The sequence below is a fragment of the Hyaena hyaena genome, unplaced genomic scaffold, assembly GCF_003009895.1.
Source record: "Hyaena hyaena isolate Hyena2069 unplaced genomic scaffold, ASM300989v1 scaffold_4, whole genome shotgun sequence".
In the NCBI taxonomy this organism is placed as follows: domain Eukaryota; kingdom Metazoa; phylum Chordata; class Mammalia; order Carnivora; family Hyaenidae; genus Hyaena; species Hyaena hyaena.
The window spans coordinates 2,993,623-3,055,961 of NW_024080636.1; the positions used below are offsets into that span (position 1 = coordinate 2,993,623).

Genomic DNA, 62,339 nt, shown 5'->3' on the forward strand with positions numbered 1-62,339 from the left:
TGGGGTAGGTGAAACTTTCAGCTCTTTGCTGACCCTCCTTCCCTTGATTCTATTCGTATCAGTGTTTAGGAAAGAGTCAAACTTTATGTAGCATCTGAGATGGCCTCGGCTTCTGGGATTATCTGTCCAATCGATTCAGTTGAGAATTACACTGGCCTCTCCAAATAACTAAAAAGTCAGTAAAATTTAAAAAAAATTGTTTTAATGTTTATTTATTTTTGAGAAAGAGACAGAGACAGAGTGCAAGCAGGGGAGGGGCAGAGAGAGAGGCAGACACAGAATCGGAAGCAGGTTCCAGACTCAGAGCTGTCAGCACTGAGCCTGACGTGGGGCTTGAACCCATGGACCGCGAGATCATGACCTGAGCCGAAGTCGGATGCTTAACCGACTGAGCCACCCAGGTGCCCCAAAGGTTGGTAAATTTTTGACATCGAATCAGGGAAGATGAATATAATCTATTTTAAGATAAACCTGCATTCTTGTAGCATTTAATGGTTTACACCCATGATCCGATCTGATGCTGAAAACACCCGTGAATTGAATAGGAAAGCATCCTCGCTCAATGCCTGCCCCGCTTTCCTGGGTAACGGAGGATTTGGGGACCTGCCCAGGCAGCCTCTGACAGCTCCAGCCAGGCTCCCTGGCTCTGGGCCCAGGTCTCTCATTTCTTGTGATTCTTCTTGAATAAAAAGGAGAAACAGATCAACTTGGAGAGAGCTAGAAAAGATGGAGAGAGTCTGGGGAAGGAACAAAAGCATCAAGAGAAAAAACACATTTACCAGGCCACTAAAAAGAGCAACAAAGAAAGAGCAAGAACAGTAGCCCTTAAGCTCCCTCCCCTCAAGGCCCCAGATCAGATCATCGGGGTTATCCGTGCTACAGTTTGGCGCATATTGAAAACATTTTCCCTTTGAAAGGGTATTACCTCTGGAAGCTTCCATGGCCTATTTGAGAGCAAGTAGCCTCCATCTTTGAACCGTTCTTCAGCTTCCCTTGAAGCTTGGATGGCACTTTGGACTGAGCCTCGGTTAGAAGGGAAGCAAAGCCAAGGTTCCCATGTATTTACTGCTCAGACCCAGGAAACACTTCTTTGCAAGAGCCAGGGGTGTGGAGCGTTGCCCCACAGGTCAGAAGACCTGGACCCGCCCTGCATGTGAGGGTGACGCTGGAGAAGTCCTTCACCCTCATCAGATGGTGATGCAAATTTTCCCATCTGCCTCAAAGGGATGCTGTGACCCAGTGAGGACATCCCTTCACTCAGCAAATCTCTGTGAAGTTATGCAGGTAGCAACTTCATGAAGCTACTTATGAAGGTAGCTGCGTACATTGTGAAACAGGGGAGGAATGGAAGATATTGTTACCTTGCAGCAGAAGGTGATGAACATGCACCCTACGGCTCCCCAAGTTCTCCAAGGCCCACAGCACGCTGAGTCGTCGGTGGAGAGGGGAACAGCCAAGTACAAAGTCCTGCCAAGGCTTTAGGTACATACTAGCTAGATTTTTCTTTCTTTCTTTTATTTTTTTAAGTAAGCTCTATGCCCAATATGGGGCTTGAACTACTACCCCGAGATCAAAAGTCACGCATGCTATATTGATTGGGCCAGCCAGGTGCTCCCATACTTGCCAGTTTTTTATTTTTTATTTATTTTTAATTTTTTAAGTGTTTATTTTTGAAGGGGAGAGAGACAGAGTGTGAGCGGGGGAGGGGCAGAGAGAGAGGGAGACAGAATCCCAAGCAGGCTCCAGGCTCTGAGCTATCTCTGCTCTCTCTGAGCAGAGAGCCCAACGCGGGGGTGGAACTCATGAATCCAGAGATCATGACCTGAGCTGAAGCTGGATGCTTAACCGACTGAGCCACCCAGGGGCCCCCAAGTTTATTTATTTTGAGAAAGAGCAAGCAAGCAGGTGAGGAGCAGAGAGAGAGGGGGAGAGAGAGAGAGAGTGCAGAGCCCAATTCGGGGCTCGTACTCAAGAACTGTGAGATCATGACCTGAGCCAAAGTCAAGAGTGGGACACTTAACCGACCGAGCCACCCAGGCGTCCCCCTAAAGTGACTGAACGGTTCTCTACGCTACTCAGCGCACGTCACAAAAAGTGTGTTCTCCAACCCGTTCACCTGTTTCACCCAGGCCCCCGCCCTCCCCGCTCCGCTTCTTGTCTGTTCCCTTCGCTGCTGGATTCTAGCACTTTGGACAGAACCTGACACACGTGTTCCATCACATCTAAGATGCCTTTGATTGTAAAATGCGCCATTAATTTATGTACCACTCAGAAAGATAAAAGGCTGATGACTGAACTATGATAACCATTGATAGTGACATTCATCCCAATTTGAGAGATGCTAAACCGTGAAAAAAAAATGTGCAATGTGCATTTTGCAATCAATGAAAAAAAGACACTCAATAAGTATTTTCTTTTTTTTTAATGTTTTATTTTTATTTATTTTGAGAGAGAGAGTGCCCACATGTGCTCGCATCAGCGGGGGAGGGGCAGTCAACAAGTATTTTCTGAACGAACACACACTTTCACATAAGTTCCATTTTATCATATGTTCCTGTCTAGCTAAAACTAAGTGACCTGAGGGCAGAGTGTGTCCTCTGTGTCATGTGTCCCTGCACCAGGCCACACACAGATGGCATTCAAAATGTCTCCTTTTGGTGATGCCAACGGTAGATACTAACTAAGGGGAAGGGAAAACTGTTCCGGGAAGTGGAGAGCTGGTTCTATTATTTGGACCAGAGTACAAGCAAAGGAGGGGCGGGAGCATGGGGAGCTCGTGTGTAACTGGGGGCAGAGATTCAATCTGAAATGTTCTGGAGATGGATGGTGGTGGCAGTTGCACAAAAGTGGGAACGCACATAGTGCCACGGACATGCCCACTTACAAATACTTAAAACAGGGATGCCTGGGTGGCTCAGTCAGTTACGTGTCTGACTTCGGCTCCCGTCATGATCTCACGGTTCGTGGGTTGGACCCGCAGTGGGCTCTGCTGTCAGCGTGAAGCCCGCTTTGGATCCTCTGTCCCCCTCTCTCTCTGACCCTCCCTACTCTCTGACCCCCAAATAAATACACGTCTAAAAAAATGGTTAAAACAATAAGGCACTGACAGGTAAGGAATATGTCTTAACAACTTTGTGTCTTTAGAACCAGACAGAGATTTTTGTTTTGGAGAATACTTGTTCTTCATAAGAATATGCTATTTATGTTAACATTTAATGGGCCTATTGTAATTTTCAAATGCATTAATAACATATTTTTTTAATTTCTCAGCTTTAGGGGCGCCTGGGTGGCTCAGTCAATACAGCATGCAACTCTTGATCTTGGGGTTGTAATTTCGAGCCCCACGTTGGGTGTAGAGATTTCTTAAAATAAAATCTTAAAATAAAAAGCCACCTGGGTGGCTTTGTCGATAAAGCGTCTGACTTTGGCTCAGGTCATGATCTCGTGGTTTGTGGGTTCAAGCTCGCATCATGTCGGGGGAGGTAGGGATTCTCTCTCCCTCTCTGCCCCTCCTCCACTCTCACTTTCTCCCTCTCTTTCAAAAATAAATAAATGAATCTTAAAAAAAATTAAATCAAATTAAATTTAAAAAAAAACTACGGGGCACCTGGGTAGCTCAGTAAGTTAAGGGTACAACTTTGGCTCAGGTCATGATCTCATGGTTTGTGAGTTCGAGCCCCACGTCGGGCTCTGTGCTGACAGCTCAGAGCCTGGAGCTGCTTTGGATTCTGTGTCTCCCTCTCTCTCTGCTCCTCCCCTGCTCATGCTCTGTCTCACTCCGTTTCTCAAAAATAAATAAATGTTAAAAAAAAATTTTTTTAAAGAAAAAATATTTCTTAGCTTTCATATCAATAGAGGTAATCTCCATAAACCAAAGCTCTTTGAGGTCCTCAATATTCACTAGTGTAAAGATGTCCTAATACCAAAATGCTTAGAAACACCGGCTTAGTGGAAGAGACAAGCAAATAGATAAATGAGTAATCAGGGAACATCCAGGGCCACACATATGTTGACAGAAAGGGAGTCACCAGGAAGCTGAGCCCCAAGGACAGGAAGGCCAGCACAGCAGGGAGGCCACGCGGGGTTGCAGGACAGGGTGCTTGGTGATTTGTCAGGCCTGATGAACGAAAACAAAACACCCCAAAATACAAATCCCGTGCAATTGCATGGCCGTAAGCAGGAGAGGAACAGCCCACGAGGGAGGTCGTGCAGAGGGGGATGCGGAGCGGGGAGACAGGTCACGGGAGAACACAGAACACGCTAGAAGGGGGCGTGGCGCCCCGAGTTACAGGTGCAGGAGATCAGATTACAGACGGGGGGGGGCGGATTGGGAGGGACAGAGATGCCAGCTGGGTGCCCCTGACATCTGTACTCACCCAGAGCCATGTCTTCTGGGGAGTCACGCTGCCCAGGTTCCCTGTGCGCCCCCTGCCGCAAGGTGGATTACTCCAGGTTAGTAGTAGTATCTGCTACTCAGCTCCCCCTCCGGGTGGCAGACTCCTAAGCAGGAAGAACTACATTCTCACCCCAGTACTTAACTGTCTGGAAAAGTCACACGTGGCAGTCACAGTACTTACAGTAATTCTAGCAAACTCTGTGTGCCAGGCACGGCTCTCAGTGCTCCTCGGACAGTAACTTATTTAAGCCTCACAACAAATAGGTAGCGTAAATACGATTCATGTGCCCACTTTCCAGATGAGGCAACTGAGGGACAGAGTGGTGAAGAACTTGTCTGAGTTCACACTCCTGGTAGCAGCGGATGTAGGACTCAGCCTAGGATTTCCGGCCTGAGTCGCCCCCCTCCCCAGCAGGTACTCAATAACCATTTGCTATGGGAATGAACGTGTTTGATAAACACAACAGTGTGTTTTGAAATCAATAAGCCCACGGAATCGGCGAAATGATACACGGTCGGCACTCCGGATTATTGTGGAGCCGCGATACACTCTTTATCCACTGGATGTTTTCGACCAGCTCAGTCTGATCAGCACAACCCCACCTAGAATAACTGCAGAAAACAAATATTTCACTGAGCACGCATCTGGCACAGCGCAAGGCACTGAGGATGCGGGAATGAAACAGGCAACAAAGTCTGCAGACTCAAGAAGCTTCCATTCTCGCAGGGAGAGAGACAGAAAATCCAGGGGCCAGTAAAAGAGGCGCTTGCATCCGGGAAGTGCAGAGAAGAGAGATGGGGGTGCAGAGGGTGCTGCCTTCGATGGAATGGTCCAGAAGCTAGAGCGGCAAGCTGGAAACCTTGGTGAAGAGCTGGACTTAATTCCGAGCTGCTGGGAAGCCAGTGAAGGAATATGAGCGGGGGAGGGGGGGCAGCCTGGTCTCACATTTTATTAGGATCATTCCATTTTGCTCTGGGAAGAATAGACTAGAAGCACAGAGACTGGGGAGAGGCTACTTCCTTCATCCAGGGGCGAGGCCGTGGCAGTGGCCGGTGACTTAGAACAGCCTGACTCTCGATCGATTCTGAAGATAAGGCCAGTGGATTTGCTGATGGACTCGAACCTGCTTATACCCCGTTTTATTCCTGCCCTGCCTTATCTACCATACCAGGTGCTTGCTGACTCTGGGAGTCAAAGCCAAGCCCCACTTTTCCACCCCTAATGTGAGTGGTCAGGGCGGCCCCTCCCATGGGCGGCCCTGCTCTCCGGGCCTCCATCCGGCACCAGCTGGCAGACTTGCATAAGCCAAGTCCCGAGCCTGCCATCTGCTGCAGGGGTCCACTGTGCAGCGGCTGGGTACTTACCGCAGCGTTGTTTAAAATGCCAGGGCGCCTGGGTGGCTCCCTCGGTTGAGTGTCACACTTCAGCTCAGGTCGTGATCTCGCGGTTTGTGAGCTCGAGCCCCGCGTCGGGCTCTGTGCTGACAGCTCGGAGCCCAGAGCCTGCTTCCGATTCTGTGTCTCCCACTCTCTCTGCCCGTCCCCTGCTCTCACTCTGTCTCTTTCTCAAAAATAGAATAAAACATTAAAAAAAGAAAAAAGAAAAGAAAAAGTCCAACAGATGCTGGCAACCTACATGCGTGGCAGGAGGGAATGGGTCCATAAATTACGTGCCCCGTCCAGCCCCCACGTGCCCTGCAGGCTGTGTCTCTGGCTCCCACCTTCTGGCTTCACTCCCTGGACTCCATCCGAAGGCTCGTTCGTTTCGAGCAGTGCCCACGACGCCGCGTGGGAACAGCCCGCAGCCCAGTTCTCACGCCGCCAGCCCAACTGCCCACCAAGTGTTCCCGTGCCCCCTTCTCTCACCTGCCCTCCCTGCCCCTGCTTGCGCTCCGCTCTGTATAAAATACGGAGCGGAGCGGCTTTGAATCACTTCCCTGCTGGGCAACTTCTAAGGCTTCCATTGCCTCCGAATAAAATCCACTCTGGCTCGGCAATAAAGGCCTTTTGCAAAACTTGGCTCGAGGTCCCTGCCCGCTTGCCATTTCCCACACTGGAGCTGCACCCAAGTGGCAGGTCCAAAGACGCCACGCCCTTCAGGCCCGTGACCTTGTGCCTTGACTCAAGCAGCCTGCGGCTCGGCTGCCTGCTTGTCCTTCTCTCCCCACCCCCCTTCAACTGGCCTCATGCAATCAAGGACTTAACTCTCAAAACCTGTGTACAATTCGTCTCCTTCTGGAACCATCCTCTGCGCCTACCTCGGTCCTGCAGGAAACGTGAGCCTCGGCCGGCCCTGTGTTCTTTGCATGTCATACCTCCGTCCGTCACTGTTCTTTCGAGGCGCCGACAGACGCTGGCCCACGGCCCGAATCTGCTCTGCCAACCGGTTTTAATGTGGCCCATGAGTGAGGGATGGCTTTTATATTGCTAAATGGTTGAAGAAAAATCCAAAGGAGAGTATTTTGTGACCATGGAAATTGTATGAAATGGCTACGGAATTACGTGACAATTATACCGAAATCGCAGCATCCGTGATTATACCCACTCCTGCACGTGCTTGGGTATATTGCCTAGGGCGGCCTTGCACGCTACGGTGACAGAGCTGAACGTCCGCAAAGGAGACCGTGACCTCAAAGCCTAAAATGTTTACTATCTGGCCTTTTACTACTTTTACACACAAAGTTTGCCTTCCCCTGGCCTACCCTAGCGACCTATTTATAGGTCAGTTTTCAACTAGACGTAAGCCCGCAAAAACAAGAACATGTTGGAATTCCCTGTTTATCTGTTGCCCTTAATGCTGCATCCGGCACGGAGGAGGATTTCCACACTCGTGGCGCAAATGCCTAGTTGTTGAGTAACGGCAGCGTGTGACTGAAAGGTTAAACGCGCTGGGTTCCTGCTTCATGGAGGAGACTCCACCACAGAGGAAAGGCCAATGTCAGATGTCATTGGGGTCAGGAGATTAGCACTTTTTTCATGGAGAGGAGAGTAAAACATGTCACAATCTCAATTTTACTCACAATTCCTCCTGACCGAGGACCCAGATTGAGACCTCAGTCAACACTTAAAAGGAAATTTCCTTCTCATGAAAAATTCCCAGGCCTCCGATTCCATGAATCGTATTTATTATCCTAATACAGGTGCTGGTAGTAGGAGGCTGTAATTACCCAGGACTTTGCTTAAGATACACAGGGGCTCTTTCCTCTCTTGTTTTTGTTTTTGTTTTTTAATGTTTATTTCTTTTTGAGAGGGGAGGAGGGGCAGAGAGAGAGAGAGAGAGAGAGACAGAATCCGAAGCAGGCTCCAGGCTCTGAGCTGTCAGCACAGAGCCCGACGGGGGCTCGAACCCACGAACCACGAGATCATGACCTGAGCCGAAGTCGGACACTCGACCCACTGAGTTACCCAGGCTCCCCACCTCTTGTCATTTCCAAAGAGGTGTTTAGTGTCTAAACTTCCACCTAATTTGTTTTTTTTTTTAATTTTTTTTTTATTTATTTCTAGGAGAGAGAGAGACAGCGTGAGCAGGGGAGGGTCAGAGAGAGAGGGAGACACAGACTCTGAAACAGGCTCCACGCTCTGAGCCGGCAGTCAGCACAGAGCCCAACGCAGGGCTCGAAACCACGAACCGCGAGATCATGACCTAAGCGAAAGTCGGACGCTTAACCGACTAAGCCACCCAGGCGCCCCAACTTCCACCTAATTTGGTTCCACCCCACCCCTCCGACCCCAAAGAGGAATTCTCTCCCACAGGCAAATGTGGCTCCTCATTCTCCTGGGGCACCTGTCTTCTGTAAAGGCCACCTGTAAGCTCCAAGCATCCTTGCTGACCTACCTCAAACCCACTCCTCCTTTCTAGAAGATTCGGACTCCTCCAGCTGTGTAGGGCACGTATTAGAACCAAAGCCATTACCTGTGCTCTCCCTTTACCTTTCGACACTTGATGGAGATCTGGAAGCCCCATTGGAACTGTGTACTGGGCACGAGGAAACTCCATCTTACCCGGTCTGTGTATCCCACACAGGCCCAGACCCTCAGCAAGTGCTTAAAGGTTTACTGCTTGACGGGATCAAAGAGATGATGGGGGATCATGAAAAGGGGAAAGATACTCCAGACTGAAGGTATGAAAGTGTAACAGTCGCAGAGGCGCCCTGGAGGCTCAGGTGGTTAAGCGTCCAACTTCTGCTCAGGCCCCATATCAGGCTTGCTGCTCTCAGTGCAGAGCTCGCTTCGGATACTGTTTCCCTTTCTTTCTGTCCCTACCCCACTTGTGTGCGCGCTCTCTCAAAAATAAATAAACATTATAAAAAAAGAAAGTATAACACTTCTATCCTTGAACCTTCCTGACACTCCCCTAGGCCTGGGTGCGGGAGGTAAGAAAGATTTGTTTTAAACTGGTTAACAATTATTAAGGGCTTGACATGGATCAACTAACTTAATTTCCACAACAACCCTATGACATCATTACTCCTTTTATGGGTTTGGGCATCTAGACACAGAGAGGGTGTAAGTATACAGCCAACTAATCTTTGACAAAGAAAAGAATATCCAATGGAAAACAGACAGTCTCCTCAGCAAATAGTGTTGGGAAAAGTGGACAACAACGTGCAGAAGAATCAACTTGGACCATTTTCTTACACCATGCACACAAAGAAACTCAAAATGGATGAAAGACCTAAATGTAAGACAGGAAGCCATCAAAATCCTAGAGGAGAAAGCAGGCGATAACCTCTTTGACCTTGGCTGCAGCAACTTCTTACTCGACATGTCTCCAGAGGCAAGGGAAACAAAAGCAAAAATGCACTATTGGGACCTCATCAAGATAAAAAGCTTCTGAACAGCGAAGGAAACAATCAGCAAAACTAAAACACAACCGGGGCACCGCCTGGGTGGCTCAGTCAGTTAAGCACCCGATTTCAGCTCAGGTCATGATCTTGCGGTTCGTGGGTTCGAGCCCCGCGTCAGGTTCTGTGAAGGCAGCTCAGAGCCTGGAGCCGGTTTCTGATTCCATGCCTCCCTCTCTCTCTGCCCCTCCCCCTCTCATGCTCTGTCTCTCTCTGTCTCAAAAATAAACAAACTATAAAATATTTTTTTTAAAAAACCTAAAACATAACCAATGGAATGGGAGAAGATATTTGCAAATAAAATATCAGATAAAGGGTTAGTATCCAAAAATCTATCAAGAACTTATCAAACTCAACACCCAAAAAACAAATAATCTAGTGAAGACATGAATAGACACCTCTCCAAAGAAGATACCCAGAAGGCTAACAGACACATGAAAAAATGCTCAACATCACTCATCATCAGGGAAACACAAATCAAAACCACAACGAGATACCACCTCACACCCATGAGAATGACTAAAACTAACAACTCGGGCAACAGCAGATATTGGCGAGGATGCAGAGGAAGGATCTCTTTGGCACTGCTGATGGGAATGCAAACTGGTGCAGCCACTCTGGAAAACAGTACGGAGGTTCCTCAAAAAATTAAAAATAGAACTACCCTACGACCCTGCAACCGCACTACTATTTGTTCAAAGAATACAGGTGTGCTGTTTCGAAGGGGCGCATGCATCCCAGTGTTTATGGCAGCACTATCGACAATAGCCAAAGTATGGAAAGAGCCCAAATGTCCGTCAACGGACGAACGGATAAAGAAGATGTGGTGTGTATGTACAATGGAGTATTACTCAGCGATCAAAAAGCATGAAATCTTGCCATTTGCAACTATGTGGATGGAACTAGAGGGTATTATGCTGAGCAAAATTAGTCAGAGAAAGACAAATATATGACTTCACTCATATGTGGAATTCTAGACACAAAACAGATGAACATAAAGGAAGGGAAGCAAACATAATATAAAAAAACGAGGAGGGAGACAAATCATGAGACTCTTAAATATAGAGAACAAGCTGAGGGTTGCTCAAAGGGAGGTGGGTGGGGGGATGGGCATTAAGGAGGGCACTTTTTAGGATGGGCACTGGACGTCATATGTAAGCGATGTATCACTGGGTTCTACTCTTGAAGCCAAGACTACACTGTATGTTAACTAACTTGAATTTAAATAATAACATAAAATAATGATCCAAAAACAAAGAAAGATTGATACCATTTCAGTAAGTAAAGAGGGCTAATTTGATTTATGATTTTGTAGTCCTCTAATTTTGGGATCTGTTTGAATCTTTATGAGCGATGTTTAACTATAACTGGATTGAGATCATATTAAATGTTTATATCCAGTGAATTACTATATATACCAAAAGTTTGACTGATGTGTCTAATGTAGAGAATTCAGAAGAAAAAATTTACAAGAGGTAAATTTACAAACCTACCTTTTTTTTTCAATCTGAGACTTACTTCAATTTTGATTAATTGTTGGAGGTCAAAGTCAGATATCAGATATAAACAGAAAATATTTTACACTTCAATATTTTTATGTATCCAAGTATATTACCTGAACTTAGAAATAAATACTAAATCAAATGAAAAAGAAAAATAGAGAGAGGGTATAAGTAGAAAGAGTTAGGGGTCCCCCGGAAAAGGAAGACAAGACATAGCTTTCTTGACATAAGAAGAGTCATTGTAGGGGCCCCGGGGGGGCTCAGTCAGTTAAGTGTCCGGCTTCGGCTCAGGTCATGATCTCACGGCTCGCAAGTTCGAGCCCCCCCCCCCCCCCCCCCCCCCGCTCAGAGCCTGGAGCCTGCTTCGGATTCCGTGTCTCCCTCTCCCTGGCCCTCCCCTGCTCACACTCTGTGTCTCTGTCTCTCTCAAAAATAAATAAACATTAAAAAAAATTTTTTTAATAATAATAATAAAGTGAAGACTTGAGCTATCTTTGCAAGATCTAAACCCCCCTGAGCACTCACATGCTGGCCTGAAGGCACCTGGGGCCAGAGGATGAACGATGCTGACCCCTGCCAACCCAGGGGACTTTGACCTGGACTCCGTCACCGCCACCTTAGATGACTTTTATCCCCGTTCTTGGCTCTATTCTCTGTTGTTCAAGCCCCTTCGTGAATATGCTTGCATCCTCAGCTTAAAACGTCCCCGTTTTGTTAAAACGTCTGCTTGGGGAAATATTCCCAGGGGTCTCCGTAGCTGTTGTAAGTAAAACTCTCCCTTTTTTTAATCTTTGGCTCCGTGCATCTTTTGGCTGCCTCCCACCAAGAGGCGAACCCAGTTTCAGGTAACGAGGGTTAGAGTAACTTGTCACAAGCACACAGGTCATCAGTGTCAGCACGAGGATTTAAACCCAAGCAGAAGGGCCCAGAGCATGAGGTAATAACCAGTTCACTGCACACGTGCTTATGAGGTTAATCCTGGGATGAGGAGAACAGCTCAGGAGCCTTAGAAAGAACTCAGCATCCAATTGATTATGATCCCATTTCTTGACATTAATCATTTTTGAAAAATCAATTTCCATTTAATATTTGTTTTCTTGAAAATAGCTGGGGTCTATAAAAGCTTCCATACCCACGTGTCCATCAATAGGGGACCAGCAGCCATGAAAAGGACTGAGGTGGCTCTGCTGGTCGCTATAGAATGTGACTCTGGTGGGGGTCTGCTAATCCCTCTTCTCCACTAGGCTTTGACCTTGGCCCACAAGAACCGTAACTTTCAGCATAGTCCCTTTCAACCCACCCCACACTAAAAGACTTGAACAAACACAGGCTCAGTTCCCAGCTGCCCAGGCCGCCCCTGGCCATGAGGACGTCAGCCCCCTTCAAATGCTCACCCTCCCCGCCAGCACTGCAGACAGACCTCTGGACCCCCAGAGAGCAGTTACGGGGAAAGTTTACAATTGTAAGTCCTTCCTCTGTCCCTCTGAGACGAATATATACCTCCCACACCCCAGGAGTGTCATTCTCAAGGACTGAAGGCCATTCCTTTGAAATGTAATCATTCGGAGGGATAAGTCCCCTCTCCCAGGCTCTGTGGGAGGCTAATCACCAGTGAGCCAGCCTAATCGCATTGGCATTGACCAACCCTCTCACTCACTTTGTAATTTTTCATGTCTGACTCTCTCCCTCTCCCTCTCCCTGCTCCCTCATTCTCCCTTTAAAACGCCCTGCACCCCTGAACAAGTTGGAATGGAGCTCGGCTCTTCCACCCCATGCAGTGGATACTGAATGAAATCTGTTTTTGCCATATTAACAAATGCCCAGCTTCATCTTTGACAAGGGGTCACCGAGATACGCTGTGGCTGTGGACTGAAAGATGCAAGGTGTGGCACGGTGGCTGGGGACAGCGCGGGGGTGGCCACACGTCCCCAAGTGCCCCTTCATGCTTGTCAGTTTTAAAGCATCATGCTCAGCCATGCTTTCCAAAGTCAAGGCACAAACACTGCAATAATTTCAGGTAATATTTATTGAACACAAGGAGCTGCCAGATTAACTCATTCCATGCTCATGGCTCCTACAGACTGCTCCTTTAATCAAATCCATTTTACAGATGAGAATCTAAGAAAGGTGGGGTACCTTGCTCAAGATATACAGAGCTAGTGAGTGGCTGAGCCAGGCCCGAACGCCACATAGCCTCTAGCAGAGCAAGCTTGCTCTTAAGGACACGGGAGCTGCCTCTACAGCCACTTGGTAACAAATGTGTTAAGTCTGAAACAAATAAAGTATGGCGTGCCTAGTCATTTTAAACCAAATATAGAACATCCATTGTGGGGCGCCTGGGGGGCTCAGTCGGTTGAGCATCCGACTCTTGATTTCGGCTCACGTCATGATCCCAGGGTTGTGGGATTCGGCCCCGCATCGGGCTCCTCACTGCTGAGTGTGAAGCCTGCTTAAGATTCTCTCTCCCTCTCCCTGGCTCATGCTCTCTCTCTTTCTCTCTAAAGTAAAATTTTTTAAAAAGCCATCGCTTAAGCTTCTGTAGGTATATTTCTACACAAAGAATATGAACCCCAAAAAAATATAAAGGGGAAGAAGGGAGGGGGAAGACAGTAAGGAGGGAGGGAGAGGGAGAGGACTGGAGGAGATGGAGGGAGATAAAGGAAGGGGGAGGGGCAGACAAACCGCACAGGTTTCCCCCACAGGCTGCCTGTTGAAGATTTCAGAAATTTCTCTAACAAAAGAAAGCTAAATAAAAATGCAAAGTCATGGAAACTAGATACACTTGGCACTGAAGTAAACATGCTTCCTTTGTCGTGATTAGATCTTTCATTATGAAATCTGTTAATTAACAGAAGTAAAGCAGCCATAAAACCAGTTCATTCCACCCTGCAAAATATTAACTAACCTTTACTTCACAGATAGAGATTAGACTTCTTGCCTTCGCAAAGTTTACAATCCTGCCAGCCTCGCCCTATGTTCTTAAGAGTAACATACATTTTGAAGCGTTTCTGATTACTTAGTTCAAATAATGTTTAAACACACAAAAAGCCTGGGCCGTGCCAAGACAAAACATGCAAAGGGCCCTGGTCTTGCACGAAACATGCAAAGCCCAAGAAGTAGCAAACCTCTTCCCAGCTGTACCGGAGAACATTACCACCTTCGGAAAGCAGTTAGATGCACCTCTTTCAGTACTGTTTTGGGGTTGTTTTTTTTTAAACGTTTATTTTTGAGAAACAGAGAGAGACAGAGTGCGAGCGGGGAAGGGTCAGAGAGAGAGAGAGGGAGACACAGAATGCAGAGCAGGCTCCAGGCTAAGCTGTCAGCACAGAGCCTGATGCGGGGCTCGAACCCACAAACCGTGAGATCATGACTGGAGTCGAAGTCAAGCGCTTAACCGACTGAGCCACCCAGGCACCCCAGTACTGTTTTATATTGAATGCCATGTGAGCTAGTGTTTCCTATTTCATGTTTCACCATTTGCTCACTGGTACTAACTAATTCAAGAATATTTTTTTTTAATATTTTTATTTATTTCTAGGAGAGAGAGAGAGAGAGCGTGAGCAGGGGAGGGTCAGAGAGAGAGGGAGTCACAGACTCTGAAATAGGCTCCAGGCTCTGAGCTGGCAGTCAGCACAGAGCCTGACGCGGGGCTCGAACCCAGGAACCGCGAGATCATGACCTAAATGAAAGTCGGACACTTAACCGACTAAGCCACCTAGGCGCCCCAAGAATATTTTTAAATAAGTTGTATATCTCCTGGATATTTTTCTTTTGACTGTTTACTTCAGAGGTCAAACTAATAACAATAATAATAGTAGCTGCCACATATTAAGCACACACTATATCAAAACTGTGCTAAATACTGTATACACGTTAGAAAATTATTGCATATTAAATAAATTAATAAAAATTAAATAATTATTTCGTTTAATCCTACAGTCGGTTTTAGGTATTTAGCTTGATTTATTTTTCTTAATTTTTAAAAAATGTTTTATTTATTTCTGAGAGAGAGAGACAGCATGAGCAGGGGAGGGTCAGAGAGAGAGGGAGACACACAGAATCTGAAACAGGCTCCAGGCTCTGAGCTGTCAGCACAGAGACCTACGCGAGGTTCAAACCCACGAACTGCGAGATCATGACCTGAGCCGAAGTCGGATGCTTAACCGACTGAGCCACCCAGGCGCCCCAGTATTTAGCTTAATTTAGAAAATACCTAAGCATTATAGAATCAATTATGCCAAGACATAAATATTCACATGAGAGGTATACAGCTTACCATAAAAACAACATATTCTTAAAATATATCACACCAAGAAGCTTAAAAAGCAGTTAAAAATGCATTTTGAACATTGTACGTCAGTTTTCATCTACGTAGGAAATGTAAGTAAAACGGAAGTGTTTTGACTGGGTGAATAAGCATTGCTGCCAACAGGCTAATGTGATCACAAAGACATTTTTTATCCATAATCTTTCTCCTTGAATAATTTTTTTTTAAAGGAGCTCCCATCACAGTGGGAGTAATTGACCCAGATCAGGAAAAGGTAGGGTTACTTTTCTTTTTTTTTTTAATGTTTATGCCTTTTTTGAGAGACAGAGCACGAGCAGGGGAAGAGCAGAGAGAGAGGGAGACACAGAATCCAAAGCAGGCTCCAGGCTCTGAACTGTCAGCACAGAGCCCGATGCGGGGCTTGAACCCACAAACCACGAGATCATGACCTAAGCCAAAGTCAGATGCTTAACCGACTGAGCCACCCAGCCACCCCTGAATAATTTTTGAAAACCTATTTTTATCATTCATTATATGTCGGTCACTGAGCCAGGCACCTTAGTGGCATTATCATATTGATTTAATGATTCAACACCCACAAATTTCTACGAACCCTGCTGGACGTAGCAAGTGCTCAGTAAACGTTGGCTCTTATATTCTCAATCTTCACACACTTATAATTCCTAATGAGGGAAGGATTATTCCAACCTGCCACAAAGGAAGACGCGGTGCTCTGTCCAAAGTGACCCGGATGGTCAATGGCAGAGCCCAGCGGAGGTCAGGTCTGTCTCTTCTAATGCTTGGTGGCTTGTCAGAAAATACAGGCGCCGAATCTAAGTCCAGTTCAGACCGATGGTGTAATGTAGAGTCCATGTGGTCTGGAGAAGTCATTCCCTCTGGGAATTGGAGGTGATGGGAGAGAGGGGACACCGAGTGTAGAAAGTGCCAGAAAACCCAGGAAAACTGGTTGTACCTTGCACACAGCCTCTGAGAGGCTCTTGCCTCCACCACCCCCACCCCCCATTTGCTCAGAGGCAGCTCTGCGCCAGGCACGGCATTGAGGCTGGAGAATCAGGCAGTGGTTGCTGACTGACTCCAAGACATCTGACAGCCAAGTGACAAACTGGACATCTGCAAAATGGGACACGAAAACAGGGCGCTGAGCCAAGGACTAGGGTTATAACTTCAGATGTTCTGAATGCAGTTTCTTACGGTTTTCCTGTTTTCTTATTAAATCTTATATAATCGAATATATGGACAGGAGAAGAGATGCGCTCTCCTTTCCTATCTACCTGGTAATTTCCATAACGGTAAACTGGATGGATAAGACCAAGGACATAGAAATCGATTTCTATCTAGCCCTTTACCGACCAACCAGTAAGTACGTTCCTCTAAGTGATAAACGTAAGATGGGTCTTACCACTAAATGGGTTACAATCGGAAGTCCCTTTCTGTCTCACTTTACTTTGATGAAGCTTAGTGTATCAACTATGTGTCCAACTTGGACAAAGTTCCAGAAAAATCAGAGATCCCAGGACTGGCAGGGGCTGCAGTGAGGCAAGTGCCGCTGGTCCTCCTGGAAGGGGGTCATCGCCGGCGCCTTAGGTCCCCGCCGCCCGAGGTCTGCTCAGTACCGCGCGCCCGGGGTCCCCCGGTGCCCCTGACCGTCGCGGACTGTCCAGCGGCCCCTTGCCGTCGCATCTTTCCCCTTTTGGCTCGCATGCACCCTAAACCCCGCGGCTCCCGCCTACAGCCTCGAACCCGGGAACAGCCCGCCCGGTCCGAGCCGCTTAACAGAGCTACGAATCCCCGAGGGCAACGAGCCACCAGCAGACGCCGCCCCGCCATCCTCATTTCAGGAGGCTCTTTCGCCAAAAAAGAGTTGCACAAATCTCGACCAGCACGGAGATGGGCCCCGCGCGCGAAGTTCTAGAAGGAGGAAGACCGGGGAAGGGGCGGCGCGGCGAGGGCGCGTCTACACACACACGCCACTGACGCCCCGGGCCCGCGCCGCCCGCCAGCTCTCCTCCCGCCACGCCCTCACCCCCCGGGGCGCGTGCCCGGCAGCGCGCTCCGCTCTGGCCACGCCCCTCCGACCCCCTCCTTGGGGCGCGTGCCCGCCCGCGCGTTCTCGTCCGGCCACGCCCCCAGGGGCGCGTCCCCGCGCGCACGCTCTCGCCGCGCTTCCCCGCGCCCCTTGCTCACCGGGAGGCCGATCAGAGCCGCAGAACCGTCCAAAGGGCCAGAGGCGGATGGTGAAGAGTGGCGGGAAAATTGAAATGAATTGAGTCAGACCTCAGCCGGTGGGAAGCGTTTCCCCCTCCCGCCCGCCCCGAGGCTGCGGGATGCGTTAAAATACTCACCCCTGCTTCATCACTTGCAACCCGAGGGCCTTGGCTGAAGTTTTTTTTCTGGAGCCCGTCTGAGGGCCTCTGCGCGTCTACGCCGCCTTCAGCCCGGAGACTTTTGCAGACGACGTGGGGGCTGCGCGGCCGTTTCAGCCGAGAGACGAGGACCAGGCGCAAGGTGCAAGGGCCGAGGGTCAGCCGCAGCCGGCGGTGGTTACCGCACGTGTGCGGCGCTGACCCGAGGGGCCCGGACGGGGGCGCCCGAGGGATCCGAGCCCGCACCGCGTGGGCCCGCAGCGCTTGCTGAATGAATGGAGCGGGGGGCGGGGGGGAGGGCACCTGACATAGGGGCCTAGGGCAGCGGGGACAGACCTGACCTCTGTGGGAGGGAGAGTCCAAAAAAGGAGGAAGTGCCAGGGCCCAACTGTAAGGTGTTGCTCCGCCCCTGTGCCCGAGGCCAACACGACCACCACCAAGCCCTCCACCCAACTTTCGTTTAGTAAACGCTAATTCAGGGAGGCTGGCGGCTAGGGCCCGCAGGGAAGCCGAGATGCGCCCCGGGAATCATTGCCGGCATCGTCATAGCAACCGTCAGTCTTTAGGCCACCAGCCCCTTTCAGCTGTAGCCTCTCGTCTTTGGTTGGGTTTCCCCGGGAAACCGAATCGGAGTCTCTCGGAGATGCCGGCGGGCAGGGCTCTCGGGAAGCAGCGCGGGAGCGGGTGGGAGAAGCTAGACGGGCAGATGGGAGCCTTAGGCAATTCCATAGGGAGCTCAGCCGCTGAGATGGTCCTTGAGGGTTGGTGCTGAATCAAAGTAAGGGGGTCAGCCCTTGTTAACCCTGTAGGGACTGGTCAGGGCGGAGAACTGCCCCGAGGAGGGCATACTCCAGGGCGGGGCGGCTCCCTTTCGTGAAGGGCAAGCCTCAGGGAAGAACTCAGCTACACTTGACCTGTCACAACCAACACTGGACCGTGCAAGCAATCCTCTGCCCTTAGGAAGATTCTGGGTGGCACAGCAGGGCACCACTATGCTCCTTGAGGGCAGCCTGTTGCATTCTCTGCTGCTCTTTAAACACCTTTTTTCAGGGGCGCCTGGGTGGCTCAGGTCATGATCTCACAGTCCGTGGGTTCAAGTCCCGTGTCAGAGGCTCTGAGCTGACAGCTCAGAGCCTGGAGCCTGCTTCCGATTCTGTGTCTCCCTCTCTCTCTGACCCTCCCCCACTCGCACTCTGTCTCTCACTCTCAGAAATAAACAAACATTAAAAAAAAAAAATAGGAGCGTCTGGGTGGCTCAGTTGGTTAAGCATCCAACTTAGTCTCAGGTCATGATCTCATGGGTCCTGGGTTCAAGCCCCACGTTGGGCTCTGTACTGACAGCTCAGAACCTGGAGCCTGTTTCAGATTCTGTGTCTCCCTCTCTCTCTGCCCTCCCCTGCTCACACTCTATCTCTCTCTCAAAAAAATTTTTAAAAATTAAAAAATAAAAATAAAATAAAATATTTCTTTCATTTTACCCTGTTTACTACATTCCTGTTTCTACGAAATACATGAATTATAATACAAGTTATTGACTTAAAAAAATACCTATAGTAATTCTGCTCAAGGACATAAGAGAAGAAAATATACTAGTAATGAATGAAAAGATAGTAAATCTTAGCATAGAAATAGAGGCTATAAAGAACAGCCACATGGGGGCGCCAGGGTGGTACAGTCTGTTAAGGGTTTGACTTTTTTTTTTTTTTTAGCATTTATTTATTTTTGAGAAAAAGAGAAAGAGAGACAGAGTAGGAGAAGGGGAGACAGAGAGGAGGACAGGGGATCTGAAGTGGGCTTTGTGCTGACAGCAGCGTGCCCAATGCAGGGCTCTAACTCATGAACCATGAAATCAGGACCTGAGCCAAAGTCGGACGCTCAACTGACTGAGTCACTCAGGCACCCCTGATGACTTACTGTTTTAAGTACACTCTCTACCTAATGTGGGGCTCGAATTTATGACCGTGACCAAGAGTCACATGCTCTACTGACCTGACCTTCTTATAAAGTATTTCGCCCTGTCCTTCTATTTTGCTTCTTGCACTCACATTATCTTTGTAACATTCACCTATGCTAATGTGTAGAGCAGTCATTCATTTTATGGTCATTGCTGTATTAAAGTCCATCAAATCCATATACCACAATTTATTTATCCATGTCTTTGTTGATGGCATTTAGATCATTTCAGCGCTTGGCTTTCTTGAGCAATACTACTTGCAAATATTATCTTGATGCTCGTTTCTTCAGGTTCTATACCTCGGCACGGAACCTCTGGGTCACAGCGTTTCCACTTTCAACTTAAACAATTGACGCCAAACTGTTTCTCAGACGGTCTCCAGTCAGATCTCCCACCAGCACTTTCGATTGCTCCGTACCTTACCCATTACTTGGTGTTACCAGACTTTTTCTCTTTCGCCAATTGGGTAGGTATGTAAGGGTCTCAACCAGTTTCTGATTAAGCAAGCAGAAAAACTTGAGGTTTTTCTTTCTTTTTTTTTTTTTTTAATGTTTTATTTATTTCCAGGAGAGAGAGAGAGAGACAGCATGAGCAGGGGAGGGTCAGAGAGAGAGGGAGTCACAGACTGAAACAGGCTCCAGGCTCTGAGCTGGCAGTCAGCACAGAGCCCGACGCGGGGCTCGAACCCACGAACCGCGGGATCATGACCTGAGCGAAAGTCGGACGCTCAACCAACTAAGCCACCCAGGCGCCCCAAAACTTGAGGTTTTTCAACAGGAGGAATTTAATAATGGAAATGAACTAAGGGCTCAGGGCAATGTTGGCACGGAAGGGAGAGCACACTTAAGGAGGACTGCAGGATTCGTAATTGCAAGAAATCAACACGGTCCCTAGGGCTACAGCAACAAAAGAGAGGAAGACTTATCTTATTCTCTGACACAGGCTGCTGAGAGCTAAGAGAAGCGCACTTGATAGTCTCTGGGAACACAGAAGGGGGCTCCTCCCCTGGCACGGTTACTACAATTCTGGAAGTACAGTACTCTTTCTGGTACATTCACTCTGGCTTCTGAGAGTACCTCTTTGTAGCCTGTGGCTCAGTGATTTTTTTTACCTTTAGGCTCCTAGCTCTTTCTTCCATTGTCCTCATTCTGAGAGCGCACACCAGTACCCACCCAGTCACCCGGGGTCAGAATCCTGGAGTCACCATCCCCTTCCAGACTCCTCCCTCCACCTCTGAGCCTCTCCTCCCTCCTGTCACACAGCCCTGCCAGAAGACAGACACGCCTTTCTATTCTAGCTCCCAGCACGTGATATTATACAAACTACCGCCTCAGGAAGTGTTTCTTTAATGACTGAAAACATAAGGGTTTGGGGACAAGATGAACTAAAAGATCCCCTCGAGTGGCAGGGTGCCTGGCTGGCTCGTCAGTTCAGCATGCAACTGTTGACCTCAAGGGTTGTAAGTTCAAACCCCACACTGGGTGTAGAGATTACTTAAAAATAAAACCTTAAAAAAAAAGGGGGGGGGAGGGAGAGAGAGAAAGTGGCTTCCCTTTCTAACCCGAGGCAGCGGGAGGACAGAGTGGCTGTGCCGACAGCGTGGCTGTACCAGCCGCTGAACCCCTGAAATGTACCCAGACCTGAAGGTACAGAGCCTCCCCATGCTCCTCCCAGGGACTCCCTGGCAACACGGGGCTAGCCCACTCCCTGGCCTGGCAGGTGGCTGCACATTTTGTTTTAAATCCTTATTTATTTATTTTGAGAGAGATAGAGAAAGCCAGCACGGGAAGTACAGAGAGAGAGAGAGAGAGAGAACCCCAAGCAGGCTCCACGCTGTCAGCTCAGTGCCAGATACGGGGCTCAAGCCCACAGACCGTGAGCCGAAATCAACAGGTGGACGCTTAACAGACGGAGCCATCCAGGCACCCCACATTTCGAATATGACTCCAGAAGGGTGAGTTTGGGGTGGGGAGAGCCGGTTTCACTGAGTCAAGATCTGTTGGTTTAGGTGAACCCTATTTTGTGACTTTCAAGATCTCATTGAAACCCACTGCATACCGAATGTCTCTGGACCCAAAGGCGGCGAAGCTATGGGTATTCTCAGGACGAGCGATTCGCTTTTTTGTTTGATTAAAAGAAATATAGAGTCATCTCCCTCTGCCAGATCAGTCCCTGTAGGGCTAAGGAAACGGGTCAGGGAAGGGCGTGAAGGGAACGGGAAAAGGGAACAGCTGACCTGGCAAAGGGCACTTAGGCCACTGTGCCTTGTTAAGGACAGTAGGACAGGGCGGCTACAGGCCAGCAGTCAGTTCAGCCTGAGGACAGTGGAGCTCAGAGAGCTTCCAGATGCAGGATGGCGAGCCGGCAGAGTCATTTTAGGCTGGGCCACCACCCAGTCACTGTTTCAGGTAGCTCTGGCCGCACCTGTCCCCTCACTCACCAGCAGCGGTCCTGAATCTGTGCCCAAATAAAAGAGGGTCTGCTCTGCCCCGAAGCCTCAGGAATGCACTGAGCTCACTAGCGCCCACCGTGCAGGGCATTTGCCTGGAGCTCAGTCCAGGCTTGGGGGGTGGGGGTGGGGACAAGGGGACTGTCTGGAGGCTGAGCCAAGGTCTGGAGGCTGGGCCCTTTGTCAGGGCCCCTGTGACCAGGTGTACATTTGTGTAGAGTAGTGACCTCTCTGTGTGATTCCCCGAAGAAGTAAAACCAGAGCTGCCACTGTGCTGTTGGGGGCAGCGGAGGGGGGGGAGGTTGGTGGCAGTAGAAGGAATATGAGGGTCAGGACAAATGATTTCTCTTGTCTTCCTGGGGTGACAAACACCCAGCCCAGGGGGTCACTGATGTGGAAGGGGAGGGAGGCAGAGGCAGTCAGGGAAAGTCTTCTGTGGGAGGAGAAAGCAGGTGGGGGTGACTGAGGTGAGCATGCTGGGGGGGGGGGAGGGAGGAGGGAGCAGATGATGATCAACCGGGTTGAGGGAGGTTGAGGTCCGATGTGCTAGAGGGCCCCCCTAGAGGTCAGACTGGAGCGGTGCCAGGTATAAATGAAGCGTCATCCATGAAGTAGAGGTGGCAGTGTGGGGTCCCCAAGGCAGAGGAGGAAAGAGCCTCTTCAAAGGAGTCATTGTTTCTGTCACCCCACAATCTGGGACCCTCTGCATAATATATCAAGGAAGCCAAAGCATTTCCGGAACTACGACACCACGGTGCCTGTACCCATCATAGAAACCATCTCATCACCCCTAGCTTCCAAGCCCCTCCCCCGGACCCCCAGATAAGGTCCAAATTCCTTAGCGCTACACTGAGCCCCGCCCGATGCCCCCCTTCCCCACATTTTCCAGCCACCAACAACTTTCCCCGCATCGTGGCACATCCCTGCCTGCCCTGCTTCAGGGCCTGGGTCTCCTGTCATTCCCCAGGGAGGATTCACACTCTCCAGCCCCCATCTGCGGGATTATAGTTGACCATTTAGGGGCTCTGCTGGACTGTGACCCCTGAGCAGTCAGGCTTTCCAATTAGCAAACAGTGGTCAATGAACAGGAGGCATTTTCCCTTATTTGTCCAAGATTTGCCTGTTTCTCAGAGGATGCACTTTAGTGCCTTTATTATAGCATTTAGTACCCAAACATCCCCTTCATGACAGGCATCTTGATCCTTTCCAGGCTCAGTGTTATTGTCCATAATTCTTCCAAACCTGGGGAGTTCCTCCATGTCCCCAATTTACATATTCATCCACTTGTGCAACAAATATTAAGGCTAGTTCGTGCCAGGCACTACTGGTGACCCCCAGACACAGTGAGAACATGCTGGACGTAGCCTTTAACATTTAACCATTGGGGCGCCTGGGTGGCTCAATTGGCTGAGCGACCGACTTCCGCTCAGGTCATGATCTCACCGTTCGAGGGTTTGAGCCCCATCAGGCTCTGTGCTGACAGCTAGCTCAGAGCCTAGAGCATGGAGCCTGTCTTCGGATTCTGCGGCGCTCTCTCTCTCTCTCTCTCTCTCTGACCCTCCCCTGTTCATGCTGTCTCTTTCTCTCAAAAATAAATAAAACACGGGGCGCCTCGGTGGCTCATTCGGTTAAGCGTCCGACTTTGGCTCAGGTCATGATCTCAGTTTGTGGGTTCGAGCCCCGCGTCGGGCTCTGTGCTGACCGCCAGCTCAGAGCCTGGAGCCTGTTTCAGATTCTGTGACTCCCGGGGCGCCTGGGTGGCTTAGTCGGTTAAGCGTCCGACTTTCCGACTTTCGCTTAGGTCATGATCTCGCGGTTTGTGGGTTCGAGCCCCGCGTCGGGCTCTGTGCTGGCTGCCAGCTCGGAGCCTGGAGCCTGTTTCAGTCTGTGACTCCCTATCTCTCTGACCCTCCCCTGCTCACGCTGTCTCTCTCTCCTGGAAATAAATAAACTATAAAAAAAAAAAAAAAAAAACAGATTCTGTGACTCCCTCTCTCTCTGACCCTCCCCTGCTCACGCTGTCTCTCTGTCTCAAAAATAAATAAAACATTAAAAAAAATTTTTTAATAAAAATTAAAAAAACAAAAATAAATAGAACATAAAAAACCACATTTAACCATTAAAAACCACCCCACCTTTAGTCCTCTGGTGCGAGCCAGGGAGGACCCAGGTGTAGCCCCCGCTCGCTGTGACTGCTCCCTGGGCCTGCGCCAGCTCCGGGTGCCGCGCGGGAGTGAGGCCAGCCATAGAAATTGCCCAGGGTCGGGGTCAAGCAGAGACTTCTCCCCTCGACATCATCCCCGGTGTAGCCCAAACATTTGGAGGCGGTGTGGCCACCGCCCCAGGGCTCCCTAGCCTCTGCTCACAGCCTCTGCCCGGTGGGCTTGTCTCCAGGCGGACCCGCAGAGGCCAGCGCTGGGGGCCGGGTGGGGGACACGCCCTTGTCCGTAGGAAGTCTCCGGCTGGGCGGACGGGGGCGGGGCCTGGACAGGGGCGGGGCCAGGCGGGCGGCCAGGCGGAGTCTGCAGCTCCGGCTTGCCAACTACCTGTCGCGACCCAGCCGAGTAATGACGACCCCGTGCGCCCGCAGGATGACTCTAATGGGTGAAGACGCCGCGCCCAGGGCCCCTCAGGCCGGAGTGGGAGGGGGCGGCCACACTTGCCATTCCACCTGCCCCACCTACTTGCGACTGACAATGCCACGTTCGCGGGTGTCGTGACTCCTTCACTGGCACCCCTCGACCCCGGAGCGGAAGTGGGAGGAGGCCGGAGCCGACCCGCGGGAGGGTGGGGACCCGGGAGGGTGGGGGCCCCCAGGACAGGGCTGTACGTGGCCTCTCCGGGTTCTGGGAGCCCCAGGAAACAAGCGGGGGGTGGGGGGGCTGTAGGCTCCCGGGTCTCCAGCCGGGCCGGATGGAAAGGTCAGTGCTGGACGGTGGGGAAGGCAGCCAGCACCCGAGGGGACCAGAGACCGCGTGGTGCTGGGTGGTCGGCACTGGGGTTCTGGGGTTCTGGGGCTGTGCCGCCTGCGCCTGATCTTGGCCCTACTTCAGCCACCCTGGTGACCTTGGACGTGAACTGCACCTCCCCCGCCTCCATTTCAGGTCTGCGAAGGGAGGGCAATCATGATCGGATTTACTATGAGGAAGTGAGGAAAGGGGCCATCCTATCTACCCTTAGGTCCCTTCTGAAAGCTTAGAATATGTTGGCTCTTGTTTTTCCTCTGCCGGCTCCAGTTTTACAGAAAAAAAAAAACAAAACAAAACTGGGGCTCCGGAGGTTTTTTAGTAACTGGCCCAAGGTTACACAGCCAGCGAGTGGCAGAGCCCAGGCCTTGCCAATTTCCCCAGCCAACGGTATAAAGTTCTGTCAGTGTTCCTCACTCAGGGGGACCCAGTTTATTTTTCCTTCCTCCAGGTATGCCCAGACCCGCATCAGGCTCTCCTGGGGGTCTCCTGGGGGCAGTGCAGGACTCTGAGTCCCCTGGGTTCCGCTGGTGCCCCGGACACACTGGGGCACTGATGAGGGGCTCCGAAAGTTCCGGCCTCATGAAGGAGTGGGTGGCTCTCTTCCAGGTCCGATGTCAGAGCTGAAGCTGACTGTGCCCTGGGGACACATCGCTGCCAAACTCTGGGGCTCCCAGCAGAGCCCCCCCGTTCTTTGCCTGCACGGCTGGCTGGACAATGCCAACTCCTTTGATAGGCTCATCCCTCTTCTCCCAAAAGGTAGGGCTGAAGGGGTAACGAGGGGCAACATGGCATAGACTGCAAGAGAATGAGGGCTGGGGGGAGACGTCTGACCTGCTCCCTGTCTCTTGTCTCAGACTTCTTTTATGTCGCCATGGATTTCGGGGGCCACGGGCTCTCATCCCATTACAGCCGAGGTCTCCTGTATAACCAGCAAAACTTTGTGATTGAGATCCAGAGAGTTGTCGCAGGTAAATAAGAGGCCGAGTGTGTGTGTTGGGGGGGGGTGCACTGGGGCATCCCCTGTCCTCTTTGAAGTGAGGTGTGGTAGCCGGGTAGCGGCGCTGGTCTGGAAGGGACCTGGGGTCTAGCCTTAGTCCTGCCAGGAATTCATGGGTGACTTTGGGAAAGTTGGAGAAGGCTGTCAAGGAAGAACTCCCTCCCTCCTGGGGGTTCCACCCCCGCGGGGAAGCCGGGGCCCCTCCAAGCTAGTTTCCTGAGTGGGGCCCCCCAGATGCTGGCGAAGGATGCCCTGAGCACAGGGACTGCAGAAGGGAGGTGTGCGGGAGGCTGGGCCCATCCACACCAGGCTCCGTGTGTTTTCAGCTTTGAAATGGAATCGTTTTTCCATCATGGGCCATAGTTTTGGTGAGTACACTTTACCCTTTGGCCAGCAGGGGGGCTGACAGGACTGGGGGGCTGCGAGGGAGGGACAGGAGTTGGTACACGGATACCCTGCACTTCTGGCCACTGCAAGGAGAGGGGAAGGGGTGTGTGGAGCACGATGGGCGGGTGCCCTTTGGCCTGAGGCAATTCCCCCAAGGGATATACGGCCCCAGGGATGCTGTCTTCCAATGTGACAAGGGAAATGTGGCCTTTTGAGTGGTTAGGTCTGATGAAGGGGTGCTACGGCCCTACGGAGGGAACCCCAAGTTTGGCAGCGAATAAAGAGCCCTGGCCGCCTGTGGGAGAGAGGAGCCAGGCCCTAGCCTGGGGTGGGGCAGCCCCTGGGAGGAAGTTTCTGCAGGATTTCGAGAGCAGGGAGGGGGGAATACCAACCCACTCCTCTTTCGTCCCCTAGGTGGTCTTGTGGGCGGAATGGTGAGTAGATGGCTTTGCGGTGACCACCTCTGGCCACCTTGGGCGCTCTGCCAGGTGGGGTGGGAGAACAGGGGAAAGAAGGGGAAGGAGCCAGGAAAGGAAATACATCCTCATATCACAAAGTTGAAGCCAGCAGTTTTTGACCCAGCGTCACGTTGCTTTGTTGCTGGCGGTAACAATCATTATTGTGGGGCGGTTGGTGAAACTCAAGATTCCTGATGGAGTCCGGAGCTTCCACATTCTCCAGCCTCAGAGAGCCCTGGAGTCCAGCTATCAGCAGGGGGTGGACCTTGGTCTGAGTGTGGGGGGAGGGGAGAGGAGGCTACCGTGAAGGGAACAATGACACCAGAAATGCCAGTGTCCCCAGGGAAAAGCTGGAGTCCCGTTGCCTTCTTCCTCTCCAACTCATTCTTCCCTTTTTGGGTCAACATCATAGTTTTCCTGTATCTTCCCCGAGATGGTGGATAAACTTATCTTGCTGGACACCACGCCATTTGTCCTGGACTTGAAAGTAAGAATAAAGACTTTCGTGCATACCGTCATGGGGGAGACCTGGGCCCCCCAGTAGAGTCCCCAGCCCTGTCTCTTTGGTGGGTACCAGGGAGGCGGGAGAAGGTGGCAGAGGGCAGACAACGGGGGATCAGAGAGGACCCCCACAGAGGACAGGGTTATGCACCCTAAACGCCTAGGAGTGGGCAGAGAAAGGGGTTGCAGAAGTCTTTATGATCCTTGGAAACCCTGTATGCGGCCTGCGGTCTACAGCATGCCAGGTCAGTGACAAAGGGGCAGGGGGTGGAGAGGGTAGGAAGAGTGGACTGAGGAAGCTCTGGGGGCACACAGCTTGGTGAGGCCACCGGCACTCACGCTCAGTTGCATGCTTTTGTGCTGTGCACACACTGCACAGCCACACATGGCAGCGCTGAGTGCGGACCGACGGGAAAGTGCCGATCCCTCTCACTGCCACCACCAGTGACAGCAATCAGTGCCGTCCCTGCATCTGGGTCCTGGCTCTGCCATTGACCTGCTGGGCGACCTTGGGCAAGGGACTTGACCTATATGGACCTTGTTTCCTCATCTGTAAAATTCGCCACCAATTCCAATTTCTTATCTGTAAAATGGCCACAGAGGCCAAAGGGGCATGAACCATGCCATCTGTTTATCGCCACATGCACGGTCCCAGCACGCAGTAAGTGCTCAGTAAGTGTTGGTTTCGTGAATAGAAAGCCTGTGGGGTAACGTGAAGGTCCAGCGACACTCCGGGCTGCACGCCCTTCTTTGTTTCACCCACGGTGCAGTCCTCTTTGTCTTGCATTCTCGAGGGGTTGGATGGGAGTGTCACTTCCCACTGCTGCTGGGGGGGGGCGGGGAGACTGGACAGGGCTGCGCTGTTCCCGGAGGGAGCTAGGTTGGAAATGGGTCCACTCGAAGCAGGGCTGGGAGCCACAGCTGCGCCCCCTGCGGTCTCCCTCCACCGTATGGAGTGATAGCACCCATTAAACCAGATGAACTTGCCGGCCCTGGATGGTGCCTGGCTCACGGGCCTACGGCTGAGACTTTGCAAAGCACATGGCAGAGGTTTCCTTTCCCTCCGTCATCCAGCCTGATCCCTCCAGCTGTCCCGCCCCCAGGCAGGGCTGTGACCAGGCAGACAGCTTGCTCTGATCACAGGGCTGACTGGCAGGGGGTGATCTGTGCCTCCTCTCACGGGGTCAGAACAAATCCCGGCTAAGTGGGTGCGTGGGGGGCAGGGGAGGAGCTGGAGCCCATAGTCCTGCGCACCTAGCAGAACCCGCAACCCCCCCCCCCCCAGGAAAAGGAGAACTTGATAACCTACAAGCGGAGGGTGACAGAGCACATGCTGCAGGTGGAGGCCTCCCAGAAGCCCCAGCGGGTGGTCAGCCCAGAGGAGATGCTGCAGGGGTGAGTGCCGTCTGGTGAGACGGGGCAGTGCGGGAGGGCGTGGGGAAGCTGGAGGAACTCTGGGATACCAAGGGGGGAGATCTCTGGGGCGCAGAGGGGGCATCTGTCTCCCCCGCAAATGCACCGCAAGCCCATTTTTCGCTGTGCTCGCCCTGGGCACCAGGCTGCCTGGGACTCGTCAGACACCCCGGCCGGGACTTGATCTGCCTCTCCTCCTTCGCTCTGTAGCCATGCCCTTCACGTGCCAGAAGCCCCCTCCACGCCTTCTCTGCCCCGCTTCCTCTCCCCATAATTGTGCGCATGTGCACACACAGCCAGCCTCCTCCCTGGTCCTCTGGGGCGCCTGGGAGGCTCCATCGATTAAACATCCGACTCTGGCTCAGGTCACGATCTCTGGTTCGTGAGTCCGAATTGCCTTCCCCACACCTCCTCCCGGCCTCAGCAGGCTGCCCCTTCCTCTGGGGGTCTGACTCCCCTGGGTCAGCGGCTCCTCCCTGCCCTGGAGGTGGCTGAAGATCTGCAGGTGGTGGCCACAGGCGGGTAGCCTTTGAGCCTCCGAAGTGTCACTGGTAGTCAGCGATCTATAAGTATTTGTTGGCTAAAGGAGTGAAATACACACACCTGCGCTCACTCACACACACAGCCTGCTGATGGGAGCATCCCCACTGACCGATGCCCGTGTCCGCTGTGGGGTGGCCCTCCTCTTCCTTCTGTCTGCTCCCCCGCCCCCCAAGACATTCAGCGTCCCTCTATCTTCCCCAGGTTGCTAAAGAACAACAGTCACTTGGGCGAGGAGTGTGCGTGGCTCCTGCTGCAGCGAGGGACCACACAGGTGGCCACAGGTAGGGACTCTCACTGTCCAAGACCATTGGCTATCAGCCCCGTTCTCACCGAGGAGCCGTAACAGCTGCGCGTTAGGGCTGCCTGCTCTGAACCCAGCACCGTGCTGAGTGCCTAGCAAGCGGTATCTCGCGTAACACCCCCTGCTACCTTATATTCACCCCTGTGAGAGCAGGGGAAACTGAGACTTGGAAAGGCCAAATGACTCCTGCCAGCCCCTGCACATCCCAGAGAGGCCTGTGGGGGGCGTCGTCAGGTGTCTGGGGACTAAATGTTGGGGAATGTCCCAGCCCTGCTCTGCTGCCCTGAGTGGTGGGTGCCAGTGCCTGAGGCTACGGTTTGGGGATGTCCTATGGGGCAGGGTGACTCAAAAGAGGTTTTTCAAAATGGACAAGTGGACAAGGCGCCTGGCAGTCTCAGTCAGTAGAGCATGTGACTCTTGATCTCTGGGTAGTGAGTTCAACCCTGGTTTGGCCATGGAGCCTTGCTTAAAAAAGAAAAAAAGAAGGGGGCACATGGGTGGCTCAGTCGATTAAGCGTCCGACTTGTGTTTGAGCCCCATGTTGGGCTCTGTGCTGAGAGCTCAGAGCCTGGAGCCTGCTTAGGATTCTGTGTCTCCCTCTCTCTCTGACCCTCCCCCATTCGCGCTCTGTCTCTCTAAAATTAAAAAACTTAAAAAAAAAAAAAGACGAAAGAAAAGAAATAAAGGGCTCCTGGTTGGCTCAATCAGAGAGCACGCAACTTTTTTTTTTTTTAATATATTTTTTCAATTTATTTCTAGGAGAGAGAGAGAGACAGCGTGAACAGGGGAGGGTCAGAGAGAGAGGGAGACACAGACTCTGAAACAGGCTCCAGGCTCTGAGCTGGCAGTCAGCACAGAGCCCGACGCAGGGCCCAAACCCACGAACCGCGAGATCATGACCTAAGCGAAAGTCGGACGCTTAACCGACTAAGCCACCCAGGCGCCCCAAGAGCACGCAACTCTTGATCTTGGGGTTGTGAGTTCGGGCCCCACCTTGAGTGTAGAGATGACTAGAGAAACAATACACTTAAAAAAAAACCGCTGAATGTAGCACAGTGTTTACCCAAATGGAGGAGTTAGGGCACATTGGCTTCAGGGCAGCATCAGGCCCGTGTTCTCTGGACTTTGAGGAAAACTTTACCAAGATCCCACTCCACGCCCAGCCTCGGGAGAGGCCTTGGGAGCTGCGGTGAGCAGGAACAGACCCTGGCTCACACAACTTCACGCCATTCACAAGTGCCCTCACTGGAAATGTCTCCCCCAGGAGGTGGGCAAGGAGGAGGCCGGGTCGGGAAGATACATTCTAGGAGGAGAAACAGGCGATAAACACGTAGACAGACAAACCAATAGACATTTTATTGTAAGTGGGATAAAGGAAAGGTACAGGTGTTCCAGAAGAGACCCCCACGGGGGGGGGGGGTGTCCTGGAGGTGGTCCCCAGGAAGTGGGACAGAAGCCCAAGGGAAACAGCATGGTAGGGGCGCCTGGGTGGCTCAGTCGGTTAAACGTCCAACTTCGGCTCTGGTCAGATCTCACAGTTTGTGGGTTCGAGCCCCGCGTCAGGCTCTGTGCTGGAGCCTGTTTCAAATTCTGTGTCTCCCTCTCTTTCTGCCCCTCCCCCACTCATGCTCTGTCTCAAAAATAAATAAACTATTAAAAAAAAAAAAAAAAAGCATGATAAAATGGAACAGGCACTAAACTGGGCCAGAAGGACCTAGTTTGATTCCTGACCGTCCCAGCTCCAAGATCTGGGCAAGTCCCTCCTCCCCATGTAGGAACCCGCCCATTTTTCCGAGGTGATGAACAATGCCTTGTGATTTTTTTGTGCTCCCAGTATGATAGGATCAAGCAAGATGAATGCACCACCTTATAAAGTGGCTTATAAAGTACCAAATAAGGCTGCGGGGTCAGAACCCCCAGGGCCCACCGGAGCTGGAAGTCACTGGTCTGCTGGGAGTCAGGTGCCAGGAAGCAGTAAGGACAGCGGCCCTGGAGCCAGGCAGTGGCTAATTGCTGGGAACTCGGGTCTGGAAACAGGATTTCCAGTTGGTCATGAGAAGCCAGAGATCTACTGTGTTGTTTGTTTGTTTTTCCCCAGAAATTGCCGAAATGCCATGAGGTCAAATGGAATCGATTTCAAGGATGTTTTGGCCTCTGGCTGCCAGTCTGCCACTGTCTCAGTCACTGGTTCTGAACCTTGGCAAATCCGCCATGGAGAGGGGAGGTCCAGCGAGAGGGGCCGCGGACCCCAGCTTCCCCATGTGCCCACACAGATGGCCGGCCCAGAGGGGCCCCAGGCGCAGAAGTGGGCTAATCCGGGATAAGACATGCTCTTGGCCAGGCTGGGGAAGCCGATTAGGCCCGGTCGGGGTCACGTGAAGCAGGGAGCACAGACCCTGAACCAATGTCCAGGAGGGTGAGGAGAGGCGGAGGGCAGCCCTGGAAGGGTAGTGGTGGGCAGTGGACGGGGGACTAGATTACGATGTCGGGACCAGCCCGTCTGCAGCAGGCAGAGCCCTTTGGAGCTTAGCGTTAACCTCGAAGAGGACCGAGCAGGCTCCCAGACCCCACTGGGTGGTGCGACACTGGAGGTGTTTCAGGCTGCCCTGAGTCCTTGTCCTCAAGCCCCAGAGCCCCTGACAGGCCCCATTCCGCTCTGGACCAGCAGAGGGCAGAGACCACTCCATCAGTCCAACCTGGCCCTGTAACCAAAGCCAAGTTCCTAAGCCAAGTTCATGCGCAGCAGAATCAGTCACTGAGACATGGAGGGGAGGGAGGGGTTTATTCGGGAGGCCGACAAAGACGGAGGCAAGGAGACTGGAGAATAAGCCTCAAATCTGCCTCCCTGGGAGGGGGAAGGGCCAGGGACTTTTAAAGGCAGTTGGAAAAGGGTCTGGGTAAGAGGGAGGGGAGCTATGTGGCTCAACACCAGCTGAAGGCAGTGACGATGTCGGGAGAGGGGTCATTTCATTTTGTTGGGCTCTCAGTGGAGGTCAGTGTGCTGAGCAGTTCTGGCCAGCTTGATGAAACCCTGAGAACAAATGAATTATCACTTGGTTATCACAGAGTCGGGCAAGAATATTATGTTAGAGAAATGTGCAGACAAGCAGGTTGCCGTGAGGAGGTTGCAGCCGCCTCAGCTGCCCTGTTAAGTCTTCAGTTCCCGGTTTCAGTCCCTGTTGCCTTTGACTTTTCCTCCTTCTTGAGCAAATTGGGAGGATGCCAGCTCTGGCTACTTCCTGCTGAAATGGGCGGGGGCGGGGAGATCGGGGTGAGATCTGCACTCATTCGGAAACATTCTTTAGTTCTGAGTTGAAACCTTACGTTCTGCACTGCTGGGATCTTGGTACCTTGGTTAATAGTTTTCGTACAACATTTTATACCACATTTTATGACTAAGCAGTGAAGAAGGAGAATTATGAATAACGGAAGTTCCACGTTTGAGTAAATAATTCTAGTAAGATTGGCCTAATTCCTTGGGGAATCCAAGAAGATACCCCGGAAAAAAAAAAAAAAAAAAACAGTCCAAATCTGAATCTGAGACTTTAGAGGAGATCTGTTGCAACCAAGTCGCTTGTTGTGTTTATTTTGTCCCCGCTGGACTTCAACTTCCGGAGGAAGGATACATACATGAGCAGCTGGATAAATTAGCTACTATGCAGACACCTCCTTGTTTCTCTAAAATATAACCTGAAGCAATTCTGTTACCTAAAACTATTCTGGCCAGAGTCTCAGGGCTTCTCTTGAGCTGCTATAGCTGAAGCGGTTTCAGTATTCGCTAATATTCCCGAAGATACAGAGAACTTTCTGATCACATGTTCATGGACTGCCACTCCCCACCAGGGTAATAAAGCTCGGTCTTCGTGTCGCCCTGGGACGTAGCCCTACACTTTCCCCCAAATTGAGTCACCATCCGATATGGACCTTTTAGTTCTGGGAAAAGGTTGGAAAGAACTGGTCCAGTGCTGAACGTCCTGGGATTATGGGTAGAGAGAGGAAGGACTGGTGTCTAGGCGCTCCAGATGTTCACAGGCCCCAGGCTGACCATTTGCCCCCCAGACAAATATACATCCCTTTGGGGCACAGAGGATTCCGGATATGTTTTGAAAATTAAGGTTTTTGGGGCACCTGGGTGCCTCAGTCGGTTAAGCGTCCGACTTCGGCTCACGTCATGATCTCACGGTTTGTGGGTTCAAGCCCCGCATCAGGCTCTGTGCTGACAGCTCAGAGCCTGTAACCTACTTCAGATTCTGTGTTTCCCTCTCTCTCTCTCACCCCCCCACCCCACTTCCACTTTCTCCCTCTTTCTCTCAAAAATAATAAACATTAAAAAGAAAGAGAGAAAATTAAGCTTTTTATCTTGAGGGGGATTATGTTTAAAACCTAGTCAAGCCAGGGCGCCTGGGTGGCTTAGTCGGTTAAGTGTCCGACTTTGGCTCAGGTCATGATCTCATAATTGGTGAGTTAGAGTCCTGCATCTTCCTCCCCTCCTCTCGATCAAAAATAAATTTGTTTATTTAATTTTTTTTAATGTTTATTCAGTTTTTGAGAAACAGAGTGCAAGTGGGGGAGGGGCAGTGCAAGTGGGGGAGGGGCAGAGAGGGAGGGAGACACAGAATCTGGAGCAGGCTCCAGGCTCTGAGCTATCAGCACAGAGCCTGATGCAGGACTCAGACCCACGAATCACGAGATCATGACCTGAGCCAAAGTCAGATGCTCAACCGACTGAGCCATGGTGCCCCTCAAAAATAAATTTAAAAAAAACAAAAAAACCCCACCTAGTCAAGCCAGGCATCAGAATTCAGAATAAGGCAGTGTCCAACTGAAATTCATCACATGCCTGTAAAGGGGAAAAGATTCCTGTAAGATATGTGCTATTTTACGACCTCCAATTTGTACATTGGCAAGAGGTAGTATGACCTGAAGACTGGTTAGTCCATCTCTGCTGAACTAAAAAGAGAGATGCTGGACCCAGAAAATGGGTTGTGTTAAATACACATGTAGCCACTGTCCATTAGAGAGTGGTTTCTATGACCATAGGTTCTAGTGCCCTTATATGAGTTTCCAATGGTCATTACAGGGGACTCTGTAGGGGGTGTTAAAAAGAAACAGGGTAGGGGCGCCTGGTGGCTCAGTTGGTTTTGCATCCAACCTCAGCTCAGGTCATGATGTCACAAGTTTGTGGGTTCAGGCCCCGTGTCAGGCTCTGTGTTGACAGCTCGGAGCCTGGAGGCTGCTTCTGATTGTGTCTCCCTCTCTCTCTGCCCCTCCCTTGTGCACACTCTGTCTATTTCTCTCAACGGTAAATAAGCATTTAAGGAAGGAAGGAAGGAAGGAAGGAAGGAAGGAAGGAAGGAAGGAAGGACGGACGAAAGAAAGAAAGAAAGAAAGAAAGAAAGAAAGAAAGAAAGAAAAGAAAGAAAGAAAGAACATAGTATCTTCCGTTAAATATTTTGACCTGATAGGTTACGTCTGTAGGTTTCTTTTTTTTAAATTTTATTTTATGTTTTTATTTTATTTTTGAGAGAGAGACCGAGTGCTAGCGGGGGAGGGGCAGAGAGAGAGGGAGACACAGAATCCAAAGCAGGCTCCAGGCTCCAGGCTCAACCTCACAGACTGAGATCATGACCTGAGCCAAAGTCGGATGCTTAACTGACTGAGCCACCCAGGCGCCGCCCCCCTTAAAAAAAATTTTTTTTTTAATGTGTAGGTTTCCTTTCCATAGGTTACTGTGAAGTTGGGCACATTGGAGCAGTTGGTTACGGGCATAACTATGGGGTCAGCGCATCATGTATGGAGAAGGGCTTCAGGTCACATATCCAGCAATTAGATGAGTTACCTGAAGAAGTTAAAGTTTGTGAAATTCTGACCACGGAATTATCTTTTCAAGTAAAAGAGATAAGGATTACAGAGCAAACCGACACCCCCAAGCACCCCGACTCCTCTGCTAGTGTGATTATCTCCTGAGTAACATCTTACGGTCCGTCAGGGGCTCACAGCATAGTTAGCAAGTTCCTTTTCCAAAGGCAGTTGGGTGAAGTCTGTGCCCGGTGGGGCCATCATCCCAGCTTTGGGTGATCCTGGCTCATGCATGCTTTTTTACTTTTTATCTTCCTTTCTCCAAGGTCAGAGTCGCCCTTCCTCCCAAACAACCCCATGAGCAAGTACTGGGAAAGATTTGCTAATGGGTCACCACACACAGAGCAAGTCCAGTGGTGTGGTTACAGTTTTCCCTTTGACAGCTTTTTTTTTTTTTTCCCTTAGAAAAATATCACACATCAACATTGTTCCTTCCTAGCTGGAGTTTAACTGTTTTGTTCTGGATCTTAGGTAAGACATTTGCTCCGTGTTTCGTGAGCCAGTCTTAGTCTCAAGAATAGGTGAGTTCAGTTTAAACAGGTGTCTCATTTCAGGAGACAGCCCTGTACATGGGCTCTCATAGACTGATATTATGCAAGTGATCAGGTAATTCATAAGGGGTATTTCTCTGGAAACACAAGAAAAATGCAGGTTAATGGTTGGGAGCACATTGTAAACCCAGTGTCTGAGTCCTGAGTGATTTCTATATGTCGGCAAAATTTCTAGATGTCGGGCCGGAGGCACGTTCAGATGCAGTGAGGGCTGAATGGTTTACCCGGTCTGCAGTTTGGTTGTCTCTGGTGAGCTCTCTGAGCGGCCCCCATGCCCCAGACATGAAGATGGTGGCAGTTTCTCTGCAGTTTCCCTCAAGCTATCTAGCTTCAGTCTTCGAGTCTTCAGGGGGAGAAAAGGCGATTTTAGTTCTCACTGGTCTCAGGTCGAAGTGTGGGAGAAAATGGGAAAGTTTAGTTTGGAGACTCATAACCAGATATTTGAGGAAACCGGAGGAATTCAGGATCCAGCCCAGATTTATAGGTGAACAACACGCACCCAGAGATAATTAATCAGAACTAGAATCTAACATCCACAAAGGTGTGTTATTGAAACATAATGTTTCTCTTGAAAATCACCCATATTTTCATCAAAGATAGCCAAGTTGAAGCGAATTTGCTTGTCAAGAGAGTCCAGTTTTAACAAACTTGGCCTGATTATCTACGTAAGTGCAGAAAGTAGTTCATTGTCCGTAGGGGTAAAAATCTGCTTTGCTGGAATGTCTCATGAAGAATTTCACATTGAACTTCTAGCAGCCTCTTGAGGCTAAGAAGCCAAGCCAAACAGTTGCCATCAGATTCACCTGCGATTCCTATAGATTTGGGGGGAATTCCTCTCTTCTCGAGGTCCTCAAAATGTGCTCCAAAATCTACATTCATGTCGTGAGGCTGCCGTTACAAAGTCCTACAGACTGGGGTGGCTGAAACCACAGACATTTTTTTTTAAATTTTTTTTTAATGTTTTATTTATTTCTAGGAGAGAGAGAGAGACAGCGTGAGCAGGGGAGGGTCAGAGAGAGAGGGAGTCACAGACTGAAACAGGCTCTGGGCTCTGAGCTGGCAGTCAGCACAGAGCCCAACGCAGGGCTCGAACCTACGAACTGCGAGATCATGACCTAAGCGAAAGTCGGACGCTTAACCGACTAAGCCACCCAAGCGCCCCTGAAACCACAGACATTGATGGTCTCACAGTTTGGAGCCAGAAATGCTATCAAAGTGTTGGCATGACTGTGGCCACCACTGTGTGTGCCTCTCCTAGCTCTGGTAGCCTCGGGCGTCTCGGGCCTTTGCGTGCATCCTCCCTGCCCTTCACTCAGTGTGTTCTGGGAGAATGCTCCGGAAAAGGCCAAGCAGTGTGAGTGGATCCAGATGTGGGTCAGAGCCTGCGGATTGCTCTTATAAATAGAATGGTCTGGGTCGGCCTCATGGAGAAGGTGGCTTTTGAGCAAAAGTGATGGAGGTAAGGGAGCCAGTCCCACAGATATTCGAGAAGAAGGTGATCCAGGGAGGGGAGCCACCAGGAAAGGCTTTGAGGTGTTGGGGAGGAGAAAAATGTCTCTCGCCCTTCAAGTTTCTTCCAGCTGGTCTAAGAATTAAATTGACAGGTTAAGAGGAGAAAAGGAAATTTAATTACATATGTACAGGGAATCCATATGAACATGAGAGGTTCCAAAGACAGTCAGGCAAAATGAGGCACATATCTCATTCTGGACTAAGGAAAAGGGGGTAGGGGTCTTAGGGTTTCAAAGAGTAGGAAGGCAATTCACAGAAAGAATGGAAAGAGTAAATGGTAAGCAAGCGTTTGCTGACAGTTTAGAGACAAGGAGACAAAAAGAGAAATTTTAATCAACAGGCTTTGCTAAGTTTTCCCCTGTCTACTACTCCCAGTCCATAGTATAATGTAGTTATCTGTGGTGACAGTGCCTTCTTGGAACAGGCCGTCTCCTTGGATCCTTCTAGGCAGTTACAGGGAAGGTCAAAAAGAAAAACTTCTTGAGTCTTCCGTTTCTTAAAAATAATCAGCCTAGGGGCGCCTGGGTGGCTCGGTCAGTTAAGCATCTGATTTCAGCTCAGGTCATGATCTCACAGTTTGTGAGCTCGAGCCCCACTTTTCTCTTTCTCTGCCTCTTGCTCACTTGCACCCTCTCTCTCTCAAAAAAAAAAAAAAATCAGCCTAAAGTGCTGTGCCTGTCAAAGAGACACATTTTGGGGCAGCACATGTTGTTCCCTTACTGAGGCATGAGATTGCTCTGGCTGTGGGAGACCCCAGGAGGCAGTGAGCCAGGGGGGGAGAGAGAGGCCAGGTCCTTACCTGCCCTTTTACCAATGTTCCTATCACAGGCCTGGCCTGGGTCTTCTGGAAACAAGAATGAGGGAGAGAGAGCCCAGCTCTGGTTGGGGTTCCCTGATAGCAAAGCACAGTCCTGTGTCAGCATCTGGCCCCTGCATCCTGGCCGCTGTGGGGGACGCTCAACCCCACGTCGTAAGCTGGCCTGCCCTGGAGCTGGATGCAGGTACGATTTGTTTTGCCTTATACGGTTTAGACCCGAAAAATTTCACACAAGGGGGATTTTGAATAGGTTGCTCATATTTAAAATAGATTTTTACGTAAAAGTGGAGATTTCGTTTCTTTTGAAAACCGGGAGGAGCTGGCAGCACACTCTGCGTCCCCCGCACACGGCAGCTGGCTGGACAGAGACCCCTCAGCCATGTCCGTGGGCACTGGGCCCCCTCTGCCTGGCTCTGGTGACATCTGAGCCTGTGACCTTGGCGGGCCCCAGCAGAGGAAGGGGAGGAGAGAGGAGGGAGTGAGGGGGTTGAAAGGGTTTCTGAGTTTACTCTCTTACCCTTTGAACAGTGGGCACTGGGCACAGGGCTTCCTCTGTGGTCGTCAGAAAGCCCCTTAGCTCGGGCCACTCAGTTAGATGCGCTAACACTTGCCAGCCCCGCGGGGGGCAGCAGCCCCGATCCCGTCTTCTCCGAGGCAACCACACTGTCCTGTTGTGTCAAGGGTTGCAGTTAACCACGCTTGGCATTCAGGCCCCCTTTGCGGATTGAGGAAACTGAGTCCAGAGACGGAAGACCCAGGGCCTCTGTCCCATTTCATATGCCCATCCCAGGGCTGCTGTCACCCACCCATTCAGTCAATTCAGCACAACGGATCAGTCCTGGGCTCCTGTCCCCAGCCTAGCAGTGTGTTCTGCTGGGGATAAAAGCAGGAACAGGTCCAGCCCAGCTCTGTGCTCCTGGAGGAGAGAGCCTGGGGGGTCAGGGGGCATATGTTAACCACGTCGATGGTCACATCCACCTGGGGGAGGGGCTCTGGGCCCTGCCCGGGAGCCTCAGCAATAGTAAAGGCTGAGGATAGTGCCCAGCGAGGTGAGAAGGATGAGGTGGAAAGCAGTCCAGACCCAGGGACAGCGTGTGCAGAGAGGGGAGCGTGTCCAGTCCCAGGAACATTGAGAGAGGGGCAGAGGCTGCCTGGAGGGTGGGGGAGGTGGGTGCTGGAAGGGCGGGCTCCACCCAGTCTACCGCCATTGGTCGATGGCTGATGGGGGGGGGGGGGGATTTGTTCCAGGAGCAAGGTGTTCAATAACAAAAACCCAGCTGAGGAAATTTGAAGATCTAATTGGGTTTATTAAATGATTCGTGAACAGGGCAGGATCGCATCTGGCAAATGGAAAGGAACTCCATCATGCTATAGAAAAGACAAGGTTTTCTTTTCTTTTCTTTTTTTTAATGTTTTATTTATTTCTGAGAGAGAGAGAGAGAGAGAGCGTGAGCAGGGGAGGGTCAGAGACTTAAAAAAAAAAAAAAAAAAGATATATTAAGTATTGGTTGGCTGACATGGGCCCTTAGCGTAATTGACTCCATTTTGGGCCTGTGGTTGGTAGTTTCGTCTTCATCCCTGGCTCCTGGCCTGAGCTCCTAAAGCCTGTGCAATCTCCAAAGTAATAAAGGTGCTTGCTCAAAGCATCTTTTGTTCTAGTATTTGGTCTTTGAGGCCAGGTCCCAACACAGAGCTCCAGAATCCCTCACGACTTCCTAGGTGATCTGAGCATCGCTGGTCCTAATGAGGGGACGCTTGGGGGCGCTAGACGCCCCAGGACCCAGCTGTGATTAGAAGCCCGGAACTTTAGGTCCACCTCCCGTCCTCTGGGAAGGGGAGACGGGCTGGAGATGGAGTTATATCTTTGATTATCTTTGTAATCAAAGATCAAAGGCCAGGTAACAAATATAGGAACTTTGTTTTTCTGGCAGATGATGGGGGGGGAACCCCTTGTTTATAATTTTTTATCAAGAGCAGACCTACAACCCAAGAAAGGCTTGTCTTTTTAACAAAAGAGAAAAGCCAAATTTTAATTTTATGTCCACATACTTCTAAAACTCAGTCTTGGTCCTGACAGCACATAAATTCTTTTCCAGAGATTCCCCTTCACAAACCTTCTATAACTTTCTTTTTCATTTAGATTTATTTTGTCCTAAATTTTCCTTCCGTAAATAACCAGTCTGATTTCAGGACAAAATTATTTTGCCTTCTCTATCATGTTCCACTCTCAAGCAGGTTTGTCAGAATTTTAAATCTGGGGCGCCTGGGTGGCTTAGTTGGTTAAGTGTCCGACTTTCGCTTAGGTCATGATCTCGCAGTTCGTGGGTTCGGGCCCCATGTCGGGCTCTGTGCTGACTGCCGGCTCAGAGCCTGGAGCCTATTTCGGAGTCTGTGTCTCCCTCTCTCTCTGACCCTCCCCAGCTCACGCTGTCTCTCTCTCTCTCTCCTAGAAATAAATAAAAATATTAAAAAAAAAAAAGAATTTTAAATCTTAGAAACTTTAGTCTCCAGTGGAAACTACTAGAAACAAACTGTGGATTATTACACCAGAATTGCTTAGATTGGCAAATTGATGAATAGACTTCACAATTTCTGGAAACATGCTTGTTTTTGTTTTTGTTTTTTAATCATACATCTTTTTAAAATATTTTATTTATTTTTGACAGGGGGGTGGGGCAGGGGCAGGGAGGAACAGATGATCCAAAGCGAGCTCGCTGACAGCAGGGAGCCTGATGTGGGGCTCAAACTCATGAACCCTCAAGATCATGACCTGAGCCAAAGTTGGACAGACTTTGGAACAGACTGAGCCACCCAGGTGCCCTTAGCGTACACCTTTCAATGAAGCATAAATGTGTTTACTAACAGACGCAATTGTCTTTAGTTTTTCTGTGATAAGAAGTCAAAAGCAGATAAACCTTATGTTTGGTAATTAATGTTTTTGTATTTTGTCTTATTCAGAAAAGACTTAGATATGCAATGAATTCAGTCCACTTTTATCATTTAACTTAGCCCAACTTCAAAGTTTCAGGTTACCAAAGACTTTGGAGGCTATTTAAAAGCTTATTGATGGGGTGCCTGGGTGGTTCAGTCAGTTGAGCATCCGACTTCGGCTCAGGTCATGATCTCATAGGTCGTGAGTTCGAGCCCCGTGTCAGACTCTGTGCTGACAGCTCAGAGCCTGGAGCCTGCTTTGGATTCTGTGTCTCCCTCTCTCTCTGCCCCTCCCCTGCTTGCATTCTGTCTCTCTCTCTCTCTCAAAAATAAATGAACATAGAAAACTAAAATAAAATAAGATCCAATTTCCAAAGATCCCTCTTTTATTAAAACAAATCTAATTGTAAGAGAGCCTTATAGTTTATGGATCCATGAATTAGTTATTTCCGATTAGAATACGGCCAGCTTTGTGCCAAGATCCCACAAGCTGCAACAACAAACCCGATGAAGCCCAGGGAGCTACCGTTAGTGTCGGTTCCCCCAGCCCAAAAAAAGTCGGGGGGCTTCACTGATCGAGCCAAACAGCTTTCCTGGTTTCTGGCTGCTCAGTCTTAGGACCCGTCTCCTCTACTTGTCCGCACAAGACACTAATCCAGACACATCAAGAGAACCCCATTCAGCCGTCTGCGACTCGAGGTTTCCTGAAATTTCCCCAGTTAAGCGCTTGCAAGTGCAAGGCCCGTGTGTACTGTACAGTGACCTCCCTGAGTGGCCGTGTACCATACAGTGACCTCCCTGAGTGGCCCGTGGGGGGTCGTCGGTTTCTCTCCGGGGGTTCCATCCTTTGAAGCACGGTTCCCCCTTCCTTTTAGTTTCGGTTTCATTTTTAGAATAGGGCTGAAATGAGATCTAAGGGTATTCAGCGTGGCGGATCAAGAGGATGTGGCTTCTGAGTGTCACTTCCCAAAGCCCCCGAGACACTGACTCTCTTACGGGTCCGGGTTTCCCCCAGCGAGATCTCAGACCCCCGAGGGGGCTCAGAGCACTGGGTGGTCAGGGCTGGATGAATAGCCTCAGACACTTCCCCTAGGCCGGAAGGAGCATGTGTTCTTCCCTTTGGAGCTGAGTGATTCGGCCTCTCCTAATTCTACCCAGAAAACGGACTCAAGCATTATATTAATGACACCTGTTAGTATGATGCCAACTTCCGCCAACCAGCCCCTCCACTCCACCCTCTAGGTTACGGGTCACCTTCAACAGCTCGAATACAAGTCAGGACCCTCAGCTCAAACTGAGGAGGTCCGGGTGTCAGGAGAGCTCACCAGACGCACCCGTGGGGCGCTGAGAAGTCGGGCCGGGGACAAGTGCCGTGCGGGCACCCAGCACCGAGGCCCAGACGACCCCCAGGGGCACTTAGGCGAGTTGCTCCAATATCCTGCCAACCGCACCAAGAACTGTCAATGCCAAATGAATACACAGACATTTTCTTTTAGGGCACTTGGTAGTGACGCAGATGTACAGTGTGCGCTCGGGGCGGAAAGAGAACTCATGCTTGGGAGTTCGGTGGCGTCACTCCGACCTCAGCCAAAGTTAAAAGTGTGGCTTCCCTGGGAGCCCAGCGGCAGGGCCCACACACATTCAAAGTTGAACCTTTCCTTTATCATGGTTTTCTTCTTAACAAGAGGGAGGCGCTCTCAGGGTTTTAACTGAAGGGTGGGGAGGTGGGGACGGACCGCCTGAACTTGACACTGGCTGTAGGGTGGGTCCCTGGTCCAGGCCAGGGTCAGGGTGGCAAGGGCAGGTGCTACTTGGCCGGCTCTTTGCTTTCTTGCTGCTGTTGGTTGAAGGAGTCACGGGGACTTGGCTCTGCTGGGAATGCCTGAAAACTAGACTTTTCTTTGGGAAAATGCCAGGATGGCTTCAAGGTGGGGTTCCCCCACTGGGTGCAGAGGGGGGACTGTCTGGTGGCTGGCCTGGATGTCCTTGAGTCTGAAGGGCATCTTCGTCTCCTTCCTGGGGGTTCTTAGCCTCAAGGGCAAATAGCCCCATATTGTAGAAAGAGGGTGGGCTAGTTTCTAGAAAACAAATGCAGAAGATAACTGTCTACCCGCAATGGTTTTCTTTCCTTCCCAAGCACACCGTTAAGGGGCGCCACCTGGGGGAGCACAGGAGGGCAGGGGCGGGCTGGCGCCGCCACCGGGTGGAGAAGGTCATTCTGGACAGCATGTGGGCTCAGAAGCAGGAGAAAGGAGGGTGACAGGGAGGCAGGAGGTGGGAGGAGACAGAGGGGAAGGCCTTGTGGGCATGCTGAGCAACAGGTGGTGAAGGCGAAGGTGCTGAAGGTGGTGGGGGCCACTGAAAGGTGCCTCCCCCGTGAGACACGTCTAGCGCCCCCAAGTGTCCCCTCATTAGGACCAGAGATGCTCAGATCACCTAGGAAGTCGCGAGGGATTCTGGAGCTCTGTGTCGGGACCTGGCCTCAAAGACCAAATACTAGAACAAAAGATGCTCCGAGCGAGCACCGTTGTTACTTCGGAGATTGCACAGGCTTTAGGAGCTTGGGCCAGGAGCCAGGGATGTCAAGGAAACTATCTGTTTCTTATTATATCACAACAGCACAGTCTTTATTGGCTGCGGCAGGAGACGGGCGGCGGGGGGTGGAAGGGGGGGGTGTCTAGGGTTCTGATAATATCTCCTGCGTTCACATGTATTTTCGTATGAATTGTACGTTTCCCGCGACTTTTCAGGGATTCCAAAATTCTCGGAGGAGGTGTCAGCTCACAAGCCGCAGGCCGGGCCAGCCCGAGGGTCCCAGCGGGACTGGTGTAGACGCTACTCCCTCCAGGCCGAGCCCAGGCTCTCCTCCTTCCGGGGCTGACCCTGGCCTCATCCCTCTGCGTCCCTTCCCAACAACACAGGCTGGTGAGGGCGTTAAGGAGTCAGTGCAAAGCCCCGCCGAGCAGCTGCAGGATGGGGTGTGGTGGGATCTACATCTGAGAAAAGCACCAAGCACCCTCCTCCCCCTTCCAAAAAAGCTAGGGCCGCTAGCTCTGGGTCTGCTCGTGGAACTTCTCTGAGGGATCTGTGCTGGCCCGCTGGTCTGAGAAGCACATTTAGGGCCCTCACAGAGCTCACTGTCATGGGGAGGTCAACAGAAAAACAGCCAGGCTGTGGGTCTGCCCGGGCCGGTTCAGGATGTGCCCAGTGGAAGCGAGTCTTGGAAGGAAGAGGAGGAAGATGTGGCCAAAGAGATGAGAAGTCATGGCCCAGGGCAGAGAAAAGAGCTCCGTAGGGATCCCCAGGTACCTTGGGGGGGGGGGGGACACCCCACCCTTAAGGTAACCACCTTTTAAAGTTTTTTCACACCCTCTGAGCAGATGGAGCCCAGGCCTGGAGGAAGGGGGGGAGGGCAGCGAGCCCAGGTGGGGGCCCGGGCGTTGTGTGTGGTCCTGCACAATCTGCCGGGGCTAGTCGTCTGCGCAGGGAGGTCACAGCCAGAGCCAAAGGTGCCCTGAGGCCTCGGCCTTGGTTTCATTAGGCCGAGATGATCTACTAGTGCAGTGACCAGAAAATCTTCCAATTACACGGTCCTCCTAAGTATTTTGAGTCACAAATGCCTGACTGAGAACCTCCAGCAGCAATTAAGCATCTATATTTGTCATCTGCAAGTTCCATAATCTCTAATTAGAGGGTGAAACCTAATAATTGTGGAAAAGAGCTCTCCTTAACATTCCCATAATTGTTTCTTGGAAAGCCCATTTTGTATTCAAACATCAGTTTTCCAGCAGGGAGACCTCACGCTCCTCCTCTGGTGGAGCCCCACCCCTGCGCCCTGCCCAAGGACCCCTTCACCGGAGCTGATGGGGTTTACAAAGAGTTGGGCACAGATACCAACCTAGCCGCCATTTAGGTTTTGTTTTTTACGTGACTATTACTTTTTTTTAATTAAAAAAATTTTTTAATGTTTTATTTATTTTTGAGAGAGAGAGAGGGACAGCATGAGCAGGGGAGGGTCAGAGAGAGAGGGAGACACAGAATCTGAAGACAGGCTCCAGGCTCTGAGCTGCCAGCACGGAGCCCGACGTGGGGCTCGAACCCACGAACTGTGAGATCATGACCTGAGCCGACATCGGAGGCTTAACCGACTGAGCCACCCAGGCGCCCCCATGAATATTACTTTTATGAACAGGTGCTACATGACGTAGTTTGAAACACCCTGGACTATAAAAACCTGCGTGTGTCCCACTGCGTCTCACCCCTTTCCCATCCTTGTTGCTCAGCCCACCCCCAGGATAACCCGCTTTTTAAGTGTGTTCATAGCCTTCCTGTCCACCATCAGGCTGCGGCAGAGAACCGAGGCTGGGCCAGCAGGTGGACACGGGAGCACACGCCTCCCAACCCTGCCAACTGTCTTTTCTCTCTGACAACTGCCGGCACTGATGCTTGGCCATTGGGTACTTCCTGAGGTTTCAAGATCACGCTACCATCTTAAGGTTCTCAGAGATGACAGCCACCATCCACCACTGTCCTGCACTGCCCTCTGGGATGGCCAGAGGGACATGCCCGTGTGGACCGCACTGGCCTGTATCCAGGTGGCCATGGCCGAGCTCTGCTGCTCTGGCTTGGTCCCAAGAGGACACCAGTGCAGGCTGACGAAGTGCACCCTGGCTTGGAAGGGCCCCCCGGGTCCCCAGGGAAGCCGCGCCGAGTCCCTCCCCCCGATAAGTGGCACTGAGGCCCCCGTCTTTGTGCTTCCCTTCTAGGTCTGGTGTTGAACAGAGACCGGAGGATCACTTTGGTGAGTACTGCCGTCTCTCTTCTTCTTTCGCTATCGTAGTACAACGTACACGCATAATACTCACCGTTTTAAACTCACGCGTAAGTGTCCGATTCAGTGGCACTACATACATTCACAATGTCATACAACCGTCATCACCCCCCAGTTTTTCATCATCCCCCAGAAAAACTCCGTACCCACTGAACACCAGTTTCCCGCCCTCCCCCAGCCCCTGGTGGCCACCGTTCTGTTTTCTCGGTATGAACTTGGCTGTTCTAGGGACCTCATGTAAGTGGAATCATGAAATACGTGGCCTCCTGTGTCTGGAGTATTTCACTTACTGTTTTCAAGTCTCATCCACGTTGTAGCAGGTGACAGAATTTCATCCCTTCTGTGACTGAGTAACTCTGTCTGGATCGATCCACTCATCCATCGATCGACACTTGGGTTGTTCCCCCTTCCGGTGATTATGAATCATGCTGCTGTGAACATGGTTATGAATACGGGTTCAAGTCCTTGCTTTCGATTTTTTCGGATCCACACCTAGGAGTGGAACTGCCGGATCCCACGACAGTCCGGTGTTTAACCTCTTTGTGAAAGCGCCAGACTGTTTTGCTTGGCGGTCTTCGTTCCCACCGGCCACATGCAAGGGTTCCAATCTCTGCAGCCCCTGCCAGAGCTCCTTACTTTCCCTTTTTGAAAACATTTTAGCCGTCCTGGTGGGTGTGAGGGGTGCATGGCCTCTTTCCAATCGTAGGTCTCCTTGCAGCCAGGGCCGGGGTTGAGACGGATCCGCAGTGGGGCCGGCTCGGGTGGGGGCCACCGGGGTTTGCCCTGCACCTGGGAGACGAGCAGGGACGCCGGCGGGAGGTGCTCACACGCTCACGGCCACTCCGTCCTTCCGAGCGCCTTGCTCACGTGCTCCGGTCATCCTCACCGCCACTCCCACAAGGGAGCTCTTGGCACCCGCATTTCACGGCGGGGAAACAGAGGCAGCCTGACGACGTGGCGCGGTCAGGCAACACCGTGGGTGCGGGCTTCACACCCAAGGATGACTGAAGAACCATTACTGACACTCAGGTGCCCACACAGCAAAACGTGACGGTAAAGGCCCACCGTTGGCCACGTCGAGGGCCGACCTGCAGCCCCATCTGTGTTTTCCTACGAACACAGACGCCACCTATTTTAGTGCTCTGTTGTCGTTTGTCTAGGTTTTCACGTGAGTGGTGGCAAATGCTTCTGCGGATGGGGATTAACTGGAAGGGCATCGGGGCGTGGTCAGAGGAGCTTCCTGGAGGAGGCGGGACACAAGGCGGGGCCAGAGTGGGTGGGACCCACGTGGGTAAGAAGGGAAAGATGGAGGCTTGGACTCGGTCCCTGCGTGTTGAGATGGGGTTCCTGATGGAGGGTCTGAGGACAGAAGGGGAGAGAGGGGCTGCACAGCATGAGGCTGGAACTCACCCACGTGTCTTTCAGCAACAGAACGTAAATTGTTACATTCATATTCATATGCTCACAGGAGTGAGAAAACTAACACAAGCACGGGGCAAAAGAAGCTGGAAAGAAGAGCGCACTCTGTATGATTCCACTTACCTGAAGCTCAAAAAGCGGCAAACTGATCTCTGGGGCTAGAGGTCTGAATAGTGATGCCTTTGGAGAATACCCAGGAGGGAGCCTGCTGGGTGTTGGTGGTGTGCCGGGCTTCGATCTGGGTCACGTGGAGCATTTATATGTGAAGGTCCATCGTGAGCTGACACACACAGATCTGGGGACTCTGCCGGAAGTTACACTTGAATTACAGGAGAAAAATTGGGGGCCTGGGTTGGTTGGGCGACTTGATTTCGGCTTAGGTCGTGGTCTCATGGTTCGTGGATTCGAGGTCCGTGTCGGGGGCCCTGTGCTCACAGCACGGAGCCTGCTTTGGATGCTCTGTCTCCCTCTCTCTGCCCCTCTCCAGCTCACACGTGCTCTCTCAAGAACAACAACAACAAAAAAAAAAGTGAAAAATTTTTACAAAAGAAAACTATACACTGGGAAGTGGAAGTGGACTAGGGAAAGAAGGTAAGAGAAGGATGTAGACACAGAGATGACCCCCCGTCCCCACAAAAAAGAAGACAGGCACGCCCAGCAGCCTTGGCTCTTAAAGGCTTTCATGGAGAAGTCTCCTACTGTGGCCTTGGAAGGAACCGCTGCCAAACCCCATCCTTGTGTTGTGCTTTCACATCTGGAGACGTGTGTGGAGGGAATATCCGTCACTGCCTTGGGGACCAACATATCATTGAGTCGAGGGCCTGAGTGAGCCCACAAGCCGGAGAGCCCCAGTTCCGACAGAGAAGCCTCTGGAAGCCTGGCGAAGAGGCTGGGGGTGGGGACAGACACCTGAGCTGGGTCCTGGCGCCATCTCCTGTTCGCCGTCCTGCAACTTTAACCCCTGTGATCCTGCGGCGCTTTCACACGCCCGTCAGCACGGGTCCCCGGGAGCCCCTCTGCGGGCAGGAGCCGGCTTGGTGCTTGTCCTCTGCCGGGAGGAGAGGACGCACAGCACATCCGGGCCTTCGTAGATCTTAATTCACTGGGCCTTGAGGATGATCTGGGAATGTCTGTTTCTGGAAGAACACCCAAGGTCATTTTCACCCAAGGAGCCGGAAATGAATGGCTGGGAGGTTGAGCGCAGAACAGGGGCAATGTGCTCTCGTCGCTGTGACCCTGTGACTAGGTAGCTGTGTGTCTGTGTACACGTGTGTGCTTTCCTAAGAATATTGTATTTGTCACAGTGGTGGAGTGCCGGGCACGACAGTCCATTCTCCCGGGAGCTGGGTGGCATCGATCCGCTCAGCACATTTGTTGAGCTCCTCCTCAGTCCCGCCTCGAGTTCGGGGGTGGGGGGGTGGGCAGCACAGTCCGGGAAAAGCACAACATGAGCCTCGTGTAATTTCACGTCTCGTAGTAGCCATATTAAGAGAGTAAAAAAACAGGTGAAACCAAGTTTAATATTTTTTAACTCCATGTATCTAAGATGTCATCAATACAAATTTGAGATTATTGGATGCTAAGTCTTTGAAATCCACTGCGGTTTATACCTGTGGCACACCTCAGCGCGGACTCGCCCCATTTCGAGCACTCACAGCCACATGTGGCTGACGGTTACCTTGTGGGACAGCACAGACCTGGACACCTTCAATGGTCATAAGACAGGGTGGTCCGGGCTCTGATAGAGACCAGCAGGGGAGGTGGGGACATTGAGGTATATTCATTCTGACTGCGGCGTAAGCAGGTTTCTTTCTCATGGAGACGGCTGGGGCGGGCATGTGGGCTGCTGCCTGGCCGGGCAGCGCTGCAGGGCAGCCCGTGGATGGGGAAAGGGGTGTCAGAGCGAAGGGCCACACCTAGTCCTCAAATATAGGCCCAGAAGAAGCCCAGGTCACTTCCCTGCACTTACACAAGCACACCGGGGTGTAAAGGGATTTGAGAAATGATGTCCAGCTGGGCAGCCATGAGCCCAGAAAGATGGAGAACAGATTTAGGGGGAAAGGAGTCTCTGGCCCATGGGGTTTAGAGAGGCCTCTGTTGAGGTGATGTGTTTGGGTACTGACTTGGCCCTGGGGCAGATGGCCATGGTGGCCCCACAAGGCCTCCGTGGCCCCCAGGAGCGATGGGCTTCGCGCCCTCAGCGGCACGTGGTAACCTGTGGGAGAATTCACTGTGCTTCTGTCTCCACAGCCGGAGCATGGCATCGACTTCACCAGCAGGGAGATGTTCATGCGTTACATCCAGAGGCTGCAGACCTGCATCCTGCTCATCAAGTAAGTTTGAGCCGGGTGCCCAAGAAGAAACTTGACTGCCAGGAAACTCCACGTCTCCACGGGGCGAGGTTCCCAGTTCTCCCAGTGGGAGACCTGGCCATTTGTCACAGGTAGCTGCCCCCACTGCCCCAGCCACAGGGGCATGGAAGGCAAGGTGACGGGAGGCCTTGGGCAGCAGAGTGGAGTCGACTGCACTACACCTTTCAACAGCCGTCTGCAGGGGGCACCCCCGGGCAAGGCGGGGGCCACTCTCCCCACCAAATTTTCCAGCCACCCAGACCCAAGTCCCCACACCTACGCTGCTCTGCTGCCCTCCTCCCCTCCCCCCTTCCGGCACCCAGCCAGCAGCAGTCTCCACAGCACAGCAGACATGCTTCAGTGTGGCTTGGAGGCCGCTCCCCACACCGCTGCTGCCGGCCTGGCCTGTGGCATGCTCGAGGCAGGAACTGTGGCTTCTAGGGACACGTGTGTGTCTGGTGCTGAGCGCAGGGGTTTAGGAAGCATGGCCTCGAGATGCAAATCCAAACCACAGGGAGATGCGCTGCATGTCCCCACAAGGTTGGCCAGACTGAGTCAGACAGCCAGTGCTGGCCCAGACGTGGAGAAACCAGAACGGGGGGGGGGGGGGGGGGGGCGGGGAGGTGCTGTAACACGGAGCGGCCACTGGAAAAGCAGCCTGGCAGTTTCTCACCCAGCAACCACACTCCCTAGGCACATACGCGCCCAACACAGGCCCGCACGACGGCTGGTACGTGATGGGTCCCGGCGGCGGTGTTCCTGACAGCCCGCGGGTGGAGGACGTACCGGGCGGCCAGCAGCCCAGCAAAGTGTGGTACAGCCGCACAGCGGGCTGCGTTCCCACCGCAGCGAGGGCCGGCCTCGCACCTGCTGCACGGCTGAGCCTGGGGACATTCTGTAAAGCAGAAGTCAGCCACACAGACCCCCGTACGATTCGGTTCACACGCAAGTCCAGAGAGGAAAGTCTACAGAGGGTTGATTAATGGTTGCGGAAGACAGGGCAGTGTGTGTGCCTAAGCTGTGGGTTTGGGATGTTTGTTTTGAGACCATGAAAATGTCCTAAAATTGACTGTTGTGACAGCTGCACAATTCAAATACGCTAAGCACATGGAATGGTACACGTTAAATGGGTATGATTATGTCAGGAGAGAAAACATCGACTCAGGAGCCTGTCACACCCCGGCTCTGCCATTCAGAGGCTGTGGCCACAGGCAGGCCCTGTGACCCCGCGGAGTTAAACCCATAGCACTGGGCTCACATTGGCCACACTGAGCCCTGAGCGCTAGCAGGCGCCCCGTGCCTCAACCCTGACTCACCCCTAGGCTCTGAGGTAAAATCGGAGGCAAGCCCAGGCCGGTCTCCTCTCAGCCCGGAACCCAGGGCAGAGGGGAGGCACCGCAAGGCAGCCCGAAGGTGAGCCCTGATTTTTCTTTCACTTTCCAGAGCAACACAAGGGTTTTATGATGTGAGAAGAGAGAACGACACTGACAAGGAGCCCTTTCTTTTTATGAAGGACACAATGAAATCTGTCCTAAAAGAGGTAGGTGTGCAGGGCTGAGCCAGGCTGGGGGTCGGCAGGGTCCTCCCCCGCTCCCGGGTCCTCACGCAGATCTCTGGTCTGGCCCCAGGTCTAAAGGGGGGCTGCCAGGAGCTACCAGGCCTCACTACCCCCACGGCCACCCCCAGGAGCCCCGGGCCCCCCCCCAGCTCAGCACGGGGAACACAGGGGACAGGCAGCGTCTCCCAGCTTTATTGTCCTCACGTATCCTGCAGCCCAACTTGGCCAGAGGCCATCCCACGATTTCTAGGGTGAGCAGATGACCGGTTACACGGGTGGGTGATGGCTGCAGGTCCGAGGGAGCGTCTCCCGGTTGGGGGCTGAGACTGGTGCCTTGTCCCTGGGAGCGCCTGGCACTTGACGACCGTCACTCGTCACGAATGCCTCACCCCAGGGCCTCTGCTGACGTCCTGGCAGCGTCACCGAGGCGGCTGGCTGGTCAGCAGGCAGTGCCTCCCTTCTCCCGAGGAGGATCAGGTCTGAAAGGCTGCACACTGTTCAAGGCAGCCTTCCACAAGCAGTGGACGGGCAGCACCGCGGGCCCCTCCCCAGCCCAGCTCTACAACGTCACAGCTCAGAATGGCCCAGAAGCCCAGGGTGTGGACACTTGGGCCCCGAAACAGGTCTTCCTTGCTGGCTCTGAGCCAGGCCCTGACACCCAGAGGGTGCCTGTGCAGCCGTGGGTCTGTCACCGGCCCGAGGTTCACTGCGCAGGAGCCTCCGGAATATTGGGAGGCAGCCAGCCTGGGAAGAGGGGCCCCCAAGAGCCCCTGCATCCAGGCCTCCCCTCACCACGCATCCCCCCCCCCCCCCCCAGCGCTTCCAGTTCACGGAAGTCCCAGGCAACCACTACGTGCACCTGAACCAACCCCAGCTCGTGGCCGGGATCATCAGCTCCTTCCTGAAGAGCAGCAAGAGGACCCTGAACCGGCTGTAGCCTGGGCCTGGGGCTTCGGAGGCCTCGCTCCCACCACTCGCCACGCAGCCCCCCGCCCCAGCCAGGTGCGGGGGAGACCGGCCTCGCTGGTCTTGAAGATCTGCATGTGCTGAGGCACAGAAGCCTGGGGCAGGGTTTGGAGAGATGGGACCAAGATTCTGACTTTTAGCATCTGTGACCCACAGGGCAGCCGCTGTTTGGACTCGGGGGGGGGGGGGGGGTCCTGTGCTGTGGCTGACAGTCTGCAGTCAGCGGGTGGAGAGAGGAGTGGCCAGGCTGCCGCCCAGCTGGATGAAAAACAAAACGACCTTGTGTTCTCACTGCTTCTGAGGCTCTCTCACTGCCAGCGGGGACCCTTCCGCCGGGGCAAGGGGAGAAAACAGCAGACACTTGGCGAGAGGAGAGTCCAGGGACAGGCCGGGAACAGAGATCGGAAGGGAGCGGGCGCTCCTGGGGCCCGTGGCGTCCTGACAAGCCCTCACAGCGGGCAGGCGCCGCCGGCACCGGGACCCGGGCAGTCTGGGGCGAGCGCTCCCGACTTTCATGTCCTCGCCAGCCACGCACCGTCACCGTTCGCTGCCCCGCTCCGTGGGGCCCCCGGGCCGGCTCAGCTCAGTAGGGACGGAATCTGCGCTGGGCCCGCATCAGTTCAATCCTCTGCTTGTCCTCCTCAAACTTCCTGCGCAGCTGGGCTAGATCTGGGCCGGGAAGCACAGGGGGAGACGGGGCCACATCAGCCCGTGCGAGCCACGCGGGGGGCTGTGCCACGCGGCCCCCAGCGCTGCAGGCCTCTGCGCTGAGAGGCGGTCTGGACGCTGCATGGAGACGGCCTAGCCTGCAGGCCCAGTCAGAGGGAGGAAGCTCAGGACGGTGCAGCACGCCTGAGGTTTCCGGGGGACCCCCTGCCAGTGACAGAGGAAGCACAGAGAAGGCAAGATAGCCGCTCCCTTGCCGACCCCACCCCACCCCACATGCCCAAGGTGAAGGCAGGTGGCTTGGGGGTGTCGGGAGCCCCCGGGGCACCCCTTCCAAGCTGCCCCACAAGCAGGGGAATCGGGGGTGGAGGCAGCAAGCTCGGCATCATCAGGGCCGTGAGTGGCCACAGGCTATTGCTCACCCCAACACTCTCCTTGTGGGGACACCACCCCCCCACTGCTCACTCGGGACACTCTCCCACTCCCCCCCTCACATCCGGCAGCAGCCCCCTCTCTGCACCCAGTGAGCACCTGAGATCCACCCTCTGCCTCGTGGCCCTGTGCTGGGGGCTGACAAGTTCCAGCCCCAACTGCTCAGGGCTCTGCGCCTCTGAGCAACCCAGGGGGCCCCACGGCTGCCACCGGGGAGCCAACTGGGGACTGCCACTGTAGGCTTGGGCCCCAACTCCAGAGCCTACTGGAAGTCTGTGCCCGAGGACACCCCCACCCCGCACCCGGGGCCGGCCACAGTAGCCACGGGCCTGGGCCCCGAGGGACGTGGGGCGAAGCGCAGGGGCCCGGGGCACTCCTTACGCTCCATCTTGGTCTCTCGGTGCTGCCACGCGTAAAAGTTGAGGAGCTCCTTGCGGGCGCGCTTCCGTCTCTCCCTCTCCAGCACCCGCAGGCTCGCCGCCTCTGTCCGGGGTAGCACGGGCCGCCGGCCCCGGCGGGTCACCTTCACCCAGCCCTCCTCGTCCGGAATCCCTTCCTCCTCCTTGGCCTTAGCCTCCTCCTGCAAGGAAGAGACCCCGTGGTGGGCAGGCGCCTGGGACCCGCCTTCCCCTTGGGGCCCCTCCCTCCCGCACCTGGAGACCTCCCCGGGCACACACCACCTCCTGCTGTGCCCTCTCCCCTCTCTGTGGGGGGCGCGGGAGCCCTGGTGCCATCACCGCCTCCTCCCTCAGACCGTCTGTTGCCTACAGACCACTTGGCGATGTCACCCAGCTCGGTGGCCCAGGGCTCAGCGGGGAAAAGGGAGCCTGGACTCCCCACAGGAACCAGGACCGGCCACCCCTGCCCCCCACGGAGCCACACCACCACACCCACGACACCAGCTTCCCCATGGCCACACAGACGAGGCGCAGCCACCTCTCCGGGAGCCCCACCTCCGCTATCTTCTTGTCATACGCCTCCATGAACGTGTCCACTTCGACCCTCAAGGCCTCGGGGTCCGGCACCGAGTCTGTGTAGTCGCTGACCCACTCTGAGGGAGAAAGGAGGGAGGGAAGCTGGGCTTCCGCAGGCCTGAACCCTTGGGGCCACCCAGTCAGGATCTCTTTGTTCCTAAAGTGGGCTTCACACCCAGCGTGGGGCTTGAACTCACGACACTAAGATCAAGACCTGAGCTGAGATCAAGAGCCGGTTCTTAACCAACTGAGCCCCCCGGGCACCCTCTCCCCCACCCCCGTCAGGATCTTCTTACACCAGGCTGGCGACTTGTGGCCCAAGCTTCAGGTGCTAACAGTCCAGTGGCAGCAAGCTGGGCCCGCCCCCATGCCCACCCTGAGTGCCAGGCCCACAGCGCCTCCCCGCCAACCCAGGGCCCGACACCGCGGTACTGACTGTGAACGCCACTCTTCACAGGGTGACTGTCTGTTGAGACCAGCAAAGGGCCCTTCAGGGCTAAGGCAGCCGAAACCCCACCTGGCTTCTGGAACACCACGTAGGCTACCTGGAAGCCCTGGGGGAAGGAGAGGTTGGAACGCCAGGGCCTTCCCGTCCCAGTCAGCTGGCACCCCGCACAAGGGCTGCCACTTGCCCTCAGCCAGACTTGTCGCTGGACCAGGGGACATGTGCTGGGCTGCTCCTGACCGCTGAAGGCAGGCAGGAAGTGACCTGTGACCCTAGGGAGGGACGGCCACGCTCCTGGTTTCCCCACTTGTGCTAGAAGCGGCCCAGGCGAGGTGACACTCAGGACCTTCCTCCCGCTTATGGGAGGGACTCCGTGAAAAGCGAGCTCACCTGGCGCCACGGACGGACACCAGCTCCCACGCACTGGGCCGGGAGCAGGCGTGGGCTCAGGGCTCACGGGGAAACCAGAGTGGGCCTGGGGCCCGAGGACGAATGGACTTCGGCGGGGGAAGCAGGCGGGGGGCTCAGGGAGGCTTTCCCCCAGGGCGATGGAAGAGCCAGACGAGAAGCTAAGGGATGAGGCAGATGTGGGGAAGGGAGCGGGGTGCCTTCTGCCCAACAGGCGTCCTCAACCACACAGACGAGGACCGGCCCAGCACCACGGGGACCGCTCAGCCACCCTGCTGTCCCCCCTCTCCGCCCTGCGCACACTGCGGACGCGGTCACGGCCCCACCCCGCGCCCCATGCGAGCAGACCGCAGAACTTGGTCACCTACCGGAACGGGTGTGGGATGAAAAAACTTGGACTTTGGTTCCTTCCGGCGGTCAGTGAGGTCCGGCTTCTCCTGTAACTCCACGGACTGGACATGGCCGCAGGGGGAGAGGAGGCGGGCCAGGCACTCCTGGGAGGCCAGGCGGGGAAAGCACGGCTTGAGAGGCAGCAGGGCCCCCTCTGCCCAGGGCAGCACCACTGGGGGTGCGGGCGGTCCCAGAGTCCATGTCTGCCCCATCAGGGGGCCCACACACAGGCCTGGACAAACCACATCCCCGGCACCGTCCCAACCCTGCCTCCCACAGCCCAAGACATCAATCTTGTGAATTTGCACGTTCAAAACTAGGAGCGGAGTGGCGCCTGGGTGGCTCAGTCGGTTAAGAGACCGACTTCGGCTCAGATCGTGATCACACGGTTTGTGGGTTCGAGCCCCGTGTCAGGCTCTGTGCTGACAGCCAGCTCAGAGCCTGGAGCCTGTTTCAGATTCTGTGTCTCTCTCTCCCTCAGAAATAAATAGAAGTTAAAAAAAAAAAACAAAACAAACAAACAAACAAACAAACAAAACCTAGGAGCAGAAAACCACATCCACACCACACCAGCCCAGGCACTGGGAGGGAGGAGGCAGAGTGAGACACAGAATCCAGGAATGAGCTTTCTGACCGGACTTTGCTGGAAGCACAGGCCCAGGATGGGCTTGGTTTGTCCCTGAAAGGGATTTCTCACTTTGAGAGGCCATCTCGCTGGAAGATCAGTCCTTCCCTACCAACATCGCTGGGTGAGTAACCTCCAAAGCAGGGTCAGGGTCTATTATAAGAATAGACATTTTGGGAGTTACTTGGAATATTCTGATTTTACAACCAGCTAACTTTTCCTCCCTGCAGCAGCCATTTCAAACTGGAGTTAAATCAATGTTCTAGTTGCTGGACTCAGGCTGGCTGTGACCCTCGTGGGGGGTAGGGGGGGTATGAAGGGCTTTCTTGGGCACAGGTCATGTTGTGGGTGCTGAGTCCACGGGTGTGTTCCGTTTGTGAAATGCGGTGAGCTGTACACTAGGGCCCGGGCCCTCCTCTGTTTACACAACACACTTCAGGAAAAGGCAAAAAAAACGCCACCCTCTCTTCTGCTTCTTTCTCTAGAACAATCTTTTATCTTATTTATTTATTTATTTTTAAATGTTTTATTTATTTCTAGGAGAGAGAGAGACAGCGTGAACAGGGGAGGGTCAGAGAGAGAGGGAGTCACAGACTCTGAAACAGGCTCCAGGCTCCGAGCTGGCAGTCAGCACAGAGCCCGACGCGGGGCTCGAACCCACGAACCGCGAGATCATGACCTAAGCGAAAGTCGGACGCTTAACTGACTAAGCCACCCAGGCGCCCCTAGAACAATCTTTTAGAAATTAGTATTTCTTTTTTGAATCACAATTCATCTAAAACCCAGCAACTCCCTCAGTTTCTCTTCTGTAAACTTACGTAATGCAAAACTTCACTGTTTTTGTGAAAGAAAGTTAATGTCTGGATAGACTGAGAGGTAACGTTATCTTCTTATGTTTTTTCCTATGGAGACGGATCACTTTTATAATCAGGGAAAAACATGTAATTCAAAGAATTCTGGGTAATAACAAAAAGCTTTGAGCTCCTCAGAACTATAATTTTTTTTAAGTTTATTTATTTATTTGGGGGGCAAGGGGCAGAGAGAGAGAGAATTGCAAGCAGGCTCCACACTGCCAGCGTGGAGCCTGATGCGGGGCTGGAACCCATGAACCACAAGATGGTGACCTGAGCTGAAATTTAGTCAGAAGCTCAACCAACTGAGCCACTCAAGTGCCCCATAAAACACAGCTTTAAAAAGCCATTTCTGGGTACCTGGCTGGCTCAATCTGTGGAGTGTGTGACTCTTGATCCTGGGATGTGAGTTTTTAAGACCCACGTTGGGTGTAGAGATTACTTAAAAAAAAATTTTTTTTTAAGCCATTTCCTATCAAGAGACAGAGGCAGGCCTCTACATGCTCTCCGCTGGGGGCTTCAGTTAGATGCTTCCATCTCACCACTAAGGACCTGGTGGAGGCCGGTGGGAGCCCGGCCCTTCAGGGAGCTCCAGGCCAGCCCTATGGGCTCCCTCCCTCCCAGCCGCCGCTCACCTCTGTGCAGTATGGGGGCACGTTGAGGACAAAAAGGGTCCGCTTCTGAGGCCAGGAAGACTTGGTGCCTTCTCGAACTCTGTGCTCTCTCACATAGAGGTAGTGAGAAGCCTGCTGCTTTTCCGAGAACTTGATCGGGATGGCTGGATGGGAAATGGGGGCAGGAATGGATGGCGTGAAAATCAAGGTCAGGCTGTCCCTTTCTAGTCCTGTCTGTCTGTGCGTTCCATCACTGCGCCCTTCCCCTAGGCGAGGTCTCTCTGCCAGCCAGGGGAGTGAGCGAACAGAGAAGCTGCCCAGGAGGGGCTCCTAAGCTCGTGGGGGAGAGAGTGTAAATGGGCAATTGTTACAGGCAGGGAGCAAATGAGAGGGGAGTCCAAACCGGGCTGCTGTTGGGGTCAACACCAAAATCCTGACAACGGCTGGAGGCCTTGTCAGACCCTGACGCCTTTCACCTCTTTTCAGCCCCATGTCCCCCCAGCCACTGGGTGGGCCTGCCACTCTGCCATCTCCCTATTCCTCCAGGAAGCCCAGGCCTGACCTGTGCCCACACATTTCCCTTTACCTGAAACATCAACCCTCCTCCCTTCACCCATTCTTCAGGTTTTCTTTTTACGTTTATTTTATTTTTAAGATTTTTAAAAAGATGTTTATTCTTTTTTTTTTAACGTTTTATTTATTTCTAGGAGAGAGAGAGAGACAGCGTGAGCTGGGGAGGGTCAGAGAGAGAGGTAGTCACAGACTGAAACAGGCTCCAGGCTCTGAGCTGGCAGTCAGCACAGAGCCCGACGCGGGGCTCGAACCCACGAACCGCGAGATCATGACCTAAGCGAAAGTTGGACGCTTAACCGACTAAGCCACCCAGGCGCCCCAAAAGATGTTTATTCTTGAGAGAGAGAGAGAACGAATGGGGGACAGGCAAAGACAGAGGGAGACAGGATCCAAAGCAGGCTCTGTGTTGACAGCAGAGACCCCGATGCGGGACTCAAACATACAAACTGTGAGATCATGACCTGAACTGAAGTCGGACACTTAACCGACTGAGCCACCCTGGCGTCCCCTAGCCTTCAGGCTTGAACTTCCTCGGAGAGCCTTTCATGCCAGGTTAGAGCCATCTGCTCTGTGTCCCAAAAACACCTCTCGGGGTGTCTAAGCCTCTGTCTGTGTGATCATTTGGATAATCACTGACATTCCCATAATGCCAGAGACTGTTTTCTGGTCTTCTTCAGAGCACAGTGGGGGCAGAGCTCAGGAAGCTTCCATGGGAGTGGGAGAAGGCACCCGACAAGCAAGCACGTAACAAGATTCTATCAAGTATGAAAGAAAGGGGAGAACAGTGCAGGGTGGCCAGGTGGCAGAGGCCATCAGAACGGCCTCGTTGAGGAGCTAGCATTAAAGCCCCAAAGCACAGCTGTGTGAGGAAGAGGGCACAGCGAGTGCAAAAATCCTGAGGGTGTAAAGGCTTTGTTGCTTCAGAGGAACAGAGCTTCAGGTCAGCCGAGCCAGAACAAGTGGGGGTTGGGGCACCCACACGAGTCAATGGTAAGAAATTTAGATTTCGGATTTTGTTTTAAGGTGCCAACTCCTGAGACCACTGGAGGGAGTGGGTATGGGGGTACCGGCAGGCGTGTGAGGCAAAATCTGATTTAACATTCCGGCACCCGGGCGAACGGAAGGCTCAAGAACAGAAGCATGAGAGCCGATCAGGAGGGCACAGCCAGGTGAGGGTCGACAGGGGCCAGACTAGGGCTTGCAAAGAAATGGTAAGAAGTGGGGGGGCTCACTTCTGGGGTGGGGGTGTGGACACGGACACGGGTTCGTCCCGGGTAAGAGTGTGGACAGACACGCGTTTACCTGAGGAAGCGTTACTAACGGGCTCATCCCCGGAGAAGGCCGCCGGACGCAGGGCGCAGCGTCGATGTCGCGGACCTCGGGGCCTCCGGGACTCACACCCAACAGCGCGGCCGCTCCCGGGGCCCCCGTGCCACCGCCGCCTCCCGGAGAAGCCTGGCGTCCCCGGACCCGCAGCTCCTCACCTGAATACCCGGGCGGGCTCGGAATCGCCTGCTCGGAGTCCTGCGCCGCACGCTTCCTCCTGCGCGCCACCATCTTGCAACCGGAAGCTGCGGGGGCCGCTGGGAGTTGCAGTTTGGCGCGCGAGCCCGAGCGTTCCCATGACGACGGCGCCGCGTGCGGGCCCGCCCCCTCGGTTCTCGGCCCGCCTTCCCGCCCTAGTGCCTTCAGGGCTTAACCTTTGTTTGCTCTGAATAAAGTCGGCTCTTAAACGTGTGAGTCACTGTCCGGGTGTGGATGGAACGCCACCATCCACCCACTCCACAAATGGCAATGCAGGCCGCATTGAAGCTGACCGTTTTACCTAACCAGTTTTAAAAACTGTTTATTTTGGGGGCGCCTGGGTGGCTCAGTCGGTTAGGGTCCGACTTCGGCTCAGGTCACGATCTTACAGTTCATGGGTTTGAGCCTCGCGTCGGGCTCTGTGCTGACAGCTCCGAGCCTGGAGCCTGTCTTCGGATTCTGTGTCTCCCTCTCTCTCCTACCCTCCCCTGCTCACGCTGTCTCTCTCTCAGAAATAAATAAAACATTAAAAAAAATTTTTTTTAAATAAAAATATTTTTGAGAGAGAGAGAGAGAATGAGCAGGGGAGGGGCAGAGAGAGAGACAGAATCCAAAACAGGCTCCAGGGTCTGAGCTGTCAGCACAGAGCCCAATGGGGCTCGAACTCATGGACAGTGACATCATGACCTGAGCCGAAGTGCTTAACTGACTGAGCCACCGAGGCGCCCCATTAACTGACCATTTTTTAAGTGTACAATTCAGTGGCATTAAATGCATTCTCATTATTGTGCAAACCGTCCTCGTTATCCATCTGCAGAATTTTTTATCCTCCCAAACGAAAACTCTACCGTGTCCCCCTTCCTCCAGCCCCTGATAATCACCATTCTTTCTATTTCTAGGAACGTGACGGTCCTAGGTGCCTCATATAAATGGGATCATACAATATGTGTCCTTTTGTGCTGGTTTATTTCACTTAGCATGTTTTCATGATTAATGCACACAGTAGCATGTCTCAGAATTTCCTTCTTTTTTAGTACTAATATTGCGTTGTATGTATAGATCATATTTTGCTCATCCGTCTATGGACATTTGGGTTTTTCTACTTTTGGCGATTGTGAATAACGTTGCTATGAATGTTCTATACAACTTTGTGCCGACATGTTCTAATTTCTCCTGGATATTTATCTAGGAGTAGAAGTTCTTGATCCTAGGGTAATTCTATGTTTAACTTTTTTTAAAATATTTTTATTTATTTCTAGGAGACAGAGACAGCGTGAGCAGGGGAGGGTCAGAGAGAGAGGGAGACACAGACTCCGAAACAGGCTCCAGGCTCCGAGCTGGCAGTCAGCACAGAGCCTGACGCGGGGCTCGAACCCACGAACCGCAAGATCATGACCTAAACGAAAGTCGGACGCTTAACCGACTAAGCTACCCAGGCGTCCCTATGTTTAACTTTTTAAAAATTTTTTTCAAACATTTTATTTTTGAGAGACAGACAGAGGGTGAGTAGGGGAGGGGCAGAGAGGGAGAGACACAGAGTCGGAAGCAGGCTCCAGGCTCTGAGCTGTCAGCACAGAGCCCAACGCAGGGCTTGAACTCACAAACTGTGAGATCATGACCTGAGCTGAAGTCAGATGCTTAACCAACTGAGCCACCTAGGCACCCCTATATTTAACTTTTCGAGGAACTGCCAGACTTTTCCAAAGGCTGCATCATTTTAAAATCTCACCAGTGGAGTATGAGGTTTCCAAATTCTCCACATCCTCACCATTATTTGTTATGCCTATATTTTGATTATAGCCATTCTAGGGAATCCACAGTGGTGTCTTATTAGTTTTTTTTTAATGTTTATTTTTGAGAGAGCGAGAAAGAGTGAAGAGGGGAGGGGCAGAGAGAGAGGGAGACAGAGAATCCCAAGCAGGTTCCACGCTGTCAGCATAGAGCCTGACTCGGGGATCAAACTCACAACTATGAGATCCTGACCCTAGTTGAAATCAAGAGTCAGATGCTTAACTAAGCCACCCAGGCACCTCTTTCATTGCGTTTTGATTTGCGTTTCCCAAATGATTAATGTTAAGTACCTTTTCATGTGTTCATTGGCCATTTGTTTATCTATTTTTTGTTCTGAGAAATGTCCAAAGTCTTTCCTCATGTTTTATTGGGTTATCTGTACTCTTATTGTTGCACTGTAAGAGTTCTTTATCTCTTCTGGATGCAATTCCCTCCTAAAATATATGATTTGCAAATATCCTCTCCTATCCTATTCTGTCGGTTATCTTTTCACTTTCTTAAAGGTATCCCTTAAAGCATGAAAGATTTTAATTTTGATTGTTAAACTTTTTTTCTTCAATTTTTAAAATATTTTATTTATTTCTGAGAGAGAGAGAGAGAGAGAACGAGAACAGGGGAGGGTCAGAGAGAGAGGGAGATACAGAATCTGAAGCAGGCTCTGAGCTGGCTGTCAGCACAGGGCCTGACGTGGGACTCAAACCCACGAACCGTGATATCATGACCTGAGCCAAATTAGGACGCTTAACCAACTGAGCCACCCAGGCACCCCTTGATGAAATTAAACTTATTTTTTGAGGGTACCGAAGGTCAGATACTTTTTTTTTTTTTTTTTTAAATATTTTTATTTATTTCTAGGAGAGAGAGAGAGAGACAGCATGAGCAGGGG

At 52.4% G+C, this 62,339-nt stretch overlaps 2 protein-coding genes across 6 annotated transcripts; one reads left to right on the top strand and one right to left on the bottom strand.

The window, feature by feature from the left end:
- The first annotated feature begins 20,749 nt into the window (after positions 1–20,749).
- Positions 20,750–52,451, top strand: SERHL2 (serine hydrolase like 2). Of its 5 annotated transcripts, none has more exons than XM_039235640.1 (12): positions 20,750–20,806; positions 25,372–25,521; positions 25,620–25,733; positions 26,089–26,130; positions 26,564–26,583; positions 27,020–27,094; positions 28,394–28,503; positions 29,266–29,345; positions 45,802–45,836; positions 49,536–49,618; positions 51,080–51,176; positions 52,012–52,451. In XM_039235640.1, the coding sequence occupies exons 2-12, from the start codon at positions 25,377–25,379 to the stop codon at positions 52,129–52,131; spliced, it is 921 nt and encodes a 306-aa protein (XP_039091571.1). In that variant the 5' UTR covers positions 20,750–20,806; positions 25,372–25,376; the 3' UTR covers positions 52,132–52,451. The 5 variants fall into 5 exon arrangements, with proteins under 5 accessions (XP_039091571.1, XP_039091533.1, XP_039091563.1 ...); XM_039235602.1 differs by lacking the exon at positions 20,750–20,806 and adding an exon at positions 24,339–24,400; XM_039235632.1 differs by lacking the exon at positions 20,750–20,806 and adding an exon at positions 24,478–24,583.
- A 45-nt stretch (positions 52,452–52,496) lies between these two features.
- RRP7A (ribosomal RNA processing 7 homolog A) lies at positions 52,497–59,699 on the bottom strand. The gene is made up of 7 exons (XM_039235653.1): positions 59,623–59,699; positions 57,587–57,729; positions 55,454–55,579; positions 54,669–54,786; positions 54,212–54,309; positions 53,640–53,838; positions 52,497–52,829 (listed from the first exon to the last, which is right to left on the bottom strand). The coding sequence occupies exons 1-7, from the start codon at positions 59,693–59,695 to the stop codon at positions 52,744–52,746; spliced, it is 843 nt and encodes a 280-aa protein (XP_039091584.1). The 5' UTR covers positions 59,696–59,699; the 3' UTR covers positions 52,497–52,743.
- Positions 59,700–62,339: the final 2,640 nt, after the last annotated feature.

Excerpts from the sequence above, each read along its gene's own strand:
- SERHL2 (XM_039235602.1), top strand. The coding sequence starts at position 24,364 with ATGACGACCCCGTGCGCCCGCAGGATGACTCTAATGG. Across the intron at positions 25,522-25,619 it reads CATCCCTCTTCTCCCAAAAG|ACTTCTTTTATGTCGCCATG; the intron begins GTAGGGCTGAAG and ends CTCTTGTCTCAG. Across the intron at positions 29,346-45,801 it reads GACCACACAGGTGGCCACAG|GTCTGGTGTTGAACAGAGAC; the intron begins GTAGGGACTCTC and ends CTTCCCTTCTAG.
- RRP7A (XM_039235653.1), bottom strand. The coding sequence starts at position 59,695 with ATGGTGGCGCGCAGGAGGAAGCGTGCGGCGCAGGACTCCGAGCAGGCG. Across the intron at positions 54,310-54,668 it reads TGTGAAGAGTGGCGTTCACA|AGTGGGTCAGCGACTACACA; the intron begins GTCAGTACCGCG and ends TTTCTCCCTCAG. Across the intron at positions 52,830-53,639 it reads CCGAGAGACCAAGATGGAGC|ATCTAGCCCAGCTGCGCAGG; the intron begins GTAAGGAGTGCC and ends TTCCCGGCCCAG.